Here is a 72,089-nt window from a genome sequence, read left to right as displayed (position 1 = left end):
TATGAAAAACTTCATTATTACACTCGTAATAACTTCTGAATAACAAATAAGTTTCTATACATTATTTAAAGTTATTACATTCAAATTTCAAAAAGAGTTTTTCTCCCAATGTACAAATATTGAGAATGAATCATTTTTGTGATTCGTCGTTTTTATTTCTCTGCTTCCATCCAGATCAACATATTTCAGATTATGTTGATTATAAATTGAGTTTTTGGTTTTAAAAATTATCTGTTAAGCTAGATTCTTGTACTATGTAGCTTCTCTTTAAGAATTAGTTCTTATACTTTTGACTCATAATTGTATCAATAAATTATTTATATTTCACCCTGTTTTGTGATGGTTTAATTTCATTTCTTTCCCATTACTGAATAACTTTTTAAATTTAAACTGCCACTCATATATTAAGAGTTCATTGACAATCTTTTTTAAAAATGTATATGAGCATTATACTTGATGGGCATGTGCCTTCACATTGATGAGAAATTTTCATTCACAAATACCCTCTCTTAAAATTTTCTATAAAATTTTCTATAGTCATCTCACATTTAATATTGCACAGAAGGTCAAAGACAAGCTCTTTTTCAACTCATAAGAAACCAGAAATTTTTTTTGTTGGATATAAACTACCTTTCTCAACTGTGGAATTCAACATTTTAGCAGAATATATGTGGATATTGCTTTCTTTTTAAGTCTGTCTGCTATTCAGTGAACCCTTTCACATCCAAATACACTAGACTTCATTCATTTAAGCAAAATTTTCTTTAGCATTTCTTCGATTATCACTAGACATTTTTTGGCTCTGTTCTTCTGGATTTTCTAGATATATACAAAAAGAAGCAGTGCAGTATAGCAGTTATAAGCATGAAGTGAAGTGTGGAATAAGTAAAAATCTGAATTACAGTCCTAAATTTGTCACTTATTAGCCACATGACATTAGGCAAGTTAAGTAATTTATCTGAACTTCAGTTTGTTCATTTAAAAGTAGGGACATGGGGGGCAGGGGCGGTGGGGTTGAATGGGACCTCATATTTTTCATAATGTAATTTAAAAAAATAAATAAATAAATAATTAAAATAAAATAAAATAAAATAAAAGTAGGGACAATATTAATACCTACTTACAGAGTTGTTGAAATAATTAAATAACCCAGGTAAAAAGCTTAGCCTAATACCTGGTCCTTTTTTTAAAAAAAAATTTATTTTTTTATTTTATTTCTCTCCCCTTCCACCCTCCCCACCCTCCATTATCTGCTCTTTCGTGTTCATTCACTGTGTGTTCTTCTGTGTCTGCTTGCATTTTCCGCGGCACCAGGAATCTGTGTCTCTTTTTGTTGTGTCATCTTGCTATGTCAGCTCTCTGTGTGTGCAATGCCACTCTTGCACTTTTTTCACACAGGGTGGCTCTCCTTGAGGGGTGCACTCCTTGTGCGTGGGGCTCCCCTACACAGGGGCACCCCTGCATGGCATGGCACCCCTTGCATGCAGCAGCCCTGTGCATGGGCCAGCTCACCACACAGGCCAGTAGGCCCTGGGTTTGAACCTTGAACTTCCTACATGGTAGGTGGATGCTCTATCAGTTGAGCCACATCCACTTCCCCCTGGTCCTTCTTAAAGTGCTTAATATATGTTAGTCATTCTTGTTATCATGCTCCCTGAACTTTGGAATATTTGTCTTTATGTAATAGTCCCAGGAGGCACAATATCTGTTGCTATTTCGGCCACCTAGGAACTCTGCACTACTTTCTTATGCTTGGTGACGTCTGAACCATTTTAGTTGGTGTTCCCTAAGAAAGAAGTCAGAAAATTACATCCCCATATTCTCTTATAGCAAGGACACTCACCTGTGACCTAAGCTCTACCAATAAGGTTTTTTTACAAGAGACTTTGCTATGGAATTTCATGATGCAAATGTGCAAGGCCCAAATAGAATCCATTTCTAGCGCCATGGTGGAAGTGACATCTAACATTCCGGGACTGCACTGGTAGAAGTTCTAGAGGTGGTATCCAGTGCCAGACTTGAGGTCTCTATGCTCTCTCTGCAAGCTGATGTGACAGTAGCAGTGTCTCCATGGACACGCTCATGTGATTTAAATTGGTAGTGGCTACTGACTCCATAGCCACTAGACCTTCTTGGAGAATGGATAAACCACCTGCTATTATTCAATATATTCATTTCCTGTCTGGATTTACTAGCATGGGCTTTGCTTTTTAAAAGAAGACTGGCTGTTAAGTACATTATGTAATTGTAGAGATGGTTTCCACTTCTGATATGGCTGAGTGCGTGCTTGCTGGACAAATTCTTCTGCATTTTACAATTATGAACTCTGGACAAAATATACATACACACTCACAAACTCCAGCTACTTGAAGGCACTGCAGAATGACCAAAAGCAGGTATATTCTGGAAGGGGCTTGACATTTGGTAGATGGGAACAGCACTAGGCGACTTTGCCATTTTCACAACTTCTCTGAGAGCAGGTCCCAGTCTTCACCAGGTGGGGATGGGTAAAGCTTTACTAGAAAGCCCAGTGTCTTTTTGGCCCGAAGAACTACAAAGAGTTTGAGGAAACCATAAGCACCAGAAAATGAGGAGAAAACATTAGAAAGGATGGAGCCAGATGAGGAACCCCCAAAACCTGTTTATATACTTGATTCAAATCTCTGGCTAACCCCCGAGACCACACATGTATGGGACAGACACCAAGCAGCCTAGCTAAGGATAAAATAACTGATCTGAAAGTTGAACAGCTATACAAAAGACAGAATTTGCTGTTTTAATTCAACCATGTAAATCACCTACCAGCAAACAAAACTTAATCCTCTTCAGAGGAAAATAAAAGAAGCCAGAGACTCCAAAATATTATAGTTACAACAGCCTGGATACAACTCAAAATTATTTGATAAATGAAAACAAACAAATTGACCCAGATATTTGAGGTCAGATTTTAGTGCATCTATTTTAAGTAAGCCCAAGGAGATAAATGAAAATATACTAAAAAATAATGAAAAGATAAGAATTTCCTGTAGATAAATAATAACTTTAAAAAATCCAAATGGAAGTTCTAGAAAATTTAAAATATTTGAAATAATTATATAATTACATATATGAGAATACAGAGACATACATGGGAGTCTGCATTCAAAAAGAAAGAACAGCCACTCCAACAAGAAAAATTTTGTTCTCTGTCAGTTCAGGTCATTTTCTGCCTAGAACCTAGAAGATAGTTCTTTAGACCATGTCCCTTCAAAGGCTGCCAGATAGTTAATGAAAGGGTGAACAAAGAGGTAGGGTAGAGATAGTAAATCCATTTGCAGTAACTATTGCAACAGTTGCCTTGTTTTTCCAAGATAGAACTGTTTTTAAGTTACCTACTATCACTATCATTTCATTTAAAAAGAAAACATTGTAAGTAAAAAGGATATAATTTTAGAATATAAGAGAGTCTTTCTCAAAAAGAAAAACAAAAACAAAAACCAGACAGTTGGCAACATATATTGACAGAGCAAAAATGGGGAGAAAAGTTAGAAAGATGTATTTGAAAAATACTAATATGATAAAATTATAATTTAAAATGTTATTTAATGGTACTTCATCCTGGGCAGTTATTTTCTTGATGCAAATTTAGGGTCTGTATTTCACAATATGATGTGTTTTGCTACTTCTTTTTTTTCTTAACCTAGTTAAATGGGAAAATCCAATTTCACATAGATTTTTTAATTAATGAAACAAAATTCCTAACATTGTTTCACTTAAAATAGAATATCCTGAGTTAACTGAAAAGTTCTCAAAAGGAAAAACCCAACTTCTTGGAAATTTTACCTATGGACTGGGAAGAAATCAGGAACATCCCAGTTGGTAGAGGCATCACTAATAGGGCTAAAAGTGCTCCCAACTGAGTGGCTTTGTATCTATGGTTCAGGGCAGCTCAGAGCCCTGAGCCCTGGACACTGATGTGAAACAGTAAAGGAATTTAAAGTCTTGGTGAGAACTTTGATATGAATCAGTGGTGGGAAAATATTTAATGCCCACTGATTCACAGTAGTGAGGAAATACAGCACACAGGTTCTAACTTGACCAATAGAATATCTGAAATCCAAGCTTCCATCCAAGAACCCTGTCTGCTCACCAGGGTTGGTTGAAATTGATGAGAGTCTGATACCTGACACAAGAGAGTTTTGAACAGTCCTTGGACCACACCTGGGATCCTTCAAGCTTTGTAGCCTCCCAGGTCTGAGAATGGGGGTCCCAAGTTTTCAGAATCAGCCAAGCCTACTGATCTGCTCAAGAAGCTTATATGTAGAATTTGCATTGCACTAAACCTTCTGAAATGGATGAATGCTTAATTTGGGAAAAACATATGTGAACTCTTCTAGATCAGTACTCTGTAGCCCTTATCTGTTCTCTTATCAATTTCAGATATTCTAATTTATGTCTTCTAATTCTGATGATTTTGAGCGCAAATTGAAGTATAGTTTACTGCCTCCAGTTTAAAGTTTTGACAGTTGTTTCAATGTTATGCAATCTCATAACTCACATTTTACAGATACAATGTCACCTTGAATCTTATTAAATTACCAGTTGTGACATATTTTTCTGAAGCTCTCTCCATTTCAGAAGGTAATATTGTTTCAAATCAGGGCATTGTTTGAATGACATATTGGTTCCTTTCTGGAACAGTTGTATCTTTTCAAATGACTGTTATTTACTGTTTTACACTTCCAAGATCACAGGGCTCAATGTCTATCCTCTTCTTTGATCTTTTGTGATCTAAATCAGAAGGTAGGTGTATTAGTCAGCCAAAAGGGTGCTTTTGCAAAATATCAGAACTCTGCTGGCTTTTATAAAGCATATTTATTTGGGGTAGAAGTTCACAGTCACAAGGCCCTGAAGAGTCCACCTCAAGGTGCCATAAGAGGTACTTTCTTACCCAAAATCATTTGCCAAGTGTTGAAGCAAAATAGTGGGTGATGTCTGTAAGGGTTCAGCCTTCCTTCTTCCTCTTAATGCTCCATGGTCCCAGCTTCTTCTGATCTCAGCTGTAGGCTGGCAGAAGGCTCGTCTCTCTTGCTCCTGGGGCTTGTTTCTTTCCAGGCTCAGCTGCTCTGTTCTCTTTATAAGGTCAGCTGTAGACCATCAGGCTCACCTCTCTTCCTGGGCCTCTGCCGTGTCTGGGGAGCTCTCTCTTCCTCTGTGTTCTTCTCTGTGTATCTATTTCCATGTGAGAGTCTGTTTTATCAGTCCACCAAGGGGGTGGGGACTCAACACTGCACACCCTAATGACATGGTTGAATCAAAGCCCTAATTTAACATAATTTAATCAAAGACATCTCAGCTGAATCTTATAAAATCAAAGGGTATCACACCCAGAAGAACAGACCAGTTTGCAAACATTATCAACATCTCCCTTTTGAAATGTGTAAGTGATATCAAATTGCCACAGTAGGAAAGGATGTTTGCACTTATTTTTTAAATAAGTTCTTCTTTTCTACATGGTAAAACATTCTTAAAATGATTAGATATTGAGTAAATGGACCTTAAGGTTTTTGGCATATGGTTGCATGCTATGTGAGTACAATTTTAAAAAAATTTTTTAATTAATTTGATGCATGAAAATTAAGGATGACGTAAGGAGTTAAACGTGTGTACTCAACCCACCATATATATTTTTTTAATTTCTCTCCCCTTCCCCCACCCCCATTGTCTGCTTTCTGTGTCCATTTGCTGTGTGTTCTTCTGTGTCTGCTTGCATTTTTTCAGGCAGTGCCGGGAATCTGTGTCTCTTTTTGTTGCATCATCTTGCTGCATCAGCTCTCTGTGTACGCAGTGCCACTCCTGGGCAGACTGCGCTTTTCGTGCGGGGTGGCTCTCCTTGCAGGGCGCACTCCTTGCATGTGGGGCACCCTTACATGGGGGGCACCCCTGCATGGCATGGCAATCCTTGCACACAGCAGCACTGTATGTGGGCCAGCTCACTACACGGGCCAGGAGGCCCTGGGGATCGAACCTTGGACCTCCCATGTGATGGGCGGATGCTCTATCAGTTGAGCCACATCTGCTTCCCTCGACCCACCATCTTTACTCATCATAACCTGTAGTGCACATGCGCGTTTGTCTGACTGACACCCCTTCCTTAGGAAACCACATCGTCCTTCCTCTGACCATGTGGTTTAGTGGGGTTAACCCTGTTCCTGCTGTCATAGAGGTGAACACACGATCCAGGCCTGGCCAATCAAAGCCTTCATCAGAACTTGGCTTTGCAAGAGCTATCAAAAATGAAGGTCTTTCCTCTTGGATCCTCTGCTCTAAGACCATATGGCCTGTAGCTGCTGGAGAACATCTTGCAGCCATGGAGAGGGAACCTATTTGAGAAAGTTGTCAGGCAGAGGCAAAGATTTCCAGGAGATGAAAGGAGAAAGAATCCTGGTGGCATTATATAAGCCTCCGTTACCATGTGTGCCTGATGCTAGCTAGATCCAGGCTTTCTCAGATTTTCTAATTACAAGCATTAATAAATCTTCTGTCTCACTCATTTAGCTACTTTGAGCTGGTTTCTGTCACTTGCACCCAAAGTAGCTCTGACCATTACATAACTCTGACCTACCATTTTTTTAATTTATTTTATTTAATCAAGGAGCTTTTAAAATAAAATAATCTTTTCATATTCCACCTGATTTATGTGAATTCTATTCCTTTCATATACCTTACTCTAGCTGTCAACCATTCACCATGAATAGATAACAAAATAATGAAAAGTAGAAGAGTGACTGAAATTAATATCTACTGAGCATATATTATGTGTCAGGACCATCCTATATCAGTTAGGACATTTAATTCTTACTGCCACCCTGACAGCTTAATATTATTTCCACTGTTCTACAGATAATGATACCCAAAGTTTCTAAACTGAATTCTAAAGCCTTTTGTTATGCTGACTTTCCCTCCTTCTCCATCTCCACCATTTAGTTTACCCCACAGGGATGAGGGCATAATGAAGTCAGATTAATATGACAGGGCATAGAACTCTTCATTGTCATCTTTAGGCTCCAAGAAATTTCTGTGATTTTTTTTATCTATCTCCTTTAAGACACATATTTTTCTCTCTTGCATGTAAAGCTTGTAGTTTGGGAGGTATCCACAATTGATCACACATTTAATTAACAGTTTTCTTTTTCCCAAGAAGTTTTTATTAATTCTATCATGCATTATGGGAAGCAGACTTGGCCCGATGGATAGGGCATCCGCCTACCACATGGGAGGTCTGCGATTCAAACCCCGGGCCTCCTTGGTCCATGTGGAGCTGGTCCATGTGCAGTGCTGATGCACACAAGGAGTGCCCTACCATGCAGGGGTGTCCCCCGCGTAGGGGAGCCCCTCGCGCAAGGAGTGTGCCCCATAAGGAGAGCCGCTCAGCGTGAAAGAAAGTGTAGCCTGCCCAAGAATGGTGCCGCACACACGGAGAACTGACACAAGATGACGCAGCAAAAAGAAACACAGATTCCTGGTGCTGCTGATAAGGATAAAAGCGATCACAGAAGAGCACACAGTGAATGGACACAGAAAGCAGACAACTGGGGGGGAAGGAAGGGGAAGGGGAGAGAAATAAATTAAAAAATAAAATAAAATTTTAAAAAATCATGTGTTAGAAGCACGTGAGCATTAAGGAAACAAGGTAAGAAATCTCCCTCTACTTAAGCCAGAACATGCTATTTATTTATTCCCTAGAGGAATTAGTTCATCTGATGGGTTTCTCATCTGGCAGTCAATGAGGTTAAGCACAGAAGCCTTGGCATAGAATGGAGGGGAAAGTGATAGAGCCTCCAGCTGGACCACTGCCAAAAGAGGCTCTGTCATCAGAAGGTTCCTGGAAATGCCAGGATACCGAATACAGAGAAGGTGGAAGAGAGAGAGGGCTCCAGGACATGGGCAAAAGTCCTAGAAGGGCAGAGAAAGAGGAGACGGTGCCCCTTCTAAAACCACAAGGTAGGGCCAGCCCTGCATCCCATTTCCTTCTTGCTCTCTCCCTGATATTCCGCACACACACAAAGAACATAAGAACTAGGCTTTACAGCACCTTGAACTTCTTTCTTATAAAACATTGGCTCTCACTTACGGATTCAGGCTTTTTACAAAAGGATGAAATATTAAAGACAATTAATTAATGTAATGCTTAACATTTTATTGATCTCTAGCTTTATTCTATATTATGTCTATGACTAAGATGCTTTCTGTTTCTTGGAAATAGCCAATGGCATAATGGCCTTTCATCACTATGGAATCTGATATTGATGAAAAATATGACTTTTTGAAAATGTCCATTCATTTATCTCATTTGATTCCCACTGTTTTGTTGTAAGATAAGAGGGAAAGTTTTATCCTCCCCCTTTCACAGCTGACGTGCCTAGAGTAGATTCTCAGTAACTATTTATTGAATAGATAACAATGACAAAATTCTGATTCGGAAATTTTTGCATGCATGGGCTTTACGTTGAGTCACACTGGGTGTCAAAAGGAGAACCAAACTTTTCTCATGTCTGGCCAGAAAGTTTTGCTTTCAGATAACAATGTTTCAAGAACCTCCTCCTTCCAGTCCTCCTAGCAAAGGGTCAAAGGGAACCTAGAGTCTCACTAGGGTCAATCCCAAAGTGAAGGTTTCAGGACCCAAGTGCATGATTGTTTTTTTTTTAAGTTCACAAATTCCGTAAAAAAAAAAAATTCTTTTTTTAAAAAAAAGGAGAAACACGTAAATTCTTTCAGAGTTCTGAGTCCTTGAGGCCCAGTTATATCCGGGGCAGAACCCGTGACACCAAGGATGACTCTTGATCAGATTGCCGGGCTGATAAGAGAGAGGGCAGAAGTCTCCTGGAGAATGGAATCTCTCAATCTTCTGGGGGAGAACACTCTTCATTTTCATCTGCAAAAGACTACATCCTCCCAACCCAAAAGGGGTTTGCCTAATTCATGAGGCTCTCTGGCCACACAATGGGACCTCTGACAAGCAGAACATTGGGGGGTGAAGGAAATAGACATCACCCGTGCTCATGAATTGCAAATGTTTCTTTATTCAAGGGTGCTCTCTTGCTTGGGACCATCTGTTTGATATAACTGGGCCCAGGACCTCAGGCTAGAAACAGCTGCCACTTTAGTAATTTTTACCTCTTAATCAAAGCACCACCCAAAGCAGGCCAAACATGGCTATGACCCTGGGCCTTTCAGAGCTTAGCCAGAGACTGGGGATCAGCTCTGTCTTGGTTCAACATGAATGGGAAAGCCTAGGTGTGTAGTTCACGCAGTATAATATGCGTTCCCTGCTGAGATAAAACAAATTCGGGTAAATGAACCTTCTTTCCCCATTGACTTTATGTATCATTTCGGGGGACATTTTGTCTTCAAATTTAACTGATCTTTCCCTGGTCATGGTCTCCCAACCAATTGTCTTTAAGTTGCTCTACCCTGCAGCATTTTGGCCAAGCAGCTAATGATCTATAAATAAATACTTCATGCACTAGGGGAGATGCTATTTAAAGGAACCCTGCTGCTAATCCTTTTGTACCGCGAAGAATTCTTTGTAATGGAAATTGTCACCCTTTAATTGATCAGTTTGGTAAGTTCAGATTTTCATATTAGCTTTCACATACATCATCAGAGAAACAATGTATGGAAACGCTTCAGTTTGCACACAGTCAAGCACTAAATAAATGGCAGGTGACACAATTCTTTCTCAGTTTAGGATGTGCACACATTGTTTTGAACTTCCTGACAACTGAAAGCATGCCACAGAGATTCTGGGTATGTCTGTCTCATCTCCCCACAACCCCATTCTCTCACCCCTATTGGTCTGTAATGTCTCGAACAGCCTAGATGCTTAACATTCTTTTATTTTCTTTCTTATATTGCTGTCTTGTACTGGGTTCTCTACCTCAACAGTGGAGGCTGCTACAGTGATCAAGTGAGAAAAAAGACATATTATTTGTTCATGGTACATTCATTCAACCAATATTTATTAAGGTACTTTCTGTTCGCTGGAAATAGAGTCATCAGTATGACAAGGCAATTCTTTCATAGAGCTTTGTTCAAGAGGAATAGAGAGAAGTTAATATAAAAGCAAATACAGGGGAACAGATGTATCTCAAATGGTTGAGCACCTGCTTCCTACTTATGAGGTCCCAGGTTTGATCCCCATTACCTCCTAAAAATAAATAAACAAACAAAAAAACAAAACAACTCTCATGGGGGAGCAACTGTAGCTCAGAGATTGAGTGCCTGCCTCCCGTGTACAAAGTCCTGGGTTCAATTCCAGGTACCTCCTTAAAAAAAAAGCAAATACAGAGTGTTCAATAAATGTTATCTATGAAGAAGAAAGTAGGGCATAAAGATGAAGAGATGGAAAAGCTATTTTAAGTAGATTGGGTCATAGACCACCTCTCTTAGGAGGCGGCCCTTAGGATAGAGCTGAGTGCAATGCAGGAGCATGCCATGAGACTATCTGAGTGAGAAGCAGTCCAAGTAAAAGGGACAGCAAGTGGAAGGGTCCTGGGGTAGAAGGATGTTTGGTATCTTTGGAAAGTTATGGATTGGATAGAACAGAATGAGTGAGGATGGTGGCAGGAGGTAGAGTTTAAGAGGTATGTAGGGGGCAGATTATGTAGAACCTTGGATACACGGTAAGGACTTCTCTTAAGAGGTATTTGTGTAAGAGAAATGATGAATGTCCTGTTCCAATGGACTGGGAAAGTAAAGGCTATTACATACTGCTCAGCTCCTTCTCTGGAGGAAAAGAATGAAGTAGAATGATAATGAGACCCACAACAGCATTCGGATTTCTTCCCAAAGAGTCTCTAAGGGCCCTCAGAGATCATAGCTCAACATCCTCACTTGACAGCTGCAACCTGAATGAACTCTGAGATTCTATGTGGTCCAGACTCAGGCAAATGTCCAACAAACATCAGTAATCAAAAAGTGGTTTCAGTGTTTATTTGAAGAATCATAAGGAAGATTAAATGAGCAATTAAAGCAAGACTGCTCAAAACCCTTCTCCTCTCCTATTTGCTCACACTCCACTACTGCTTTATAGTTTCTCTTTTTCCTGTGCTCTCAGCTTTCTCTCCCAAATCCCACAGACACCCTGAATGCTCAGCTCTTTCTTCCTTTACCCAACTATAGCACCGTGCTTCCCAACCAGAAGTAGCCTCCAAAACTTCTGCTCCCACCTGCCAGCTGTACCAGTCTAGGACAGCCAAATGGACCTAAAGCTCCACACCCCTTAAAACTCCTTTGTCCAGCACTTCCTGGAAAGTATAGTTTTCTCTTGTTCTGACTGCTTTTTCTCATGAGAGTATCTTGTAGAAAATTTCTGGTACAGAAAAATACACATCCTGTTATATGAACGAGAAGAACTCAGGCTTAAAATGGGGGAGTAGCATGTCTAAGCGGTAAAACTAAGAGATCTTCTTTGCTTTCATTGTGCTTTTATTCGGGATGGATGAAAACCAACATAAATACCAGATTCTATGCTAGGCACTTATATATACACTGCCTCATTCAGTCTCCACAGATGAAAAAAAATCAATCTTAGAAAGGATGATTTACATTCCTAAAGATACCAGTTTCAAATCCTGGCAGTTTGATATTGTTTATGAATTCCAAAAAGAGATACCTGTATTGATTATGTTTGTAAACCGGTCTGTTCCTCCGGGTGTGATACCCCTTAGGTTGTATTAAATTCAGAGGTTTCACTTTTACTTTATTAAATCAAGATTAGGGCTTTGATTCAACCACATCATAAGGGCATGCAGGGGTTGAATCCCCGCCCCCTTGGTGGGCTATATAAATGGAAGCTCAATCAAGAACATAGAAGCAGACACACAGAGAAGAACACAGAGGAAGAGACACAGTTCCATAGACATGGCAGAGGCCCCAGGAAAAGAGATGAGTCTGATAGTTTGCAGTTGAAGGGAACAGAGCAACTAAGAAGCTCTAAGAGATGAGCCTTTTGCCAGCCTACAGCTGAAATCGGAGGAAGCTGGGACCACAGAACCTAAAGAGGAAGAAGGAAGGCTGAACCTTCACAGACATCACCCACCACTTGCTTCAAATTGTGGCAAATGACTTTGGGTGAGAAAGTACCTCTTATGGTATGTTGAGCTGGATTCTTTATGGACTTGTAACTGTTAAGCTTTTACCCCAAATAAATACCCTTTATAAAAGCCAACAGATATCTGGCACTTTGCATTAGTACCCCTGAAAAAGGCTAGTTAGGGAATCAAAAGACAGAGCCCCAATATTCCCCAAGGACCTTATCATTGGGCCCTCCCAGGGGATTGATGGGTGAGGTAATCAACTGGGGCAGCAAACAGCTGGGACTCCTCCCATGCCATTAGCAAAGCGGTAGAATAATTAATAGTTTGAAAAGCAAGCGCAAAGGCCTTTTGCTCTCTCCTGCCTTCAACCTGTCCCTGTGCCTGTTCATGCCCTATTCTGGCCTTCTTTGCCCCCACCTGCATCAATATGCAAGTAAACCTGATCATTTATCATCCATAATGGGAAATTGTATTCTATAAATCAGCCCGCTTTATCACTCTTCAGCCCCTTCGTCTCTTCCATGGGACCTATGGTCTGTTATTTTCTCCAATTTCTTTTCTTACCACTCCTTAATAAATTACTGGCCTAACTAACTCAGCATGCTCTTGAAATTCATTTCTTGTAGCTTAGCCAAGAACCTAGACAATATCCAGCTACACCTGTTGTGGCTGACTAATACAGAAGCCATGTCTATTGAGGTTTAATCAAGTTATCTTCCCATCTGGGCTTCTAATTTCTTTTTTTTTTTTTTTTAGATTTTTTTCTCTCCCCTTTTCTGCCCCCCACTGTCTGCTCTCTGTGTCCATTCACTGTGTGTCCTTCTGTGTCCGCTTGTATTCTTGTCAGTGGCACTGGGAATCTGTGTCTCTTTTTGTTGCATCATCTTGCTGTGTCAGCTCTCCATGTGTGCAGCGCCGCTCCTGGTCAGGCTACACTTTTTACGCACTGTGCAGCTCTCCTTACAGGGCTCACTCCTTTTGTGTGGGGATCCTCTATGCAGGGGACACCCCTGCATGGCACAGCACTCCTTGCGTGCATTAGCACTGCGCGTGGGCCAGCTCACCACATGGGTCAGAAGGCCCTGGGTTTGAACCCTGGGCCTCCCATGTGGTAGGTGGATGCGCTATCTGTTGAGCCAAATCTGCTTCTCTGGTCTTCTAATTTCAATCCTAGTGACCTCTCAACTAAAATAAAGGAGCAGAATTAACTGTCTTTACCCTACTTTGAAAATCTGGTCTCCATTTATTTCTCCTCAGGGCAGAATTTGAGAAAGTAGTGTTGATTTTCTATTATCCTTTCTTGTGAGTTATCCACGTCACATAATTTATCCACTTGTTTGTTTGTATAATTTTTTTCTTTGACAAGGCAATTCAGGCACATGGTACCGTGTTTATAGGGTACAAAAGAGCTAAAGTGACCCCTTCCCTGCCTCTGTTTATCCAGGTCCCCTACCTGTGCATCTTTCCAGAAATATTCTATGCATTTACAAATGATAGCTTGATGTACCAATGGTAGAATTCTAACCTATTTCCACCTTAATGTTTCATACAATCGTATATTTTGGCTTCCATTTAATATTAGTACACATGAGACTTTCTCATTCTTTGACGGAAATAAATAGTGGTCATAATTTATAAAACCAGTCCCTCATTGTTGAACATATATATTGTTTTCACTTTTTTGGTGTTGCTAATTCTGCTGTCATCTTTAATTTCATACAATTTCTCACATATGTAACTACATCTGACATATACTAAGTAATTCTACCTAACTTGGAATGACTGAATCAAATGTACAGCATTTTCAATTTAACAAATATGGCCAAACTGACCTTTATAAGGACCATACCAATTTACTTTGCAAGCAGAAAAGTAAGAGCAAGTAATAACATATTTATTCTATGTTGACAATCTCTTCCTTCCAGGAATCTGACTTGTCTTCTTTACCATGCTTTGAGGTGGTAAATTAATTTTAATTTAAGCATGATAAAGAGCTGATCATGTTTTGCTAATCTACTGAAAATAAGTCTAAACATGTGTACCTTACTTTATAAAGCATATATATTTGTTAAATGAAACAAGGACTGAAGATTTTCCAAATTTGATTAAAAAAAAGACAAAACCAAGAAACTCAATAAACCCCAAGCACAAGGAACATGAACAAAACTACAATGCAGGTAGCTCAGTGGTTGAGTGCCTGCTTCTGATATATGAGGTCCTGGGTTCAATCCTCCAGACTTTCTTAAAAAAAAATACAACAACAATGAAAATCATGATCGAATTGCTCAAAACCAGTGAAAAATAGAAAATCTTATACAAGTAGCTGGAGTGGCAATGGGGAAACATGTTACATACAGAAGTGGACAGCAGAATTCTTGTCAGATACAATCCAAGCAAGACAATGAAACATCTTTAAAGCACTGAAGAGAAAAATGTGATCCTAGAATTCATCTTCAATACTTCAGTTATTGTTGGTGGGTGTTTTAATTCCTAAGCTGCTTAAGCAAATACCATGAAATGGTTTGGCTTCAACAACGGGAATTTAGCCACTCACAGTTTTGAGGCCAGAAATATGTCCAAATGAAGCCATCATCGAAGGGATGCTTTCTTCCCAGGACTGTGCATCCTGGGGCGGCTGCCAGGGATCCTCGGCTCCTCCGTCACATGTCAAGGCACATGGCAGCCCCTCCTGGGCTCTTCCTTCTCTTCCGGGTTCCATTTCAGCTGCTTGATCCCTGGGGCTTTCTCTCTCCGTCTCAACTTCCTTCTATTTATAAAGGACTCCAGTAACAGGATTAAGACTCATCCTGATTGAGATGGGTCCCACCCTAACTGAAGTAACCTCATCAAAAGGTCCTACGTACAATGGATCACACCCACAGGGATGGGTTAGAATTAAGAGCATGTTTTTCTGGGGTACATATAGCTTCGAACCACCACAGTGGGAATGTAAAATGGTGTAGCCACTGTGGAACACAGTTTTACAGTTCTAAATATACAATTACCAAATGCCCTGGCAATTTCATTTCTAGATGTATACCAAAGAACTGAAAGCAGGGACTCAAGTAGATACTTGCACACTGCTGTTCATGATGGCATTATTCACAATTCCATCAAAACATATAACTAACCAAAATGTCTATCAATAGACGAATAAACAGGACAAAATGTGGTATATACATACAATGGAATATTATTCAGTGTAAAAGAATGAAGTTCTAATACATGTGACAACATGAATGAACCTTGAAGACATTATGTTGAGTGAAATAAGCCAGACATAGAAGGACATATATGTCTGATCTCTCTTATATGAAATAATTAGAATAGGTAGATATTATTGCCTACAAAAAAAGTGACTAGAATTAGTGAGTTTAACAAGATTGCAGGATAATGGGTGATATGCAAAAATCAAGTATTTTCATATACTAGCAACAAATGGTTGGAAATTGAACCAACACCATTCGTAATAGCATATTTACAATAGTTTCTTAAAAAGTTAAAATTATACCTAACATAGGATCCAGTCATTCCTTTCCTACTGTGCTTAATAATTTGACTTGAAATCATATCCACAACTGGATATGTTTCTTATCTCAATTATGGCAATATTTCACAGATTTATACCTGTGTCAAAACTTATCAAATTGTTCACTTTTAAGTACAGTTTATTGTGTGTCAGTTATACATTAATAAAAGAATTCAAAATATTTTCTAGAACATGCCATGAATCGAAATTTCAAAAATAGATTTCATTCCACCCAATATATCTAAAATATTATCATTTCAACATATGATAAATAGGCAAAAAAAATTTTAATGTAAATTAATTACAACAAACAAACTTAAAAATTCAGTCCTCAGTCACATTAGCTGCAATTCAAGTGTCCAAAAGCCACATGTAAGCAGTTGTTGTATGGGACATGCAAATCTAGACCACTTTAGAATACTGTAATGTTTCTCAGTATTTATGCAAAAAAAAAAAAAGAGGGCAATTTAATGCTTCAAATACTTTCTACCAACCCACAACAATTTACTGAGCTTCCATATATAGCAGAAAATAGAGAGGCAGTTGTCTCTTTTCTCCCTTCCATGTCCTAACACCTCATTTTGTGAAAAAGATTGCAAATGGCTTTTGGGGAACAGCTGGATGTGTTTAATCGGTCGTTGTCCTTGGGACCCATCCCCCATTTCCATTGGAAGTCTCTAAAGCTCTTGGGGAGAGCAGTTATTTACTTTTGCAGTCCCAAGTGTCCCCAGCACAGCCTGAAATGCGTCTCCTGTACCTCATTAGGGGTACCAGGCAACCATAGACTTTCCTTCCCCACTCCCATTCCAGGAGTGCTGTCAGCGAAAGCACCCCATAACTCAACCACCTCTTCCTCCTGCCAACCCTGTTTTTTTCCCCTCTCCCCACTACAGACCTCTGGAACTTCCTTCCATAATGTAAAAGATTATGAGGGGGAAAGAGGAAGTTTGGTAGAAAAAAAATGTAAAAAGAGGTTTGATTACAGCAAAGGTTTCTTTTGCAAAGCAGAAATGAGAGTGTCTCTCCAGAGAAGTTCAGTAACCAGAGGCCAACTTGAGGTGATCAGTTCAACCCAGAACACTATTTCCATGGATTAAAATTGTGCTATCAAGCTACTTTCTCTAGTTCTTATTAGACAAGTAGGTATAAGTTTACACTGTTGTACACACACTCAACCAAAAATCTTTCCCTCAGAGCAATCACAAAGAAGCCACTTTCAGAATGCTGAGCTCCCCAGGGACCAGATGAGCCTAAGAGTGAGGCCTTCGTGCCAATCCTTGGCGAGGGCAGAGTCTGCTCTCCCTTGATGCATCTCTGGCTTCATCAGAGCAGTGTGATGGTTAAAAAGGCTTTGGGTGAAAGTGTTGGCTGCTGCACACCTGGCACCCATGCAGAGCCTCACAGCCTGTTAGTAAGCCTGCCTCTTTCTACTGCGCTGTGGGTCTAGATAGAGTAACAGTCATTTGGTCCATTTTAGCCAAAAAAACGATCTCACGCTCAGTGCTCAAGAACAGCTGGGGGTGAGGAGAGATGGAAAATCATGAAAACTAATTTTATCCAAAATCTGTAGTTTCTAAATTTTAACTCAGGTAAGAGTTGAAGAAGGGAGAAAGCAGCTCCTCCCTTCTATTACCCGAGCAGGGGCTCCCCCTGCTGGAAATCCTTTTTGCAACCTGTAAATTGCAAATGGCTCCTTCTTGATTTGCCAGTTTGGCAGTGGGGCAATAAAGGACACTTAATTTCAAATTTCAAGGCGAATATCACCTGCCTACATAAATTAATGAAAGTCTTTCCAATGATTTTGGAACCAAATCACTGATTTAGTAACGTAGAAGAGTATTCACCTGATTTAGTATAGAAAAGATGTTATAAGTGTCAGGAAAATGTTCATAAAAAAATTCATCTGTTTAAAAAAAAAAAAGAATTCATCTGTTGCAATTGTTGTTATTCTTAATTTAGCAGAGCAATAAAATCATCCTGAGAAATACCTAATGGAATCCAAAGCAGCAAAAAGAGCCAGGGGAAGGTTTTTACTCAATAACTTAATGGGCAGCTAGGAAATGTTTCGTGGCTGCAAAGTCCATCTGACATGTGGACTCACCACGTATTTCTCGGATTTAGGTCCCGACTCATGTATGTAACTCAAGATATCTGCCATGTCTCTTTAACTCTTAAACCCACTTGAAAGTCAAAGAGAAAAGAAGTGTGTGGAAGATCTTATATTCCAAATCTGTGATGCAGTAATGGAACTTGGGCATCCTAAACTCTTGTCTTCTTCCTCGTTCTATTTGGAATTATATATATATAAATTCCAAACAATATCTTTCTGAAATTCTAAGTGGGTCATGTAAATTTTGGAATCCACAGACTCGATTTGAGTGATATTTTCTAAAATGTTCATCAATTAGGTCAAATCAATACAATCAGCTGTGAATTGTCTTGCAAGTTAAATGATGTGTGAAAACTGTGAAATGTAAAGAAAATGACTCTTGCTATATAGCGGCCAAAACCAAAACTGACATTATCTATGGACCAACAGAGACTGAGTTGATACTTTATTTCCTTCCTTAAGATACACACACACGCACACACATACACATGCTAACACAACACTGTTTCAACCTAACCAGATGAACAAGCTTGAATATCAAAGTGAGCCATCATGATTCAACTCAACAACATTCACTGAGTACCTTTAGTGGACTCCATGGAAGTTTTGTAAGCAGAAACCATGTCTAAAGGATTATAAAAGGGAAGAGGGTAAGATGTGTTTAAAAATAATAACGCTTTTGGAATGTGAGTTAAGGAATTTATTCATTTTCACATTGAGCTAGAGACTCAATTATTATTTTGATTTGGATACAAATCAGTTTAGAGAAAGCCTTTCTCCTTACAGAGGATGCAGTATTGTAGATAACCAATAAAAATTTGCTGAATTAAGTTGAAATGAGCAGAATTATATAAAAATGCTGTTTTATAGCCAGCGTTTCTATTTTTTTTCTTTTTTGTCTTCATTTTTTTTAACATTACATTGATAAAATATGAGGTCCCCATATACTTCCCACCCCCCTCACTCCTCCCCCCATAGCAACAATCTCCTCCATCATTATGAGACATTCATTGTATTTGGTATACATCTCTGAGCACCGCTGCACATCATGGTCAATGGTCCACATCATAGCCCTCACTCTCCCACCTTCCACCCAGTGGGCCATGGGAGGACGTACAATGTCCGATAACTGTCCCTGCAGCATCACCCAGGACAACTACAAGTCCCGAAAATGCCTCCACATTTCATCTCTTCCTCCCATTCCCCAGCCCCAGCAGCCACCATGGCCACTTTCTCCACACCAATGCCACATTTTCTTCGATTACTAATCACAATAGTTCATGAATAGAATATCAGTAAGTCCACTCTAATCCATATTCTATTCCTCCATCCTGTGGACCTTTGAATGGTTGTGTCCACTCCACATCTATATCAAGAGGGGGCTTAGATTCCACATGGATGCTGGATGCAATCCTGCTTTCAGTTGTAGGCACTCTTGGCTCCATGGTGTGGTGGTTGACCTTCTTCACCTCCATGTTAGATGAGTGGGGTAAGTCCAAAAAACCAGAGTGTAGGAGCTGAAGTCTGTTGAGGCTCAGGGCCTGGTATAGCCAGCTTTTTCAATTCACAATCTATTGTGATTATAGTTTCATTTTGATAAATAATCTTCTACATCACCATTTTTAATGACTACCTGGGATTCCATTTTATGGATGTTATCATAATTTATTTAAATAATAATTTATTATTATTTCCAAGTCTTGGCCTTGATTATTCCCTCAGGGTAAAATTAAAAAGGTAGAATTGATGGGTCAAAAGATATTTTCATAAATAATAATTTGGTACATATTAACATAGTATCCTACAGAGAGGTTATACCAATTTTTAAACTTATACAAACATTTCTTTTCAAATTTAGTCAATAAAAAGCATACAATCTGGTTGTTTTGACTTGTAAATTTTGATTCATGCTTGGTAACTTTTATAATTCTTCATTCATGAATAGTATTCACCCATTTTTCTACAAGTATGTTGATAATTTCTTATTGATTGGTAAGAGCATTTTATATGCTATTTTAAAAATAAGAACCCATTGACTTATATGTATTATAAACATTTCCCTTTTAACTTATTCATATAAATATTGTTAAGAGCCTATAATATACAAGGACATATACTAAACTCCACAAGCAACAGGGGAGAAAAACAAGATAATCTATAAAAGAATTGGAACTACTCACAGGCTCCTATGGAACCCCAAAGGTAATTTATCATGTACAATTTTGAGGAGAACATCTGTGGACCAAGAATTTTACATCCAGCCAATGCATGTGCTCAGATAACAGAAGAACATAGTCAGTTATTCACAGATTCAGAAAACATTGCACTGATGATTTCTGGAAAAAAGTGGTTGAATAAGCCCTCCAACAAACTGAAAAAAACCAAAGAAAAAAGCCCATTTAAGAATAGGGAAGACATATCACAAAAACCCCTGGAAGCTCTGAAGGTTGTGGGGTGGCATAGTAATATAACTGCTGACTATCAATTACAAAAATGATTGTTAATGTTAAGTCTTATTTCCAAAGTATATGTATGATAGGAAAAGTAATAATATGAATTTTTTAAAAACCCAGTTTGTCTGAATAAAAACAGAGAAATGGTGCATAGGAGAAGAAAAGGGGGAAGTAAGGAGAAAGAATAGAATGTTCTATTCCATGCAACTCTAAAAATTAAATGAATATAGGGTTAAGAACTTTAAAATTCTCCAATGTAATCCCTGGTAAAATAATAAAGATATATGTCTTCTAACTAAAAGGAGAGATCATAGTAAAGAATAATAGTTTATGCCAAAAAGGGGCATCTAAAAGATGGTTAGTGTTAAAAGTAAAGTAAGGTATGGGCCAAATTATATTGAAGAAATACAAACAAAAAGGAGAATGGGATGGCAGTACTATGTGCATAAAAAATAAAGTCCAAAATGCAAAAAACATTTGAATTAGCTAAAAAAATGTAACATGGGCATATAACATAGTGAAACCTCATGTGAAATATGGATATGGGTAATATTGCATATATAAGATTATTTTTCTTTGAGGTTGAACAAATGTATGTTAATGTTCCAAGATGTTAATACCAGGCAAAAATACAACCAAAGCAAAATACGGACAGTACAATATAAAATATATTAACAATCTTCTATAACAGGTAAAAAAACAAAACAGAAAGGAAATACACTAAGTGAAAGAAGGTAGACAAAGGATACTCCATATTGTTTTGACTCCATCTATACAAAATATATAAATACAAATAAATTAGGAAGATGGGAACAAGAGCAGCTATGTACGGCAGGGGAAGAATAGAGAGATTGAGAAGTGATTATTAAGGGGTAGAGTTTTTTAGGTCTGTTTTTTATTTTTACTATTATAATAATGAAAGTGCTCTAATTGCAGTGATGAATGGACAACTATGTGACTATACCAAATGCTACTGGTTGTATACTTTGGTTGGATTTATGCTTTATTAATATGTATCAATAAAATTGATTTAAAAAAAAAGACAAATTGGGCCATGTTAAACTGCAAAGGGTATAATTCAGACAGGGATATAGATATTGAATCCTTTTGTAGAAAACACCAGAGAATCAATATTAATGAAGCAGGAAATGGTTACAGATCAAAGGAAGAACTGGCAAAAAACAAAGATAAACTGAATGAAGGCAGGAAGGGAAAGCATGAAAAGTAAGAATCTTAGCAGATTAGGAAGCAATATGTGAAATTGATAAATATGATGGATTTTTTTAACAACGAAAGAGAACTAAACCACACCTAGACTTACCAAGATAAAGAAAACACACAAATATGCAAAATTAGGAACAAAAAAGTTGACACAAAGGATTTAAACTAATTGTTAGAAAATCCAATATAACTGTATGAAAATAAATTTGACATATCTGAATAAAATGTATAACTTCTTAGACAGTATATAAATTGTCAAAATAAATTGAGTCCAAAGGCTTAATTAAGAAAAAAATCATGGAACAAATTTGAGAAAGGTACCAAGTTGTTACTCTGTAACTGACAGGATAACTATCCAACAGCCAGAGTTTCCACTGCTGAATTCTATCAAAGTTTCATAGCACCTGTACTATCTAAACCCACTAAGCACACATAAAAAGCGAAATTGTTTCCACTCATGCGATAATGCTAACATAACCTTAAGGTGAAACTCTATTGATAGCTCACACACACACACAAAATTAAAACTCACTCTCATATATAACTATAGAAGTCAAAAGAAAACCTTTAAAAATACTAGCAAATAAGAGCCAGCAATATGTGGAAAAGAATAACCCCCAGACGAAGGTGGGCTTTAGTTCATTAACAAAAGATTCATTCAACATTAAGGAAATTATTCATAGGGTTCACCACAGTAATTGGTTAGAGGTAGCAAAAACAGTCATCTTGATAAAGACTGAAAAAAACTTGGTGACATTTAAGGTAAATTTGTGTTTAAAATTCCCATTAAATTGAGAATAAGAAATATGTACATACTGAAATAATTTTAAATAATTATTGTAAGCACTAGCATTCCCATTAAAATCAGGCAAAAGAAAAGGACGACTACTACCACGACAATTATTTAGCATGTTCTGCAAGTCCCAGATAATATATAAGGTCATTTAAAATTAAGAACTATAAATATGGGAAAAGAAAAAATGACAGATTGTCTTTCTTCCTGTTTTTTCTCCCCTGATGCTGTGATTATCCATATAAGAAGCTAAGATAATCAATGAAAATAATAGGAGCATTCAGTAAAGGAACCAAGAAAATTATAATCGGTTTAGAAAACTCAGTAGTTTCCCTGTATACCCACACAAACCAACAATAAAACACCATGGAAAAGCTACCGGGCATGTAAGAGGCTGAGAAGCTGTCCAGAAAGCAGATCCTAATGCAGAAAGGCTAAGCAGGGCTTTCAGCAACCTCAAAGAGTTGGGGACCAAATGGGAGTTCAGGGCGACTAAGATCTAAAAAAAAGAGAAAGGCAAAGAAGCAACCTGGCACCCCTCAATGCAGTTGCCATTTGGGGAGCAGGAAAGCCAGGGGGCCACACCTGCAGTCTTGGGGTGGAGCTGGCCATGCTGGAAAGGCCAAGTCTGTGATTAGGAGTTAGGGTTTTGGGCCACTGAGGTCGCCCCATCTCCAGGCTGTCATCGATTCAACCTCGCGGTCATTGATTCGACCAGTCGTGCCTATCATCAGCTCAACGCTGAAGCTGGAGAAGGCTCCCCTAATGACAGTGCACCTCCGTGTACAGAACGTAGCGGGTTCTGACTCCATGGGAAAAGCTTTGCGTGTGACACCCTCCCAGGCCTCATCCCCATGCATCTCTCCTTTCGGCTCCTTCTGGTTTGCCTCCTTTTTTGCTGTATAATCCTAAATGCAGGGCTTTCCTGAGTCCATGAGACATTCTAGTGAGTTACCAAACCTGAGGGTTGACGGGAACCCCCGAATTTACAGAAGTGAGGGTGGCCCTGGGAACCCCAAACTGTCTGCTGGATCGGATGTGAGGGCAGTCTTGTGGGGCTGTGCTCTTATCTGGGGGATCCGCACTAAATCTGAGCAGCTGGAGAGGGCATTGCATTGTAGCCGCTGCCGGAAGTTATAGAGAGGCCCACCAGGGAAATTCTGGTTTGCAGCCTGCTTTCGAGAATCCCCCCCGAACAATCGGTATCACCTTCTTTCGTGCTTTATAGCACTTCAAATACATCTCTACGGTAATATTTGTGACCCTAGTTTATTAGAGTGTGCCCTATGTGCCAGAAGGGGTTAAGCATCATCTCCTTTTAATCCCTGTAAGACGCAAAAGTCAAATTTAAATTTTGATGAAGTCCATTTTATCATGATATTATTTTATGGATTGTGTTTATGATGCTTGAATATAAGAACTCTTTGCCAAATCCAAAGTCACGGAGATTTTCTTGTATGCTTTTTTCTAGTTTTACGGCTTTTGACTTTACATCTAGGTCTGTAGTTCATTTTGAATTGATTTTTATATATGGTACGAGGTAGGGGGGCAAAGTTTTTTGGTTTTTTTTTTAGTATAGATATCCAGTTAGTCCCAAATCATCTTTTCTGCACTAAATTATCCTTGAATCTTTGTAACAAACTTATTTGACTTTTGCATCCTCATCTTCCAGATGAGGAAGCAGAATCTTTAGAGTCTGAGTACTTGCCCCGTCTCATACTCATACTAGTAGGTAGCGGAGGGCAAGTTCAAAGCCCAGCAAGGTACACACTCGTAACTCTGTTATAATATAGTTATTTTGATGACCCTATGATCTCACTAAAAGGTGACTTTTTGAAGTTAAGAATTGTGTCATTCTTTGTTGTTGTTGCTATTTTGGTGTATCATTCATTTTTGATCTCCGATGCCCAGCTCAGAATAGGTGCTCAGTAAGTATGGAAGAGCACCGTGGCCGATGCCAGCTTCACATATCGTAGATGCACAGTGACAAGGCCGATGGGTGATGTGATGATGATCCAGGGGGGCCTGGGATGGCCCTGACGCTGCTCTGGACACAGGAGGCTAAGAGGAGCAGCCTCCAGGTCTCGCCCATTTAGAAACATGCATGAATGAAAATCAGGGGCTACAAGGTGCAAAAACTAAAACCAAAGGGGCAAGCCCACGGGCCGGCCAGGCCGCTTTCCAGCTGCCACTGGACAGCGAGGTCAGCAGGCCGAGGTCAAGGCCACAGGCAGCAGGGCGGGGAGCAGGGGAGGACCCCAAGGCCTCTCCTCACCGGCTCCTCAGCTGTCCTCTACAGAGCCACTGGCCACATCCCAACTACTCCCATAAGGAGTCAAAGCCTTCGTTTTGACTCCATGAGCCAGTTTCGGCAGAGAGGCTGTTTTTCTTATTAACGATTCCTAGTAATGACTGAAATAGAACTTTTTGTTTAATGTCTTTTAGGGGCTTCTTTGTACATAGAATATATATGTGAAACTATATGCTTTAAATGAATATTTTTTCATAATCACACAAAACAAGGCATGCTATTTAGAATAAACTGTCAGCATTGATTAAAAAAAAAAAAGTCAATGGATGAAAATATGCATGAGTGACACACGGCCCAGAGAAGTGGAGCTGAGGATGCTGAGGACGTGGACAGGCTCCTTAGAACCTGTCTCCTCAGCACAGCTATAGGAGCTCAGCTGGCAACAGCTGGAGTTTCCTCTGAGGGACAGTCTGGCCTCAAGTCACCAGCCATCAAATTCCCCCCCGCCTCAGGCCGCCCTTCCTGCTGCTGTTTCAGGAGCTGTGCTGTCACCTGCATCTTCATCCTATGCTAGGGGAGCCCGACGGGCTCCAACACCACCTTTCAAGAGGGATCACAGAACTTGGGGCCAACAAGGGGGCGGAGCTAAAGGCCCCCCATCTCTTCTCAGCTTCCATTTCAGCCCCCATTCCCAGGCCTCCCCGATTAGCAGCCATTTGTTTGCACAGGCTGCTGGAAGGCAAGTGCTTCCTGTAGCCGGTTAAAAAAAAAAAAAAAGCTACAAATTTTTTGGTCACCCTTGCTTTCCCCAGAAACTCTTCACCCGACTCTGGCATGCAACATGTACCCACACCCCGCAATAAAACACGACAGGGAACCGTGAGTTGTTATAATGTTTATTCTCAACGCATCTTAGTCCACTCAGTTGGTATAAAATCAGAAAAAGCAAAGCAAATAATGATAATAAAGGTCTGGAGTCTTAGCTTCAGAAAGGCACCATATATACATCTGCAGTAGGTGGCCAATACAAGTCATTGCCAGACAGTCCTTGGGAGCAGAGAACGTCTACACCCACCAATGCCCTGGGAGCTCCTGGCCCCAGAGGGTCTGGAAGCGTGTTCGGCTGCTCCGACCGTAAGAAAAATGGGAGGTGTGATAAAGGCCTTATTATTTATTTTTTTATAGCAATGCTAGCAGCCCAGCGAGGTACAAAAGCCAGTTATAAACCATTTACATTACACAGAATTATTCAGGTCTTTATGTTTGTAAAATGGTTAATCGGATTTCCAGTGAGTAGCTTAGATGATCAGTGATAGTAAGGAATGGTAAAAACATAGCACCATTTCACAGATTTGTTGTCGCTGATTTCTCATTTAGATGCGTGCCTGAAATACCCAACGGGAAGAGCCAGGATTCCAAAGCCACGAGCTGCGTTTTTGCCGAGGGCTCCAGTTTGGGGCAGTTTTGGCCGTGCGTGCGTGACCCTTCACGCAGAGGTGTAGGCAGTGGAGGTTTATTGTCTAATGCACTGGGTGACCCCCCATCAAGGGCATTTGGCCTTTGGGGTTTAAACCCACGCTTTGGGTTTCTCAAGGAGGTGGAGTGGGAGGGAGGTATTTTCTTCCAGATAAAAGGGATGGGATGAGGCGGAGTTATCATTTTATTTCCGGGTCAAAAAAAGAAAAAGAAAAAGAAATACTGAGCTTGATTATACTGTTAGGGTTTAAAGTTCTTTAGATACTTCTTTAAGGCTCAACACAAGGCTGATGGTCAACATACAAAGCAAACAATACTATGTACATATATGTAAAAAGTGTTATAAATAGGTTTTATAAACCATAGATATTATATACATCTTCAGTCAACAGTCACCCCGCCCTCAACTACTTTCTGTTTGGTTTGGTTTGAGTTTGGGTTTTTTTTTTGTTTTTTTGGATACCTCTTTTTTTTTTTTTTTTTTCCTGTTTCCTGGTTTCCTTCCTCCCTTCCCCGAGGATGCTCCGAGGCTGGGAAGCCCGGCCTGGGCGTCTCATTCACGTTTCCGCAAGATCACGTAGACGACGCCGCTGAGCAGGGCCAAGGGCAGGGCCACCCAGGCCAGGATGTAGGCGAAGCCGTAGCTGGAGTTGGAGTTGAAGTGCCACTCCGAGTGCCGCACGGTGTAGATGGAGGCCGCGCTCATCACGCACAGACCTGCGGAGGCGAGAGGCAGGCTGTGAGGCGGGCAGGCGGGCCTCTGCTTAGACACACACACACGCACACACACAGACACACACACACACAGTTCCCTGCGCCTTGGGGAGAAGGACGGGGGCTGCAGGGAAGACAGACACCGCCTGGAAAGGAGGACCCTCTCGGTGTCACCGGAATCTGCTTCCCAGCCCGGAGGTGAGAGGAGGGGGCTCTGAAATAGGAGATGAAGGCAAGGGATCGGCTTGCCCTGACTTCTCAACCTCCAGTTTCAGCAACCCAGGCCGTCCTTTTCTCAGGGGGGCAGGCGGGTTTCCTGCCCCCGCTGACCTTTCTTCCTTGAACCGTCACCAGTTCCCCGGCCACATCAACTCAGGTTGCGAGAAGCACCCACTTACCTCTTTCCGAGGGCGTCTGGGTCCTTAAAACCTGTGACCCGCTCTACACACAGACGGCAGCAGTGCCAGAAACCGATGAAAGCCAAGTCATGTTTTAGTATTACCATTTTAATTATAGTGATAACTTACTAATAATATTTTAATATTATCAGTGATATCATTATTTTGCTTATGGCCTTGGGCTCCAGGTAGAACCAGAGGGGCATACAGTCCCATGCGCAAATGAGACTGGGGGAGTGGAGGTAGCTCAGTGGTTGAGCATCTGCTTCCCATGTAGAGATCCCAGTTTCAATCCCCGGGGCCTCCAAAAAAAGATCGAGCAAGCAATGCCTATGGCAGGGGCTCTTAACCAGGGGCCCGTGAGCTTGAATTGAAATTCACAGACAACATTATCCTTGTGGGGCTGAGTTGGTGCGGGTGTGATCTATTTAATAAATAATACATGGTATAGTGTGGACTTAGTAAGGAGTCCTTGGTTTTTACCTGACTTGCAAAGGGGTCTGTGGAAGAAAAAAGGTTCAGAACCCCTGGCCTATGGGCACCACCGGGCAGACAAAAGAGAGCACGGAGAAGAAAGGAGGAAGGGAAGAGAGGAGATGAATAGCAGCCATAGCTGCAGAGGAAACCATCAGTGTCAACTCCACTTCCGTTACTCCTTCCAACACTTTGTGGCGCCCCCACAAGTTAGACTCCAGCCTTGTGTATGAAGCCCAAACTGGGGTGAGTTTGCCTCGGACGCACAGAAGGTAGGTAGGCTGCCCGCCAGCCCAGCCCTCTGGGGCAGGACGGAGATGAGGAACTCGCACCTGGGGCTCTGTGGAGCAGCCAAGTTCAAGCTGACCGTGCATGCCCGCGAGACAGGCAGCGCCCCCTGCAGGGCGGAGAGCAGTGATGCCAGCATCCAGCCCGGAGCTGCACAAAGCCTCGTGTGTTCCCTCCTGAAAGCAGGGTCTTTGAGAGGCTCTGAGTGACTCCTTTATGAATCCAGCAGGCCATGTGGGATTCACATGGCTCCAAAGCGCTCCTCTGTCCCGGACCACCTACAGCTAACCTCACTGCTATTTGGGCTGCTCTTTTACTGGACACTGCAACTTTGTTTGAACAAAATGCAGAAGTGGGAATAGGGCACATCAACCAGCCTGATAAGATTCTCCTCTTGCAAGTCGGAGGAGAAAACACCCACTCGATGGGGCCCCGGAACTACAGTGGGATTGGATCCTGCTACCTAGAGAAGGTTCAGGTGAGAGCAGAGATGTCTGTTTCCAAACAGAAACCACAATGAGTGAATTTGCTGCTTGAGGAAAATAGATCAGCTGGGAACATACTTGGATGGCTTTGAGGTCCATGGTCCACAAACAGCTCCACCCACTGTCCCATGTCTCACCTCTCAAAATGCAACCTCTTGTCCTTAATAAGATTGAAGTTGTCTCGGGAGCTACATCTACCTATCTAGTGAGGGCAGGACCATAAAAAGGAAAACACAAACAATGGAGAGAAAACAGAAGGTGAGGTGTTAACAGAGTATTCCGATGAGTATTGTGTTGGCAAGGCTTCCAGCACTAGGATGAAAAATGCCACATGGATTCCAGCTCTATCCCAAATTCACTGATAAGAAGACAGCATCGGGTTCCATCCTTACCCAAGAGGGATAAAGAAAGGCAGGTTCAACTAGTGCAGTGACAAACTAGCTGGTTTAATTTGTATGACATTAGCCCTGGTAGACTCTCAGAAATGAACGTATTCCTGCTTCACTGCAATAAGCTATCAGGTCAGATGCTTCCAAAACCAAAGAGAGGGCACACATTTTAGAATTACTATTGTCAGGAGACTGGCATTTTAGGGGGTTGTAATATTGCAAGACTGTCTAAATGTAAAACAAAAGATTAGCCTTGCAGTATCGAAAAGGATTCTTAGCCTGGGAACCTTAAGCCTGCTCCCCAGGGCAGAGTTAATGACACAAATGCAGGCTCCCAAAGCTGAAACCTTCCCAGAAAGTGGACTGGGACTTGCTTTCACAGCACCCAGCAGGTGCAGACATGTGAGCAAGGTCGACCATATGTCCAGACACACCAGCTGGGGCTCTGCCTGCCCATAGGTGAGCAGTCTACACTTCAGCAGTAGCCTGCAAGCCCTGAGAGGGGCTGAAGTCTGGAAGGGTAGGTTGGTTTGACATGAAAGGACATTAACCATGCCCAAACAGCGTATAAGTGCTGGGTATCCAAGTCCCGGGGTTTCCTCTCCTGCATGTCTCAAGATAGCTGGGTCTGCAGCAACTTTCAGAGCATTCTCCCCAAAGCCCTCCTGAAAAAGGGCTGCCAAACCCCCTTCAGTAACTATGAAAACCTCAGATGAGCAATTAGAACCCAGAACCTTGGGAAGGGAGCAACCAAGGGGCCAACGGCCAAAGAAGCCTCCCAGAGAATTTTCTCACCTCCCCTATCCCTGTTCAATTTGATCCAGCCAACATTTACTGAATGTCTTCTAGGAGCAGGCACTGTTCTAGAGGTGGAGAGAACAAACCTAAATGAGACACGGTCCTTTCCTTCAGGGCAAGTCTCATTAAGCACACCTACCTCTAATAAGAGGGGGAAGGAGAGAGGCACCCCCGGTCCACAAGGATGGATCTGGTATCCAAACTGAGGCCAGAAAAGTCCTGCAGAAAAGATGGTGCTTGCCTTGACTTGGTGTGGAGAATGTAGAAGAGTCAGACAGGCGAAGGAGGGTGGGGAGGAAATTCCAGGCAGAAGGAATAGCATACACAAGGCAAGGAAGATGGAGAGAGCTTGGTGGAAATGACCAACCCATCCTGATAAAAACAGAGTCTCGTGTGACAGCATGGGATAAAGCTGGAGAGCTCCCCAAGGGCCAGGAGAGAGATGACCTTCAATGGCACGCTAAGGAAGCTGTGATGGGAAGCAGGACTCTAAGCAGAAGATGTGCTTTAAGAAGATGTGGCTGGCAGCAGTGTGGAAAATGAATTTGAGGGAAGGGACAAGACAGGTGGCACGAAGACACATGAGGAGACATTTGCCTAGTTGCCATGGTGTCGTGGAAAAGGAGAAAAGAAATGGGTATAGCACCTATGTAGGATATTACAACAAGGCAGGATGCAGGACCAGACTCCGTATGGGGGGAGGGAGAGAGAAGGGAGACTAGCAAGCTGACCTGATTTGTTAACTTGGATAATGAGAAAACGGTGGTGTCTTGGAAGCCAAGGGAATAAAGTTTTTAAAAAGTAGTCTATGATATTGAAATGAGTGGGGCAGTCCAGCAAGTGAAAGACTTAAAAACATACAGGGGTGACCTCTGCAAAAGCAATTCCATTTGTGAGTCTGGGGAAGGAGCCCGAATGAAGTCAGCTGGAAAGTGAGAGCACGGGGAGGTCACAGTTGGTGGAAAGTGCATCCCTGGTGTCAGCTGGATGAGTGAGAACCTTTGTCTCCCAACACTTCTGTAGGGCAGGAAGCCGCTGTAAGGCCTGCCATGCTGCAGGCACTGGGCGCTCAGTCTGACCCGCACAGAGCCTTCTCTGTGCTCCTGGCCCAGTTTCCATGTTGAGCATCTCAAGGGACCACCTTCTACCTAAAGAGTTGCCTGCAGCATTTCTAGACTCTGAGCTGGGCATGGCCAATGAAATCTCTGGAATGATTCATCCTTAACAAAGGTTTCTAAATGTGTTACCCAATGTAAGCTCCAAACAGAGCGGGCATCATGCTTTTATCAATCCTCCAAATTGTTTCATTCTAAATACTAAATATATTCATCTGTCTAAAACAAAAGGAGGAAAGCAAACAGAAAAACAATGAACCTTATTCAGGGGTCTCCTTCTGCTAGTGTTTCTGTTTGTTCTTTTTTTTCATCACAATACCTAGAAACTGCACATTTGAACCGGATTTGATTCTGATAAGTTTTCCAGTGTTCCAGGAAATAATTATTCTGGGACTATTGTGCCAGTGCACGGAGAGGCAGGTGCTGGATGTTAAGTTGTGAAATAAATCAAAATGCGTGAACCTTTCTTTCCCATCTGTTTCTGTATGAATTTCTGAATGTTTTCCCATCTAGTGCAACCCAACCCAACTGAGCTAAGGCAAGGGTACTTACTGAACTTATAGGTTTGGAAAATAAGAGTAACTCCAAAATCCAGATAAAGGGTCAGGACAGGCCATTCTCTAAGAAGAGGGTTAGAAGAATCTCCGACTCATGAATGAGATTAACCATCTGGGGGGAGGGTGGGGAGAAGTCCTGGAGACTTCACAGGGGAATTAGGGGCAGTGTAATGCCCATATCAGGGCTTCCCAATTTTGGACACACATCAGAGTCACCAAAGGAGCAGCCCCAGCCTAAGCTAGATGGACAGATGACCCCCATCCGTGTGGGGTGGGAGTGGAAGCACAGACTTAGTCTCTGGAGGCCCATGGAATGGTAGACCAGATGTCCTGCATTGGCATGGGGGGAGTACGGAGTGTGGCCTTAGTCTCTGGCCACCCAATGGAAGGTTAGACCAGGTGTCCCACATTGCTGTCAGGAGGAGGGAGCACGGACTTAGTCTCTGTTAGCACAGTGGAAGGGTAGACCAGATGTCCCCCATCTGTGTTGGGTAGGAGTGGAAGTCGGACTCTCTGGCAAAGAGGACTGGCAATAGGCACTTTTTCAAAACAGTCCAGGTAATTCTAATGTGAAGCTAACTTTGAAAGCCACTAAACTACAACAAAGGTGTTGCTCGATTGTATCTTCAGGAAACAGTCAAGCTAAGAAATAGAGAACCAAGAGATGACAGTGCTTAAATTTAAGACTTTTGTGTGTGGCTTTTTATGAAATGGGAAGGGGATGATGCAGCAAATCAGATACCCCATAGCTGCAGGCAGAGCTGTGATCTAGAGCAAAGCAGAGAGAATTCCTAAACCTGCAATCAGCCTGAAGAATCCTATACACCATTCACCTGTCTTTCTTCCGAACTTGTGTTTACTATCGCCAAACCACAGCAGGACCCTCCAAAGGGAAGCTATGCACAAAGATAGTCCATCCTGAAACAGCCACATTCAGAACTCAGCAGAGCTTCTGGAGGCTTCCACTTGAAATGTTCCAGTACTCTGAAGGCACAAGCCCTCCATGGAACCTGGCATTCGGCGGTAGGTAGACTTAGATGTTACATCTCATGATGCTGGGGCGGGGAGTGCTTGTCTCCCTTCCACTCTCCCTTCCTCTCTTCTTTCCTGTCTTCTCTTTGGTTTTTGTTTGTTTTTTATTTTCTGATTTTTTTCCCTTGATGTTAAGCTGTCTGTTCTTGGGCCCTCACTAGCTCTCATCTCCAACAACCTCCCCCACCCCCCAATTTCCTTTCTAGTTGCTGTTTGTTTTTTTTTAGGTTTTTAGATACTGGGGCCAGGGATTGAACCCAAAACCTCGTATGTGGGAAGCCAGCACTCAACCACTGAGCCACCCTGGCTTCCCTGAGTTGGTTTTCTCACCTGTTTTGCTTATTGTTTGTTTTTGATTTTTCAGGAGGCACTGGGAACTGAACCCAGGACCTCCCATGTGGGAGGTGGGAGCTCAACCCCTTGAGCCACATCCCTTACCCTGGCTTTTTAATAAGCTGTGACTTAGAAACACAAATGATAAGGTTGCTAGAATTGCTAAGTGTAAAGGAGTCAGGAAATCTCAAAGTGGACCCTATAACTCCTTCAGTCCCCAACTTTTGTGGAAAGATTTTCTAGCGATTTCAAGTGTGACTTTCCAGAGATCAGAGGTTCTTAGAAGACTGATTTCCAGAAACTGTCGATTGGAGCTAACTCAGAGTGGAATATCCTTGGGGCTTATAAGTTACAACTACAATTTGGGTTCAAAATTTCTAACTTAAGGTCACTTCCTATTCGAATACGGACCGCTAAACTGACAAACTGATCAACGAAAATTTGGTCTCATGAGAGATAAAAACCTAGATTTGAAGGAGATGTAGGAAGAAGAGATCATGTGCTTTTAAATTCAGAGGTTTTTATAGCAGTGTGTCAAATGCTTGCAATGAACTTAGAGGAGAATTAAAGCAGAGAAACGAGTATGGGTCAGCAAATATACTTCACGAGATTAGAAAATCTCAATGTCTATTTTTTTTTGGGGGGGGGAGAGGCTGAATTGAAATACTATGATACACAGTGCAGTTACAACATGTGTGACGTACTCTTCTATTTGAACTTTGGACTTTGCCCTGAAATGACTACTAAAAAGACAGTGATAGAGAATTTAAAGCTGAAACATCTTGGTGGGAAGAAAGAAGGTAGAGGCGTTGCCTACTCTGAGAAATCCCTTCTTCTGTAACTTAGCTCTTCTTAGCCTGATATTTTCAGTTTGACTAGCTCAGATGGTGCAGGCTTTCTATGTACCACAGATACTTGGAAGCTAAAGAATGACGAGCAGGGCAAACTGTCATTTACCTTCCACTGAAAATCAGGTTCAGTGAAAGTCAACAGAGAAACCAGAGTTTCTACCTTGCAATTGTATTCCTTAAGAAATTTGGCAGGTCTGCATCTCTAAATATAAGGAGACCCCTATATTGAGTCCACGGGGAGGGGAAAGGTGAGCACTCAGCGGCCCTTGCCACGACCGGAGTGACCTTGTGTATTCATTTACCCCCTTCTGGACTCAGTTTACTCACCAGTGAACTAACAAGCTTGTACAGATTAAATATAAATATTTTATGAAACTTCTGGTTCCTAAACCTATATTCATTTGTTTTGAGAATACATCTGCTGATAATGGATCTAACCATCATTCGATTTCTGGCTGAAAAACAGCGAGCCAGAAAAGAAACCAAGAATTACAGTCCTCTGCCTCAGCTCTGGAAATGGGAGTGGATAATGATAACTCCTTGTTTCTAAAGCACCTACAGACGATATCTCACTGCATAAGTGATAATTTAACAAAGTTTAACCCAGGAGCACAGCTTGTTATAATAAAACCTGTTCAGAACCAAAGCACTATTTCATTTTGAAATTCCAGAACCATGAATATGGAAATGTTGTATTTAAGTGTTAGCAAAAAGGGTTCTCCAGTTTAATTTCTTTTATGGGGAAAGGGTCACTCTCTGGCTTCTAGAAAAGGTCATCAGTATTCAACCCCAGGTTGTACCTTCCCTTAAAACCCTGTGTGGACCATTATATAAGCGTGTCTATCCACCATGGACATGGAGTTGTTTTCTACTCTCCAATGACTGCTCCTAAGCACAGGAGGGTGTTGGGGTACCTTGGAAATTCTGACAACCAATAGAAACAGGAGATGCTCAAATTAAAAAAAAAACAACACACACACACAAGAGAGTCTATGTTCTTTGCCTACCTAGAATGGAGAACATCTCACAGAACTATTCCTGACAGGATCCCAAGACCTCGTTGTACTCTGGTGTGAATGGAAAGAATGGTGCTTGTGATTTATGAACTTGAACTACATACTGACCACCACATCTGCCTCTTCTCTCCAATGCCCTGTTGACTCAGTCAAGTGGTGAACAATGTACAGAAGGAAAGGAGCCAATGCAGCAAGACCCAGGTCAGAATCTAGAGACAATGTTGGAAGATGTCACTGTCTGTCACAGAAACTTCTAGAACTCTTCACACTGTGGATATGAGGATACAGCTGCCTCCAGAACAATCCACCAGATGGGGGAACTTGAAAACAGTTTACAGAAGAGACGAAGAGGTTCTCCCATGTGTTTTCATATGTTGTCAGGGTCCCATGTTTGGAAACGATGGCATGTTACATCATGTTGCCAAAATGAACACATCAGAGGATGACAGCTATAAATCAAAATGCAGTAGACTCTACAGATTGGATGATAGAAGAGTAAGAAATTTGTCAGCCTGCCTCCAGCACCGCTTACAGGTAGGAGACACATACCTGAGATCAACCTTGCCAGCTTTCAACACATTATGGCCATTTTCTACACTGAAGCATGGCTGGCTCTAGGGACCTGGTGTAATCTACAGGAAACAGCCCTCTAGAGTGGACACTTCTCCATTGATATACTTAGCATTTATCTCTGCTTATATGTCCAGAATGCAGCTTCATTCCGGTGATAGGTCTGACAAGGCTGAGCACATAATATCCAAAATCTCTAGCTATGCACCTCATTCAATGGAGAAGCGAAGTGATGGGTATGACATGGTTAGGCATGTAATTCCCAGAATCTCTATCCAGGCACCTCATTCCTGGAGAAGGGAAGGGTTTCACAATTCTAAGATATATGCACTCATACAAATGCACACACGCCTGTGCTTTATGAAAACCATCCAGCGCCAGACTCACATCAACGTCAGTCATTCTGGGGCCACATCATTCCGCGGTCTCTTCGGCCAGCCTCCCCTGCACGTTACCGCCCACTACTTACCGGCCAGGATTTGGAAGACTCCAGTGATGTAAAACCGGCCCCCCTTGGTGAGGGTGAAGAGCTGGCAGAAGAACAGGAACAGGGACAGAACACTGAAGATGACGGACAGGATCATGGTGGCCTGGACAGACTGCAGCCATTCTGGGGGGAGAGACACTCAGTTAGAAGAGCCCATCAGGGTCAGCAGGAGGCGGACGTGCCGCAAGGAATGTGAGGCCTGAGGCGTCACGACCTTGGAAAGTCATGGAACCCCCAGGCGACAGGAGCCTTCGTTCCTTAGCAAAGGTCAGACAAGTCATGTTTGCACTTCTATAAGTCAATCTGTTTCATGGTTTCCTTAAAGTATATATTTCATGTTCATATATTTGTATATGATGTATGGTATATATAATATATATTTATAAATAGCATATAATGTATACATATCAGACAATATAGGATGCATATAATGTATGTCTGTGTGTATATGTGTATATAAATATGTGTATATTTTTTAATTGTGGAAATTTTAGGAAAAGGCCAAAAGAAAATACCTACAGGGGAGTGGATGTGGCTCAGGAGGCTGGGCTCCCGCCTACCACATGGGAGGTCGCTGGTTCAGATTCCGGTACCTCCTAAAGAAAACTGCACACTTGCACAATGGGCAGGGACAGCAAGCTGACACAATGAGAGATGCAAGAAGAAAAAACTAATAATAATGAGAGACACAACAAAGCAGGGAGCAGAGGTTCCCAGTGCCTTCTAAAGAAAACGGTGAACTGATGTAACAGGCAGGCGCAGTGAGCTGACACAAGATGATGCAACAAGAGATGTGGGGAGGAAAAACAGAATGAGAGACACAACAAAGCAGGGAGCAGAGGTGGCTCAAGTGATTTGGCACCTCCCTCCTATATCAGAGGTCCTGAGTTCAGATCCCGATGCCTCCTAAAGAAACAAGGAAGTCGAAGAGACACAGCAAGTGAAAAACAACAAGGGGGTGGGGAGAAATAAATGAAATAATCTTAAAAAAAATAACCTACAGTCCCACCCCTAAAAGCTAAACTCAGTTTCCTTCCAGGCTTTTTACCAAACTTGTTGTGTGTGTGTGTGTTTGTGGGGGGGTGTTATAGAGGGCTTGAGCCTCACACAGTGCTCCCACTGCCTTCCCTTTTCTTGCCTTCAGGGGTCTATGAAGGGCTTACTGGAACCCCCAAATCCCAAGAAGAATGGTTACAAACCACAATTCAAGGTACCAGCATCCCCTCCCCTCCCACCCCTCACCAAGGCAATGATGAGAAAATGTGGTGATGGCTGAGAAGAAGAAAATGGTATTAGAACCATTGCAGACAAATTTGCTGGGAGCAAATGCTGTGGAAATCCACTCGCCACTTGTTCGTCCAAGCTAAGCTGTGCCTTTTCTAGATCTGTCTTGACCATGACCACTGACTAGCCTCAGCTCAGAGCAGTTTGCTCTCGGTTGAATCTCTAGGTAGGATCACATGTTTTCAAACTCCCTCATCATATTTGAACCCCAAAGCTTAGATCAAATCTCCAAGCTTCCAACCAAAATTCGGACAAGGGAGTGAGTGCCCCCGTGGCCTCTCCCTTCTACTCCGTCTACTCCATCTACCGCAAATTATTGTCATTCAGGAAGGAAGGGTGCTGAGAAAGACAAGTGGCTTCAGGATTATAGAGAGAAATCCATGGCGTTGACCTAGAAAGCTAGAAAGACTGTACTTGGCCTTGCTTACCCTACCACCTGTGTCCTTTTTTCCAAATGTCAAGAACTCACCAAAGTGGACACTGCCCTAAATGAGGACAAGCAACTGGAGAAGCTCCGTGGGTTTTGACCTCTCAGCTCAGCAGCTGGCCAAAATGGAATGGCTTAAAAACACACACACACTGATGCTTCCGCAGCATTCACGGCTATGAAATCAGGAAGGTCTGTCATCAATAACTGAACAAGATGAACCTGGTTTGAATTGCAAGTAGCTCCTGTTAGAATTTTAAGGACAGTGATTTGGTTGATTGTTACTAGAGTTTCAGATAAGATTTTCTAGACACAGGCTGGAAGCATTTTAGATACCAACTAATCCAGCTCCTCTATCCTGAAAGAGATTTTCAGAGATATTTTGATGAGCCTGAGTGACACAGCTAAATCTGGGCGGTCTGGGAGGCCCAGTCTAGCCGTTGTTCTGCTCTAACACAGTGTCTGCTTCTTTTATGTTTCAATTTCTTTGCCAATTAAGGGAAGAAAAGGATCTCTAATGGGCTGTGAGCCATCCTGATTTCATTTTGTATATAATCTTAATTAAATCTGTTTTTTTGATCCAGTAGTGGATCTGAAGGAGCAATGGGCTATAAAGCTAATGTCACCATAATGTTATTTTTTTTTAAATCAGCCAATTACCCAGCACTCTGGTAGGTGTGGCTGGAAGCACAAAGACTATGAGAACCAACTCCTGAACTGAAAAGAGCTGAAAAAGTGATATGACTTTTGCTGTCCTTGGTGGGTGCCACCATAAGGGGTGCGGCTGGGGCAAATAACAGCCTGGGTTTCATTTTCTAATTCTGAGGTCATTTCATGTGTTCCTTGCCTCGATCATCATTATCAGCAGGAACTACGGCCACATCTCACACTCAAAAACAAAAAAAAAATCAAAATTGTTATGTCAAAGCTGCATGAAGGAGAGAATGCCCTTAGATTTAATGTGTAACTAAATTCTTCTTAAAACGCCTTTCCCAACAATTGAAACTTTCATCCCAATGCAAGTAAAACTGAGTTATGTTGCCATAAGCTGTTTCTTAAATCAGATCAGATGTAAGAGACCAAAAAAATTTTTCTTCAATGGAGCACTTGTTGAACACCTGCTGTTCTGAGCCAGACCCTCTGTCTTCTCAGCTCTAGGAATATGAGAGGAAGAAAAAGCGCTTGACCATAAGCACAATAAACAAAAACAAACACATTAAGATAGTTAAGTCCTACTGCATCATCAATCACAATATACATGAATAGGTTAAAGTCACTCAATACAAGACAAGAAATTTCATTGTAGATTAAAAAATTCTAGTATATTCTGATATGAAGCATATACCCGAAACAAACATGTTGAAATTAAGAGGATATTTTTAAAAAGAAGAGAGGCCCCAGATAAATATTAAAAGAAAATAGGTATGGTAATATTAGCATCAGACAAACAGAATTTAAGTTGAAAAGGATCAATTAGACAAATAGTGATGAATGATGTAGTTTATTATGAAGACATAACAGTCATAAACCTTTATGCATATAATAACATTGCCAAAAATTATAAAGCAAAAGCAAAATCAAAATATGAGAAGAAACTAGTAAGACTACATAGTGCAAGACTTTAGCATGCTACTCTCAGAAGAGAGAAATCCAGTGGATCAAAAGTAAGGAAGGATATAGATTACTCATATAACAGAATTAACAAATCCAATCTAACAGATATATAGAAAATTTGTATCCAAGAGACTATACATTGTTTTCAAACACATGTGGGACAGTCTCACAAATTAACCAACTAATAGGCAACAAAGAAAATCTTAAGAACTCTCAAAGAAAGAATGAAATAGACAAAACTAAAGGGAAACAAATTCGATTTTAAAAACAAAAATTAGTCCCAATAAATTAAGAAATTTAAAAAAGCATTCTAAATAAGCCCATGGATAAAGAAATCAAAACACAAGGTAAAATCCTTTCAGCAAGAAGTGACACTGAAAGTACTATATATATCAACACCTGTGGGATGTGGCCAAAGCAGTACTTAGAGGAAAATGTATACATTAGATGTATTTACTAGAAAAGGAAAGTACTGAAAAAGAGTAAATTGATATTTCAAGACAAAATGCTATAGAAAGAATAAAATAAATCCAAAATTAATTGGATTGATACAGACAAAAACAGAGAGATTAATGAAATAGAAAAATTATGGCATAAGAGATTTAATTTAAAAAGCTGCTTCTCTGGGTAGAAAAAACCACCAATAAGGTAGGCAAACTGTATCAAAGGTCATAAAAGAAACACTAAAGAAATTGAAACATATTCTGTTCCTAGACAGATGCATCAAAAGTTGTAAAGATGCCAATTCTCCCCAAAATCATCTCTATATTCAATTGTATCTTAACCAATAACCCAACAGGATATATTACTGGAGTGTAACAAAATGATTCTAAAATTCATCCACAAAACAAGGAGTAACAATAGCCAAGAAAAATTTTAACCAAATCAAAAGAGAAAAAACAAGAATAAAACAAAACCAAAAAAATCAATGAGGCAGGCCATCACCTACCAACTATCAAAATATTGTGTATTTATTATAAATATTGTATGCAATTGTGGTATTAGTCATGAAAGACAAATAGAACAATGGGACAGAATTAAGATGCTGGACATATACATGTAAATTTATGACATAATAACATGGTATTAGACTATAATAATCCTTTTGTGACAAGAAATTTGGCAGAATATATTTAAATTTTGAAATGCCTGTAACAGAATGACTCTGTTAACAATTCAACTGCTAGAGCCTGGATAAATACTGGGATATATACTCAAAGAGAAATCAGTAAGGGTATTCACTGTAGCATCATTTCTAAAAGGGAAAATAAACTAGGGAATATGCATTCAAGGGAATATTTTGCAGCAGTTAAAGATATCGTGAGTTAGAAATTAACAGTGCTTGAAAGATCTCTAGGTCAATGAAAAGTAGAAGCTGTACAGTAACACACACAACATGCCAAAAAAACTACATATATATGCATGCATGTATATGTGCGTGTTATTCGTAGAAAAAAAGATGTGCCAAACTGTTATCAAAAATTACCCATGGGAACTGGAATTAGAATGATAGAGAATTTGGTCAAAAAGGACCTTCATTTGATCTATATTGCATATTTTATTTTTAATAAATAGAATATTTTCATACAATACACATAATACTTGAATAATTGAGACCTATTTAAAAGAGGACAAAATACAAATGACATGACAGTACACTAATAGTTGGGATTCCAAATCTTTAACAGCTGATGAGTCTACAGGCAGGACCTGGCTTCTGCGCCACAAAGAGAAAAGGGACTTTCTTTTTCTCAAGTATCATCAAATCAGAAGCTACATACGGGAAGCGAGAGAAGGTTGCAGCCTCCTTTCCAACCCCAAAAGGTTGGCCAACGACTCAAGAATGCTGGTTGGCATCATTCAAAGGGATGCCCGCTGTGCTCTGAAGAGAATCCAAAGCTCAGACGCCACTGGCTCCTGGGCCAGAGTCATCCATTAGAACTGGACCAGGCCGATGGCCAGGGTGGTTACAGGGAGCAGTCATGCACGCCGCAGATGACAGGGTTTGGTCCTAACCAGGACGGCCGCCTGTGCAAGGCCACACACAATCTGACTCCACCCTGGCCCTGGAGGGGCAGCCATGTGCTCCTGAACAGCCCAAGAGATGGGTGCCCAGCACTGCTGCCCACCTGCTTCATGTGCCACTAAACATTTTGGGAGGGCTGGAATCCCTCTTCTTAAAAAGGAGGTACTAACATATCTCACAGGTTTTGTAAAAAAAAAAAAATGCTCTTTAAATAGACAGTACAGATCAGGCTGCTGTTAAGGGAGAAGAAGCATTTATAGCCTGTTCTTCGGGGCTTTCATTGTGCAAAGGTTTCCGTGGCATTGCTGCCTGGGTCATGCCAAGCAATGGTATACTATGTATACTAAAATACATAAGATATGTTGTTAGGATGCATACAAAAAATATTCAGATACAGCTGGATATATCCATCCAACTGCTCCACAGCACAGGGGTCGGCAAACCTCACCTGTGCAGCATCAGCTCCACAGTCCCACAACTGCTCAACTCCACCACTGCAGGTCAAGGGCAATCATGGCCACTATGGGCACAGCTGTGTCCCAATAAAACTTTATTTACAAAATCTGGCAGGGGGCCGGGTTTAGTCTGCAGCCCGAAGTGTGCCGACCTCTGCTAGAGCAAAGCAAACCAGTTGTACAGAAAATAATTATTAGAACTGCGGGAGCAGCCAGGGTCATCCTCCAGGCTTGGCTCAGTGCCTGGCCCCAAGTGGATGCCCGGTATTTGTGGAGTTCTCTGTAGCAGGGTTTTCAACCAATCTTTAACCTTGGTGCTGAGTTCTAGAATTGAAAGCCTTGAAGCTCGCTGCAGATTGCTGGTTCTAATTAGGTGCGAGGGACAGGGCTGCTGAGAGCTTTCTGACAGGGGCCCGAGAGGGAAGGAGACCCAGCTCTCCCCAGTAGGTAACTGGAAGCTTGAGTGGCACAAGGATCAAAGCTCGGGTCAGATTGCTGCTGCAGCAGCTAAGCAATGGAGGAAATACAGCTGCCCCCTCAACTGTATTCTTAGCCCAGGGCCTGCCATCTAGTGAGAGAGAGCTGGGGAAGGATGAAGCTCTTTTACATGTAGCCTTTCATCTGTGCCCTTCTGCATCTTTCAAGACATGCATGGAGGACCCTGCCCAACCTTAGTCCCGCTCTGGGCAATTAATAAAAACTGAATGACGCCAAAGAATAGGACTCCTTGGGAGCATAAGGGAGGCTGGTTTCAAGAGAGTTAGAAAGTAAAGTGGGGAGGCCACAGGAGAAAAAGCAACGCGGAAGGAGACTGTCCGAGGAGATGAATCACAGCAGGATGAGTGAATCCCTCCCCATCAGCAGGTGGCTGGGCTCTTCTGGAAAACGGGTGTCCACGAGGACGAACCCAGGACGCCCACGCCCAAACCGCCCAGTCCACTGCCACCGTACAGACTGACGTTTTCCTTATTTCTCAGCATGGATGTCATTCCAGAAATAACCGAGTTTCCAAGAGGCCCCTTCCGGAACAATGCGGTCTTTTGCCCTTATGTTTCGCCCACCGGTTCAAGTATGTCCAGAGACCAGCTTTGGTTGTGCCTTGGAGCTTCAATTCCTGGAAATGGGGCTTGGGTCTCAGGCTTGCTTTCCCTGTGACCCATGGAGAAAGCAAGCCAGATGGGGAAAGCTTTCAGCCCAAAGGCATTTGCTTGGAGCTCACAAAGATGATGAAGGCCGCATGGGAAGCTCTTTCGACATGCAGTCACCACAGGCATTTTAACTAAAGCAAAACCGATGGCTGGTGATGCGTGAACACAAACTGCTCCGCAGGTGGGAAGAGCCTTCATGACAGAGTAAGGCTAAAACCCTTGCCGAAGTTAAACCTGACCCATTCCTAATTAAGAGGCTTTGTGTCAGGAACAGGAATGAGTTTTCTAGGGTCTAGTTTATATTTGTGATTTGACACCCATATTCTTGTTCTCTAACTAGTGCTTGCTTGGACTTGTAAGGGGAATATAATGCAACCTGAGGTCACATGAAAAATACTCATCCTTTATTTACCTCCTGAAAAACTCTTGAAAATGGCCTCCCATTTTCCTAGTTAGGCTATGTACTCCCAAAGAATTGTCCATGAAGATTTACCTGACCGGTTCATACCAAAAAAAGAAGGGGTTGGATTCCATGGTTGAGTATATTAACCTCCCTCCTTGGATATTCACAATATACAATAAAATATATTAAAAGCTCTGAGAAGTTCTGAAATTAAAAAAAAATTTTTTTAAATGCCTGCTTAACCTGAAAACATTTAGCATTTTTCAAACTGATTTTTATCAATGAGCAATTTTTGTTTAAGAATAACCCTGAGAACCAGTGTTCCAAAGAACACACTCAGAAACACTGGGTTTAGCCATAGAAATGTCGGTGGAGAGGAGAAAGGCAGTTTTAATTATTCAATCATGAGCTCTACTCATGAAAGAAGAAGCAGAAGACTGACTTTGTGCTTCAAATGAATTCTTCATATAAAAAGCACCATGGAAATTAAGAGCTAGAACAATTTTAGGAAGAACTCCTCTTCAGACCCCCAATAGCCACAGTGAACTACCCTCTCTTCCCCAAGCTCAAAGTGCTTCCCAGCTCCTTATGCCTACTGAAATTCTACCCAATATCCAAGGATCAGTTCAAAGGCTACCCTATGTCACAACCTCATCCTGAAGGTGAACAGAGGCCCTGGGACTCCTACCCCAGGCCCTACCTCAAGGCCCTCTCTGCTATTAGAAACCAAGGGACCCCACTCCAGGTTCCACAGTGTGTCAGAGGAGAGCCAGTGTCCAATAACAAGGACTTCGGATGCACAGTCTTCTCGTTCATTCACTTCATTTCAACGACAACCCACTGGAGGTGCTGTGAATTTCAATCACATGTTTGAAAGCTAATGAACTACATGATTCAGCTGCCATCCTCTGGATTTAGAATTCACAAAAGATAGAGAGGGAGGTGGGAGAATGGAGTAGCAAAGGGAAAGAGATTTCTTCTCTGCTCCCCAGCCTGCCAAGCCACACTACTCAGCCAACACCAAAGGGGCAAAAGAGGCTTAGTACTGATATCTAAAGGCATCACTACAAGCTGAGACCCCTGGAGTGTCTTCCAAGCACCGCAATAGCCACTGAAAAAGGGCAATGCATCACCAGGAGAAGAAAAGACCTAGGGAAGACAAAACTGTAGTCCTCAAACATGTGAAGGGCCATCATGTGAAAGAGGGGTTGCAGTCCTTCTCTGCTGCCCCAGGGGGCACTGTTAAGGTTTAAACACCTTGAAGGTAAGGTATGCAGCTTGATGCAACCCAAGTCTACCACAGAGAATGCTGCACATCGAGATGAATGAAGACAACCAGAAATGACTAGACAGGAGAGGAGGCAGAGCTAGGTTTAACAAAATGATTTCTTAATGATGCTACATCCCTGGCTATTTCCAAATTTCCTTGGCTATCTCCTTCCTGTACTCCCCCATTAGTCACAGAGAGCCCCAAGACTCAGTATGGGGCCCTGTTCCCTTCTTTCTGCTCGAGACTTTCACCTGCCTCGCTAAGTAAACTTTCCCTAACCCCCTACCAGCCAAGCCACCAACTACCTCATCTAGTTCTAGTAAGGGTCCAATGCGATATTCCTGGAAGACTACCTGGCCCCTATGAGAGCCATTAGTGCTCTCATCGTCATCATCATCATCATCATCATCATCATCATCACCACCACCATGTCATTATCATGCCCAGCCTGGACTATTTCCATAGACTGTTCCTGGGTCTCCAGTTTCCATTCTTGTCTCTCCCCCAAACAGATTCTCAACATCACAGCCAGGGAGATCTTTCAAAACACAAATCAAATTACACCACTCTTCTGCTCTTCAGCCCTCAGTGGTGTTCCAGTGGCCAATCTCAGAACCATGGCCTGTTCTGAGGGTATTCTAGAGGGTTCTGTAGTGTTCCACACTGTTCCAGAGTGTTCTGGACTCTTCTAAGACTTCTGGCTAGCATGCTCAACCACACTGGTCCCTTTCATCGCTGGACACACCAAATTATTCCTTCCAGCCTCAGGGCCTCAGCCCTGCCCATTCCCTCCTCCCAGCATTCTCTGCCTCGGATCTTCATGTGACTGGTTCCTTCTCTGTCTTTTAAGTCTCAAATCCTCTTCACCCTCAACGAAGCCTTCTGTGACCAGCTGCTTCCTCCCGGTGGTTACTTCCTATTTCACTACTCCTTTCCTACAGAGCACTATCCACTCTCCACAATTACTTTTTCATATTTATGATCGGTTTCTCCCAACTAAACATGAGCTTCACAGGGCAAGGATCTAGACCCTTTTGTTCATCTCTGTGTGTTCAGATTCTGGAAGTGCCTAGTCCATAGAATGTGCTCAATATATTTGAAGAATGAGTGAATGAGTCATGTAGTTCAATCTTTGAAAATGGAAGGGAGCTCCCCTGAAAGGCAGTGAGTTCCCCACCACTGGGGGGATGAATGGTGGTAGGTATACTGCAAAGGGACTTGAAGCATCAGATAGAATGGTGTTGGGGATACACTAAAGGCCTTCCAGATCCTGCCAAGAATGGGAGCTTATCTATGTGTTCATTGCTGCACATTCAGAAGCCTTGGTCCCAGACAGACATCCTTCCCTCAGGCCCTGAAAACCAATGTCCACTTCCTCAGCCCCACCACGGCCAATCCCTTCTCCTTAAATTCAAGGGATGCTTTGTCAGCTCTTGCAAAATTTGAGGATGCAGCTGAAAATGTTTAAAAAGCAAAAACCATGAGTTTCTAGGGTTGTATGTTTCAGACTCAGGTTAGAAGGAGCGTTTAGTATTAACTCTTGGATGTTGGCATTTAGCGAGAAACTTCCTTAAAGGTTGAAGCAGCATTAGGAAAGCATATCCTAAGTCTTTTATCTCCCTCGCCAAGCAGTGGGCCTCAGCATCCCAAGAGGGCCTGGGAAATCAAGACCCATCACTTAGGCAGAGATTGTGGGTTGTCCCAGGGAGCCACAAATATTTTAAATTGCAAAACATGAACCCGTAAATGCAGAGGGTCTCCAGTATTATCTAAAGGATGACCAAAAACTGAGCCACAGATGAGGAAATGGGCCAATGGCCTTGCAGAAATGACAAACAAGATAAATCTGGAATAATTTTGATGAAGAAGACCACAGGAGATTGCCAGGAGCCATAGTGGGTGCAAATGAGGCTGGAAAGACTTGCTTTCCCTCATTTTCAATCCAAAGCTTTGGCCTCATGCTGCCCATGACCTACTGACTAGCACGAAAATGTTGCTGCTGCTGTTGTGTAGAATGGAAAGGAAAGACAATGCATACTTATTTTCTCAGCTTCTGGTCCAGGTCCAAGCAGACCCACCTGACGGCACTGGGAAAAGGCGTGCGGGTATGTGGTTGCCCTTCTACACAGGAGGTGGCAAGGGATGCTTTGGGGACAGATTGGAGGAATGGTGCTCTGAGGTGAGCACAGGCCTCTTCAAAATAGAAAATGCTTCAAGAAGGGACACACTGCAAGATCACAGTACAAAATCATTTACCAACTCTTGTTTCTGAGTCAAGAGAGGATTCTGTAATGCGGAACAGATAATGTCTTCCTGGTGCTGCCTCAGTCTGATTCTCTAAGGTTTATGAAGACCAGGCCAAGCGACTTGGGAAGGCCAGGGCAGTGGCCTTCCACTTCCCTGCTTCCAAGCACCCTTCATAAATCCAGCCCATTCAGCTACGTGCCAGGGCTGTAGAGGGAGAATGCTCATGTGACTGCAGACTTCATACTGGGATAATTTGGAAAAGTCAAAACAAAACAAATTAAAAAACAAAACCCCTTAGTATACCCAAGAGCAAGGCAAATGCTCTGGCTGAACCTTGTGGATCTGTAGATTTTAAACTCATCCCAAGGTAGCTTGGAACCGTAGGGCTTGGCGTCCCCTCTCCACACCCAATCCCCACCAGAACTTCTCGGTTCTTATCAGTCTGAAAACTAAGACTCTAGGAACTGGACTCACCCCATCTGTCCTGGTTTGCTTATGCAGACGCTTGCTGCCTCTGAGGACCCTGTCTGCCCTGTCCTGAGATTCTGCATTCTTCATCAAGGCAGAGAGGACATATCTGTTCATAAATACTAATTTTCTAATGTAAGTTAATGTTTGTGGCTCTTTTCTGATGATGAAAATGAACAATCTCAATCAGGAAAACACATAAGGCAGCAAAGGAAAAGAAAATGATCATTGTGATGGGAATCCCCTCCCCCAGGATAATCCCAGAAAATCTGCTGGTGCATTTCTACTTGGTAAGATGTCTGCTATATTCTGCATGGTGAATGCCTCCAGATGGTTACCTTTCAACTTTGGAACACAAACAGACAGCTGAGAAACAATCTAAGACAGAGCAGTGGGAATGCAATCATAAAAGTCAGCAATGCGTCAATAGGCCCCAAACTCCTTACCAGGTCTAGAAGGACTTATGCAACCACCTGCTAGTCTACCCCTTGCTCTCTCTGTTCCCACTTCACTTGCCTGCCCTCTGTTCCTCAACCATGTCAGGTTCCTTCTCTCCCACTTGCCACTGGCTCCCAGATGTCTGTATGGCTGACCCCTGATCTCTTCAGCAGATCCAGTCTCACAGAGGGCTGCCTTCCACACCCTGATTCCCCCTGACCACATTCTCCTGCTTCACTCTCACCATAGTCCCCACCACTGCTCCAGATCATCTATGTTCATTAACTGGTTTGCCCAGTAAAATGGAAACTCTCTGTGAGAAGGTGTTCTAAATGGAAGAACACAAAGAAGGAGGGTAGAAAGAGAAACAGAGGGGGAGAGTTGGGATCCTGAGGTGGGAAGTGGCCCTTCATGGTCAAGGAACTAAGTGAAGGTTGAAATCCCAAGAGGAAGGGGAGATGAGACTGGTGAGAGAGTTAAAAGGAAGTAGGAGCAATTATGCAGATAGCACCTATGGTCCGTAAGAGGGATTTTCATCTGAAGATAAGAACCAGTGAGAAGTCTCTGAAGGCCTAAAGTTGGGGAGTGCCATGATCAAGTTTGTATTATTTATATATCATCCTGGATTGGATATGAAAAAAATTAATTACATGGGAACAAGAAAGGATGGGGGGGGGAACCGGTTAGAAGACTATAGATGCAGCTCTGGCAAGAGAGGTGGCAGTTTGACTATAACATGGTGACAGTAGATAAACATGTGGGCCCAGCTAATGATTTCCCTACAGACTGGAGAAGGGAGAGACAAGGAAACATATCAGGGAAGAGTCCAGACATGAGGCCAGCTGGCACCAATAACTAAAACACTAGACTCTGGCCGTGGAGCCATTTGGTGAAGGAGGATGAAGATTGACTTTGGACTGACATGGGGTGCCTCTGAGACATCCCAGAGGCACAGTCTAGTAAGGAAGCTGGGTTTACAGGCTGGGAGTTCAGAAGAGACCCTGGAGGGACTGGAAGAAAAGAAAGGTTCAAGAAGTATCATAAAACAATAATAAAACTCTGTTAATGAATGGGATGGGGGCAGAGGAATTGATAAAGAGAAGTCTAAGATGATTCTAGTTTCTCATATGTGTCTTCGCAGGTGCTGCTAATAGAGCTTGGGTTTGAGTAGAGGTGAGATATTTGAAGAATCCTAAAGTAACTGGGCCCAGCCCCGACACTGCCTAGGACCCAGCAGAGTTGCTGAACACCAACACGGCTCTGGGTATGGAAGGGGTGGCCATAGTCTCTGGGAAAAGCATTTCAAGCCAGGCTTACAGGGAGGTGCTTGCTATTACATTTCTAAGAATTGAGAAGCCATGCTTCCTCAGGGCCAAATGACTCCATCTCTCAGATTCCCTTCGAGTATGTTCCAGCTAAAAGGGAGAAATGGAAGTGAATGGTCCATTTGGAAGTCTCCTTAAAAGGAAGCCAACCAGGTGTCCAATCGACAGGTGAATGGATAAATAGAACATGGTACATCCACACAATGGAAGAGTATTCAGCCATGAAAAGATGGGGAGGGCTGGTATGGATACACCTTAAAGGCATCGTGTTAAGTGAGCAGATTGAAAAGGACGACTATTGCACTATACCTCTTATATGACATACTTAGAATAAGAATACTCACAAAGACAGAAAGCAGAGTAGTGGTTACCAGAGGTGGGGGCAGGGGAAATGGGGAGTTCTTACTAAATAAGCACAAGTTTGGTTTAGGATGATGAAAATAGTCTGGATAGTGGTGAAAGTTAAATATAATTGTCAACGTACTTAACGTCAAAGAATTGTCCACTTAAAAGGGTCAAAATTATTTTTGTTAGGTATATTTTACCACAATTAAAAATAAATTATTTTTTAAAAAGGAAGGAAGTCACATTCTTCTCCATCTCTTCTGCCCTACTCCTTGGAACATGGATGAAATGGTTGGAGCTCTACAGTCTTTTGGTCCATGAAGATGAAGGCCAAATGCAAGAGATGGCAAAGATATGAGTTAGATAGTACCTGAGTCTCTGACAATTTCAGGGAATTGTCATATCTAATTTGGGCTGCCTACTTCTAGACTTCTTTTAAATGAGAGAGAAGTAAACTACCCTATCTACTCCACCACCTTTTGGGAATGATCTGTCACATGAAATCAATCCTAGGTCTAACAGGAACAATGGCCGACTAGTCAACCCACCCCATGCATTGCTTTCCCCTTGCTTTGGGTTGGGCCATCACATCGACAGAGAATATACTCCTCCTGGCCTGCGTTTATTTAAATCCGGCCCATCTTTTGGAGGATGGATCATATTCCACCTCCCACACAAGACCTCCACTCCACTTCCTCCCATGAATTCTGACGCACTGGTAGTCTGCCAGTCCCCACTCCTTGGGCATCTGGCCTAGGCTGCCTTTGCCATGATTCATCATCCACACTTAGTGACTGGGGATTACCAGGGCCAAGTCCACACTTTACAGTTCCTCGCATCCCCTGGGTCCAAGGGGCATTGAATAGAAGGTTACGACTCCTTTGCCTCTGCCAACAGCCAGCAGGAGGAGGGAGCCAGAAAGTATGTACGATGAACTGAGAAAACAAGAAGGCAGTCTGAATTGAGGGCAGCTAGGCAGCTAGCAAGAAATCTAAAACAACACTCAATATCAAGCACCAGGGGACACTATCCCCATAGAAAACAGAATGAATGGGGACCCCATAGCCCCACAATCTAGAAAAATGAGGCTCTTCAAGTCCGTTAAGAGCAAGTCATGAAAATCAAACTACTTTTTCACATAACACACTTGCACAGCATATTCTTCACGAATAGCTATCAATTACTTTGGCTTGTTAAAATAAAAGGGGGTCTCAAACATTCTAAGAACAAATATAAACAAGGTTAAATGATTTACAACAAATGTAGTTCATTTGCAAAGGCGTTCCAATTTTTAAGAAATTAATACATTTTTCCCCTTAGCATTTGTCACAGCAATGATTAGACCCAAAAAAGGAGTCACAGAAGATCTAGCATATCACAGCTGAAGTTGTCATGCACACTGAAGATTCCAACAAAGGCAATCACTACTGGGGAGGCTTAACTGGAAATGTCTTGCTCAGAACAAGCCAGAGTTAAAACAAATCCAGCTTGTATACAGGCTGGTCCAGATTTCTTCAAAATGGTCTGAGTGTGAGAACTGAGAAAGCAGATGTGAAGCAGGAAGTGGGGTCTCCACGGAAAGCAATCGGTTGGACTTGGAACCAGCTCTCAAGATGGAACCCCAAAATTACCGTAAGTGGACCCGAAAAGATGAGCACGGCACCCAAGTAGCAAGCTAAGCAGTAAGTTTTCTGATTAAAATAACACGTGTGCTTCTTGGAGGTCTGCTCTGAGGCAGAAGACTCAGAATGCAAGCCAGTAACAGGTGATGGGCAGAGGTCGCCATCCTGCCAGCAGGAGACTGGAGTACAACTTAGGTAGCTGTTCCTCTGCCACCTGTCCGTATGGAAACACAGCCGGCTTTTGACACACCTGCCAAAGCTGCCCCGTTTCGGGCCTGAGAGGCTGGCATTCTGTGCCAACCCCATGTGAACAAACGCCACTTGGAAACGGAGCCTGGGACGCCACCGACCTCAGGCTAAGTGGCCACCAGGTGTCAGTAGGGAGCAGCCTCCCACCCTCAGTTTCCAGGGAACTTGGCCAGACCCTGGAGGCGTTGGGGGAGGAGGGGGCCGGATGCTGTGGCTTTGGGGACAAGCAGTGCTAGCGCAAGCTAGTGCAAGCAGCGCTAGCAGAATTTCATTTACTTTGTTGCCAATCCACCATGCAAACCCAGCATGCAGTTCCCAGGATGGTTTTGATTCAATATCCTCTACACGCTCAGAAAAAAGATAGTCTCCCATCTCTGCTCACTTCAGCAAGAGTGGGGTTCTTTTAAAAAAAATTTTTTTTGAAGGAAAACAGAAGCATAAAACAGAGTGCTCTACTCCACTAGGAAAGGGGAAGAAGTATTCCTTTCCTTCCCTTCCCACAAGAAGTGCCACATGACTATTTTGGCAATTTCTATTTATATGGAGGCTCGAGATATTCAGTTTGAAATGCTTCCAGGGCATGCTTGGGTATTCTCCGGTGCTGAGCCCAGAGGAGGCAAAAATCCAGCGAAGCAATGGAGCTGTGCAAAGCTAGAACTAAGGGTGATTCTCCTGCCTGCTGCAGTGAGCTGGATCTGAACTGGGTTCGCTCAGTAGGGATAGCATCTTTGACATAAATACTGGCTCTAGCAGTAGCTTCAGCAGCATTTAAAGCTGTACTTTATGGATGCCAGGAAAGCCCTATCTACCATATCTATGGCTCCGTCCCTCTCCAGGCTGAGGACACAGCCTTTGGAACACAAGACTCCCCCATCTTTTTGAATCTAAATGCTTCGCAGGGGTCCACCTGCCACTAAGCACCTTCCAGTCACTAGAAGAACACACTGCATTTAGCTCTATCTCTCCGTATCCAAAGACACGAGGCCCCACGCTGCTCTTTCCACACCTCCAGGATCTGTGGTCTCCAGTGGATGCCTCCCACTGCCCACTCTTCCCCTTGAGCTGACCCCAATGAAGCCTGTTTTCCAATATCTTACAAGCAAAGGTGATGAGAACAGAGAAGAAATACACTCTTCCCGATGAACAGCCCACAGGCTCAACTCAGGGCTTCGCAAATAGCCACAAGTCTTGCAACAAGGAAATGCTCCAAGGTTCTGACACCAAGAGGACTGAGATCTGGAAGGGCAAACTTATAACCAGACAACCCAAAGAGGCCCGACCATCCTTGTGACAGCCCCACCGTCATGGCAGGAGGAAGAGCTGGGACATTTCTGAAGGCAGATCAAAGAGGGAGATTGGCTCAAAAGACCCAGTGGGGTCTGCCTAAGGTTTAGCCACAATGCCACCTTCATAACTTGTCTTTTATTCACGTTTCCTTACTAAAAAAAACATTTTTTTGGAAAAATTATAACAAGGGATGATGGAGAAAGCACAAGAGCCTTTCTTTAGGCAAGTGGTACCCAGGATCTTAGCTTCCATCACGAGGCTGCTGCCTCCTCTCTTTTCATTTGGGGGTCACAGCTCCCCACCCCGTCCCACCCCACCCCAGTGACAACTTGTCAGCTCATGCCTCCCAAGAACAAGGGTTTCCAGGTCCAGCCTGGGAAACCCGTTACAGACACAGAAAGCCAAGCTTGGGCAGAAAGCACGCCAGTCTCACCGTTTACCGAAGACAGGGAACAGTGCTGGACGCTGCCAGAGGAAAAGGAGCTACAGTTCTGCCAGAGGTCCATTGTGCGTCCGTCGCTCACGACCCATTGCTAGAAAGAATCAGACATCGGCGATTAGGGGAGACAGTGTATGAAGGAGAGGAAGACCAGGGAAAGGAAAAGAGCAGCCACAGCCACCAGTCAACCTGGGCTGCTTCCATCCAGGACGGGAAGGTCTGAGGCCACTCCCTGGTTAAATTCACAGCAGTGTCAGGGAAGGAGGAGAGGTGATGGCCAGCCTGGGATGTGGTGGAGAGCAGAGAACCAACGTCTTGTAACAGAAAAAGCACTTTGTGAGGGAAAAAGTACATCATTTGAGATATTAAGTGCCCAAGTGGGTGCTGTAGTAGAAGGAGCCAAGGACTCAAGCCAAAACACCTGCATTCAAGCACTCTCTGCTCCCCTCACTTCCTGGGTGCCTTCCCCAAGCCAGCCCCTCTCTGAGCCCATTTCCTTACTTAAAATTCCTGTCCATCTGACAAGATTATCACCTGGCACAATCAAGCATTCAGAGATGCTTACGAATGATAAACCAATTCACAAATCCCAACATAATGTTCTTCAATGGAAAATAACCATTTCTCAACTTTTTAAATGGACAAGAATATAATCCCTGGGTCATGCCTGAAGTTAAGAAGTTAAAGCCACAGGCATGTAACCGCCCCGGGGCTGGGCTCATTTTCATAGTCAAGAAGAGAGGTTTAAAATCTAATGCGTTTGACAAATGTATCATTTTTGCAGTAAATGTCAATCTGGTGACCTGTTCCTATCAGTGGAGGTTTTAGTAGCAAGGTGTTCTGTCTGCATCATAGAGCAGACCTCTTCCTTGAGAAGCCAGTTTTAATTGTCCAGTTTCAAGTCCTAAAGGGCGTTTTATAAACTAAGTCGCCCATTTGGTCCTTTGGCCTTGGACGGCCATAAAAGCCAACCTCCACACACACCTCACTCCCTTCCTCCGCAAATCTGCATCAAGAAAATAATGAACAAATCTCAAACTGAGGCCGGAGGCCTGAGTGGTGATCCGGCCTACCTCGAGGCCTGCGAAGCGAGCCTAGCCCAGCGCTTGGCCGGAATCTGCCCTGGTTTTTTCAAAACAACTTAAAATGGGGGCGGGCTGCCCCAAATGGCAAAACCCGCCGGGGCCGTGCGAGACTTAACTGAGTCCGCAAAGAACTACGCCGACGCCAACTAGAAGGAGCGCTGGCTGGGAACCAGCGCCGCAGCCCGCGCGCGGGCCGGGCCGCCTCCCGCTCCAGCCCCGCGCCCCGGCGCCCGGGCGCCCTCCCCACCCCGGGCACTCACGCTGACGATGGTGGAGACCAAGAGCAGCACCAGCACGGCGACGTGGAGGACGATGATGCCCAGCAACAGGAGCAGCATGGTGGCACGTTCTACTCAGCGCGGGGATCTGCCTGCCCGGGGAGAGAGGACGCGCGACGTGAGACCGAGCGCGCGGGCCGGCGAGGGGCGCGGGCGCAGCGGGCTGGGGAGGAGCGCGCGCAGGGCGGGCGGGTGGGCTAGCGGAATGCTCGGGCCTGGCCGGGTGTCAGCCCACCCGCCCGCCGCGGTCGGGGAGGGGGGCCTGGGGGGACGGGGGAGGGGAGTGGTGCGCCCTCACTCCGCCGGGTGGCCGGGAGGGGGCAGCAGCCGACCGCACGGTCCCGGCCCGGCCGCCCGCTGCGTCCGCCCCCGGCATCCCGGGACTTCTTTTGCTTTCGGAACGTAACCGGCGGTGCGCGCAGGATCAGCCCCGGAGGAGAGGGGTTTCCCGAAGGAACGGCTAACGCCAGCGCACGCCTCCACCCGCCCCGGGCGCCTGCGGGCGGGACAGTCGGGCTTGGGGTAGGACACAGCTGGAGTAGAGCGCAAGTTCCCCGGCGGGGTGATTAGGCGGGATGGGTGCCCGCGTTTCTGCCAGGGGGAAAGCCGGCCTGGGGACACCCGCGACGGGTTGCGGGCGGAGGGCAGCTGGAGGCTGCTGTCCCAGGCCCGAGCGCGGAGGATCCGCATTCCGTTATTCTCCAAGTTTCCGCCCAGTTCTGCCAGCTGGAGCCGGCCGGGCTCCTCTGAGCCGGGCGTTTACGCCGCCGGCTCCAGGGAGACGGTGCGGAGCGGAGGAGTTTGGAGAGGACCGAACCGCCCGGGAGGGCTGCTCGACGCCGGCGCTCCCCGCCCACCGCTCGCACTGCCCAGACAGTTCTTGGGGCGGGGGTGGGGGTAGGGTATTGGAGGCCGGCCCTCCCCTTCTGGCGCCGGGCTAGCCCCGCACGGTTTCGCCGGGTGGACTCGGCTGCGACGCCCGCACAGAGTGGTCGGGCGCGGACCTGGGTCAGCACTGGCTCCGTCCGGGTGCGGTGGTCCCGCGACCCAGGAGACTGCACCGAGGGGAGCGGATGCCTGGCGGGAAGGGGAGGCGTAGGGTAATGGCTTGAGTCCCCGGAGAAGTTCAGCTGCTCAGAGCCGGCAGGACGTCTCTCCAAAGTTCTCCAGTCCTAGCCTCGCGTTTTACAGACTTTGGTGGAAACTAAGGCGGGGCGTGGGGTAGGGGGTTGACCAGTTAGAGGATTGCATGATAGTGAAAGGCCACCTGCGTCTTGGGGGACCATCCGGACAGAATTTTGGGGTTCAGGGAAACATTTCAACAATCCAGTTTTAAAAGAACCCAATCGCATGCCCCTCTGTTCCTCTCCACAAGAAACATTCCAAGGAACCCTGGAATACACATTAAGAAAAGTGCAAGATTTTTTTTATGTCTCCAAGGTGTTTAACTTCAATCTGACTGCAAGAGGAGGGCGCTAGGGCAGGTGGCTAGGAACCCAAGACCACTGGTAGCCCACCCCCGGATAGCCCGCCTCAGGGACTGCCTTGCCAATGCGCCCCCGAATCAACGGCTCTCTCCAGCCGGGCGAAAAATACGCTGCCCTGCCGCTGTCCTGCCACCACCACCTACCACCGCGTTCAGTCTGTAGACCGCAAAGGAATTAACTCCTCGTTGTTTCCCCCAAGAACGATACGAGACAGCGGTCCCCGCACTCCCGACAGAAGATCAGAGACCTGGCCAGCCCAGCGCCCGCGCCTGCTCCCTCGGCGCTTTCTGGCATCACCAACAGAAGATGCCCACGATTCCTTTCCATCTCTTCTGCTTTCCCCCACCAAACCACTTACAGTCTAAGGGAATAGCTGTCCACGATCCGCAGAGTGGCCTCGGCGGCACAAACTCCGGTGCGCTCGCTCGGCTGCTGGCGTCCCCAAAAACAGCTGCGTTGCGGGACTGCACGCGCGCCAGGCGAGGGGCGAGTGGGAGGCTCCCTGCGTTCCCCTTTAACCGGAACAACGCCCTGTTTGCGTCGCTGCAGTAGGGTGTGTCCCTGGGTCAGCTTGTCCGGGAGGGCGGGACTCAAGGAGGAGGGAGGGCGGGAGGCAGTTACTCGGCCTTAAATGTGCGCCGGTTCAAAGTGGATCCCGGCAAAACCTCCGAGACTTTTACTGAAAACTAGAAGCAGCCGAGCTTTCTCGCTTCCCACCGCCCCTTGGCTCCCCGAGTGCGTGGAAACCAAGGGTTGACCAGTACAACTGACCCCTTCGCCCCTGCAACCCACGTGGGAACAGCTCGCCAGATGTTTCCCCCGCCAGTGCCCCTGGGCGCAAGGACGCGGACGGAGCCTACGCGGGTGGCTTAGGCTGGATTCTTCTCCTCCGGGGAGAGGGGAGCGGGCACCGAGAGGCTGGAAGAAATGTCCCTCCGACCCACCCGGCCACAGAAGTTCTCCGGTCCCTCTCCTCTCGAGCCCTGACGCCCCTGGCAGCTTAGCAGAGGACACCTGCACCACGCTCTCCTACGCCCCTAGCGTCCACCACTACGAAGTGCGCAGGCCAGGGGATGGGTGGGGAACCATCTAGCGGAGCCCTGCTTGGGTGAGAGCGGGGCGGGGAGCGTTCGTCCCTCCGGGCAGACCTCAACTGGCTGCCTTCCAGGTGATGCTCGCCCGCAGCCGCCTGGCTGGGCTCCCAGGCTCCCCTGGCCTCCCTGGCCACGGGTTTCGGAGGGGATTGGCCATTTGAGGTGGGGGAAGAGCCTCCCGGGGAAATCAGCTGACTCACAGCGCCTGAACCGGCCAGTCAGCCTGGCATCACAAGGACAGGCTAGCTCTGCGGGGCGCGCGGGGTGCAGGTGCGGCGGGCTAAGGTGTCAGTGCCTGCCAGACTTGGCAGGGAACAGGGGATGTTAAAAGTCGTTGCTACAAATGCAGCAAATTCACACACGCACACACCAGGGTACTGTCATAACACCTCATCCTTATAAATTACTCAAGTAATATACTATTTTACTATATCAGAGTAGCTGCTGTGTTCAATCATAGTATGTTCTTACTCTTTGAAAGTAAAAATGTTATTTGAAAAATCCTGCAAACAGTGTGGTCTTTCTTAAAACTCTTACATGATCGGATTGAAAAGAAGAACACCTGTAACAATTTTGTTAACTGCCCCCTTAGGTGCCAGGCCCTTTCCCTGGTACTTGGCAGCCGTGTGGGCGAGCGGCAGTCTGGTGCAGTGGTTGGAGGCCCTGGCTCTGGACTCAGACAAACGCGATTACCCTGCCCGACAATGTGCAGATAATTAGTTTAAGTTCTCTGAGCTTCCGTTCTCTCATCTGTCAAGGGTTTGGGGGGATGGTTGAAGGAGACACTGTGTGAAGCAGTTAGCTCCGCGTCTGGGACATAGTACAGGCCCACCGTCCAGCTGTCATCACATTTAACCTGAAATCACAGCCCTCCAATGCAGGTCTGGCCACCCCTGTTCTAGAATAGCGTGAAATTTCCATAGGTTAAAAGCACAGAGGCAGGTAGAATGGCTACCTAAAGAAACAGAAGAGTGTCTCTTCTCTGCTGGTGCTTTTAGAGGTCATATTTGCTCTGGGAACCATTGCCTTGTTTTGTGCTATTTAGATTTAGTCATTTATTCAACCAGTATTTATGTGGTCACAGTGTACCCGGGATTCCCCTAAGCACTTGACAAATATTAGCATATTTAATTCAGGATCTTCTTTCCCTTCCTTCCTCTTGCTTTCTTTTTTTTTTTCATTTAGACTTTTTAATGAAATGTAGTACACATCCAGAAAAGTGCGCAAATCATAAGGTACACCTCATTTCTTTCGAGCTTTTGAACCCAGTATTTTCATCAGTAACCACCCAGCTTACAGCCACACCATAAGCTGCTGGACACATGAAGCCATCTGCCATCGCCCCTTGCTTCCTGCCTGCTCCCAGTGGTGGAAGAGGAAATAGAAACGCTGCTCAGTGCCCTGCTGCCCACACTCAGCCCCCCGGCCGGGCCTCGGCTACAGGTGGAACTTCTCCACAACCTCCTCACCAGGCAGTCTGTGTGTGCAGAGCTGTACCCCAGCCGGCAGGGCACGGGCACTGGGACCCCTTTCTCCCTTCAAGCCTGGATGTGTCAGGGTTTCTAGAAGCTCTCGGCCTGTGCCTCTCGCCTCCCCAGCCAGAGGATATACCTAGCTCTTTACCAGGAATTTAGAAAATGCATCTGGAATCCTCTGGCCCTTCTGTTAATTCCAACACAAACATACCATCTCCACGGCAGTCCTCTCTATTTGTAAATTGGGCCACTCTCTGCAAAGCATAAACACCCACCCCTGAGAGGCAGTTTGCCAGTAGAACTCACCAGGCAAGAGAGCACCAACCCCTTCTTCCACGCGGATTTCTTTGCAGCCAAATGCAAGGGGTGCACTGGCGAGACCCTCCCTACCGGGCAGCCGAGAGGCTCACAGCTGGCAAACCCTGTCCGAGCCCAGCTGCTTCCAAGCAGGCTGTCGGAGTTGCTTCCCCGGTAGTGTTCCCTGTTTCTGGAGCCAACCTCGGCGCCTTTCCAGTTTATTCAGGGGCTGGTCCAATGCTAGGATATGTCATGGTGGCCTGAGAGCTTCTCAGCCTCTACTATTTAAAGAGACAGCACCCAACTTTGTGTACTTTCCAGAACACGGCTGGGCACGGAGAACCTGGAATTGACGGGAGAGGAGCTTGGGGTAGGCCCAGAACCTTCGATGCCAAGGCTGCCCTCGCTGTGAGTACCAGCCTGTGCAATAGCTAAAAGGTCCTGTCACTTTTCAGTGCCCTCCTCACCCTTCCCAGTGAATTGTCCACCATGCAGAGAGAGGCTGTGCACAGTGTTACATGTGTGCAAGTGGGTTTCATAAATTGACATCATTTTAAGGGGCTCAAACACTGCCCAGATAAATCTCACAGCATCACCCTAGGGAATCAAATGTCTCGAAGTCACCAAGTCAGGTCCAGCATGCTAAATCCACAGCCTGAAAGCGTCCCTGCTACCTGCCCTGCCTGCCAGCTTACCACCCTGACAGCATGTTAGAACGAATCTTAGGGAAATGGCTTCTTCTGGCTTTGTGTTCCTGTGTCCTTCATGGAGTCGCTATTAAATGTTGACTTTCACAAGATAGTTAAATCCCAGTAAACAAACCTGTGCTGGAAGCCTAACCTGCCCAGCAAGACAGGCTGCAAGAGGGATTGGAAGACAACGGGGAGGTAGGCAAATTAAGCTAGGGGATTCTCCAGACTCCTGGAAGTTTGTAGCCCTTAAGCTTCCAGAATGAGTCTTCCAGCTTTTGCAAGACTTCCGAGGTAAGGAGAGGGCACTTCGTTTCATCGGAAGAGTTTCTAGGAGTTCTGGCCATTTCCCCATCTCCTGTGTCAGGGGCCCCCGACCTGGAGTGACAAGTGGAGGTTGAGGAAGTCCCTCTCAGCCACGGAAAGGAAGTCTTGTGGCCTCTTGTGGCACTCCCCTGCCCCTCTTCAGAGAGGCTGATTTAGCGGGTCTGGGGTGGGGGTGCGGGGCTCAGATGAGGGTAACTTTTCAAGCTCCCCTGGATATTCCGTTGTACCCACCCGAGTTGTCATCTGGAGCCAGTTGTCCCTAATTTTGTGGTCTGTCCCTTCTGTTGTGGAGTCCAAGTGATGTTAAGGCTTAGCCCATGCTGCAGAACTGTAGCATATTACAGTTCCCAGTCTTGTCAAGTACAAAGGTGTTTGCGTCTTTATTTTGTGGAAGAGAGAGAGAAAGAAATCGAGCGAGCAGAGCCTCTCTCAATCCTTCCTTAACAAGACTTGCCCAGGGGGGCTGAAACCCCCAGTCTGCTTTTCCCCACGTCTCCAGGGAGCATCCTGGGGGCCTCCCAACCAGACTCCAGGGGTTCACGACAGAGTTTTCTGCCCCTCAGGACACGACTCAGTCTGGAGATGTCTGGGAAAGTTATTTCTGCTACAAGGGCTAAAAATGTCAGAGGAAGAGGGCAAGAGAGCCATGGGTTTTGCTAATTTTGTTCACCTGGCTGGATAGAACCAGGACCCACTCTCCTGGCCTTGGAGCTCCATCAATGCTTCCCCCCAGCAGTGCGTCCTGGAGGACCAGCTGGCGACCTGACCCTGGTGTCTCCAAGACGTGGGAGCTGGCCCCTGCTGTGGCCCAGGGTCCCCAACTTCCCTGAGAAACACAAGGCTCACCAGAGCCTTGGATGCCTGCGATTTTCTCCCATACCATGTTGCCTTACCGCAGTAGCAATCAGTTACCCATAAGTCATTGATAATCACCATAATAGCTCATCTTGGCTTGGGGCTAAGTAAAATGCCAGTCACCCATTGAATCCTCAGAGCAACCCTATGAAATTGGCACTGCTGTCATCCTTTTATGGGATGGAGGAATTGAGGCACAGCCAGACATCGAGTGACTTTCTGAAGGATGCACCACGGCTGGAGGCAGGCAGCCTGGCTGCAGAGCCCGTGCCTCCCACCCTGTTCTAGTTTGCATTCTGCTGTCTTCTGTGCTTTCGTGGACACTGTATAATTTTATGTCCCCTTTTCACCAAAGATACAGATGCATGATGTACGGTTATACATTCACATTTCTTTATCCCTTAAAGAAGCATGAAAATGCCCTACAGTAGCCACTGATTGCACCAGTTGGGTGAGGAACCCTTTCAAACCACCAATGAGATGCCACCACTTGGACTCCGGCACCCAAGGGACAATTTGGCTTCATAGACGGTTCACTGTTACTCACAGGGAGAGAATCCGGTAGACTCAGGATGAGGGCAGAAGCCCTTCCTGAGCTTTACAGTGCTTGAAAGACTGTTGTGAACAATATCTCATTCGACAGGGAATCTTTATGTCCATTTTATAGATGAGGCTTAAAGAACTTATAGTGTGTCCTCAGGTGAAACAGGAGTGAATGCTGGGGTCAGGACTCAAAACCGGCTCATCTGATTTCCAAACTTGCTCCTTTCCTGTTATGCAGATTCCCCAAGGAGAAAACAGCTGAACCTTGATTGGACATTTTTGTCGGGTGGTTTAAGTTGTCATTGGAACATCTATGACCCCAGACACCCAGTAAATATCTGGTGAGTATTTATACTAAAAGTGGAGCCTTTTCCATTCCATGAGAGCCAGCAGTGTGTGTGTGTGTGGGGGGGGGTGATTCTTTGCAAGATGTGCACACAACTGGTATGAAAAGATCCTCAAAAGTCAGGTTACAGCCTCGTCTAGACTGTTCTGACCTCATGTAAAAGCAAAGAGGGAAAAGCAGGCAGAGGGGAATGGAAAGAAAGAATAAGGAAGAAGGAGAAAGGAAAACAGAAGGAATCCGTTTGACTCCTGTGAGTGGGCTTCTGTATGGATAGGGGGTATGTGTAATTATGTCATCTCAAGTCCCTAGAAGTTCTCTGTGAACAACAGACATAAAGGCGTTGAAAAAGTCAAATTGGGACAGGACTATTTCCTAAATTACATGTTTATAAGTTTGCCAATTCATCTTGACATAAATGTCCTTCACCTGTGGGAGAGAAAAAGAGCAGAATATGTTGTGTTAGTTGTGGCATTGGAACAATACGACAAATAAAGGATTCTCTGTTCCCAAACGCATTGTTGCTTAGAGAAGCCAGATTCCATAAATGCAAGTGGAGGGGGGAGAAGGCAGTTTTTCTCTGACATCTCCTGACCTAGCAGAGAAAGGATTCTGGAGCAAATTAAGCAAAAGATGGTCAAAAACTGATGTGGACTTGGGATTGGAGACTCTGGAACTTTTCAAAGGCTCTTATTTCTAAATGACATTTTTTTTTCTCTAGCTGGGAATAGGCTGAAGGAGATGGGGAAGCAGAGGAATCTTGTCAGTAGGAATGGATAGAATTGGAGGGAAAGTAATGAATTTTCTAGGCTGCTACAGACCAGGCATAGAAGTGCTGAGAAAGGCCTGTTGGAGCTCAGTGATCAGGGGTGGTTCTTATTGCAGAAGGTGGAAGGAAAGGCTACAACCCAACAGAATGCTTGATACACGCTATGCCAAGAGGTAGTGCATAAATCTCAAGCAGGAAGGATAAGACTTGTACAGACAATTCTAGAATGTAACCTGGGCTGGCGATCCCCATAACATACCACTCTGTGTGCCTCTGAGCTCCAGGAAGAGCATTTGCGCTGAAAATGGACTCAGATGTTACAAGGGGGCAGATGTTTACTTTATCTCTGAGTCGCGGAACCACTTATCTGGTGTGAAACTTCAGCTATGGCTGGGCAGCTTCACAGCCAAAGGTCAAATCCTCCTGAGAAGTTCAAGGGAAAACTGGGCAAAGCTTCAAGAATGTTCATTCTTCGTTATTAAAGACTAGAGGCTAATCAAGACGGCTTCCGTCGTAAGCCTGGGATGCGTATGGAAATCGTAAGTTAAAGTATTTCCCTGAAAATTTGGCCCTGAAATTAAAGTTCTAGAAATGTATCTTGAAACTGTCAAGACTATGTAAACATTTGGCTGTAAGAGTATTTACCACAGAACTTTTTATAACGAAGAAAAATGTGAGCATCCCAAATCTCAAGCAATAGGGGAATGACTGGTAAATTTTGGTACAGGAATAAGAGGAAATATTTTATAGATATTAAAAAGGATGTTAATGAAAGGAGGAGAAGACCATGATATTCGTGGGGAAAAGTTACAAAGCACCATGACTCTAATTTCCTGAGTACTTATTATGCCCCAGGCCCTTAGCTAACCCTCTCTTTAATACCCACAGTAATCCCATGGGTAGCAGACTGGCATTACCCTGGCACCAAAAAGCCAATGCAGTGCCCACAGGCACCCGGCTGGCAAAGGGTGGAGCCAAACGTAAACACTGAGCATCTGAAGTAAAGACCCAATGCTCTTAACCACTGAACTCCATCAAATGAATAGTCCTCCCCTTCTTCTCTCCTTTTTCTTGCTCTCATCCTCCTTTTCCTCCTCTTCTTTTTTTCCTTCTTCTCCTCCTCCTCATTCCTCTTCTTCTCTTCCCGCTCCCACCCCCCTTCTTTTCCATCTCTCTCCCTCCCAGGGGATATTTTACATACACTTGTGACTCACTCCTATACAATCTTTGATCATTTCATATGAATTGTGTCCTATGATTCCCTAGGAGGGGACTGGATTATGAAGCATTTGGAAAACGCCTTAGACCTTGAAACTTCCCCCACCCCACAAGATTACCTTCCAGGATTAAGTACCACAAGCATCACTGTTGAACATGTTGGCTACACAACCTTCTCCAGCTCTAACGTTCTAGTCTCTACCAAGAGAGCCAACTGACTGTGGACCTCTCAAGAATTGAAAGGCAGATCTGAAGACGTGGACTGGAGACTGCAGCCTAGCTAGCTTTTTCCCAGAAAGGGGACAGAAAGCATCAGTACAGACCAGTGCTGGGGAGGAGTCCCAGAGAGATTTGTTGCTGTGATCCCGATTGAGGAATTGCGTGGATGTGGCCTGAGGGCATGCCTCATTTTTCCCAAAGGCTGCTCAGGCTCTCCTTTGTCGTATGTTTATCCTTCTTAGAAGGATGGATCATATTGGATTTCAACTCCTCACAATCCAATTCTGGACAGAAAGACGTGGGACACAGTGAAGGTGTGGCATGGAGAACCAGCTATGTGCCTAGAATTATGCATGCAGAAAAGGACAAGACTCCAGAAACATCCTTGTGGCATCACACTGGTCATCCCAGCTTCCCAAATAACCCAGAGAATCCAGGGTGAGAAGGGATCCAACATGGATTGCCAGCAATAGGCCCCCAATAGGAAAAACAACCTGAACAAGAACTTTCACACCATTAAACTTAGGGAGGAAACCTGTTATGAGACGGAAGGTGTGAGCTTTTCACCTCTGGAACTGTGGGAAAGGACAACCTGGTACATAAACCCATACGTAAACCCAGTAGCAGCCTGCATGAATCCTGTGCTCAAATTGTACACCCTCGTGGCTGATGGAGCTGTTCTTTATACATCAATTTCATTTGCTGAATATCAACCCTTACTCATCACACACAGTGTTATCTGTGAATCCCTGGGTAAAGTCAAACTTGGCTGGTCTGGTTTTGACAAGTGCACACTGATGTATCAGTCCCCCGTCTACACCCATGGTGGTTTTTATAAAGGAAACAAAGTCCTTGTACTTCTTGTTACTAAGGTCAGGGGACTTTGCTGGCATCTTCCCTGGGGAGAGTGCAAACAGAAGAAGACTAAGATTTTTTGGCATCCAAAGCCATCTAGAGTCAGAACCAGATTCTGGGAGAAGTATGTTTTGAGCATTGTAACCTCAGCTAAGGGGAACAGAAGGCTTCTCAAAACAACACATATTCAGTAGATACTTAAAGAACAGTGTCTAAGGGCCAAGAGCCAACACCATCACTCAGCTTCTCCAGTCTTCATTAGATTGGAGAAGCACCCACAAATGTTTCCCAGCCCTGTATGGCCCTTTGCAATCTAACTTTTCTGTGTCCAGCATGAAAAGGTAGACCTTATCCCTCCATGCTTTGACTCTGGACCTGGCTATATGAAATGCTTTGGCCAAAGGTGGCTTAAGTCGATGCTTAAAAAGCATTTACTCATTGGGGTTCTTGTTGCTGGAAGCACTTCTGTCAACATATGAACAAATCTGATCAATGTTAAGAGACCACATGGAAAGAGATCCATCCAAACCATGCTAGCCATCTCAGCTAAGGTCCCAGACCTGTGAGCCATCCCAGGAAAGAGCAGCTGAACCTGACCCAGACCAAAGAGGCTGCCAAACAAAGCCTATCCAGCCCTCATAATTGTGAAAAATAATAAATGATTATTTTAGGCCACCAAGTTTTGGGGTGGTTTGTTACACAGCAAAAACTAACTGATATACTTAAAATCTTAGTTTTGGGGGTTAGGTACCAAACACATTATATTTAGAAGCAGAGCACTATGCCAGCAGGGCCAGAGTGGTGTCCTCTGTAGAACCAAATTGGCTTCCACTTGCTCCTAGTGCTCTGGGGCCTGGAAAACTGACTTTGATAGTTGGCTCTGCTACATCTCTGAGAGAGGAAGTGGTAAGATCAGCACAACTGAGAAGATTCCTAAGGATCTGTGGGCCATGCTTGATTCTATGAAGAATCTCAGGAGTTTCATGAGAGTCTTGTGGATCTCTGGAGAACCCTATGGGTCTGTAAAGAGTCCTCAGGATTTGTGGAGCATTCTGAAGTGCAGAGTGGAACAGAACTTCTCAAAGTACCCCTGGTGAGGCACCATATTTATCCATTCATTTTTATTTATTTCTTACCTGCCAGTCAGTGACAGGAGATAGACGGCACCTGGACTGGTCTACACACATGTCCAACAAGATGGGTCCACCAGTTATCCCTAAAGTGCATTGAATGGTGAACTCCAAAAAGATATGCCCACATTCACATCCCCAGAACCCGCAAATATGTCATTATTTGGAAAAAGTGTCTTTGCAGATGTAATTGAGGTAAGGATCTCGAGGTGAAATCAGCCTGGATTACCCAAGTGGACCTTAAATACAGTAAGAAAAGAAGAAGATGCAGACTGAAGAGGAGAAAGCCATGTGAAGATGGAGGCAGAGTGTGGAACTACAAGACAAGGGACTCCAGGATGCCACCAGAAACCAGAAGAGACATGGAACAGGTTCTCCCTCACTGCCTCCAGAAGGAACCAACTCTGCCAACACCTTGATTTCAGATTTTTAACCTCCAGAGCTTAGAGAGAGAGCACATTTCTGTTGTTTTCAACTGCCCATTCATCCAAGCAGGAAATAAGTATGATGCTCTTAGATGTCATGGCAGTATCAGATTGCTAGAAAGGTGTCTCTCCCTTTCTGTACCTATTTCACAGCTGACCAGTACCAGCTTGGGGACTGGCACTGGTCTAGTTTGTGGACCACACTTTAAGTAACACAGCTGTGAAGAGAGCTTAGACTGGCCCCATAATGGTACCTGCAACTCCAAGCCTAGAACCATCAATGACGTGAATCTCATCTTTCAACCTTTTTCTTTGAACATCGAACCAAATGGCATTCCTTCAATTTCAAATGCAAGGCCCATGGAGAATCAAACAACAGGAAACATTTTAGGAAAAATAGAAACTTTCTTGGGAAAGGCACTGAATAATAATGATAATAATAGTCACTCTTAACGCTTAGCCCCTTGTTGGCTAAAAAGAGTAGCTGGTCTGGGAAGCAGTGTTCTACAAATATCCATGAGCCCCTGGCTCAGTGGCAACACTAATTTGAGGGCTCATTGGATCCCGCTCACTGGTGTCGGTACTGCTGGGTCAGGGTCTGTTCTAGGGGCTGCAGGAACAGTATTCCAGACATGGAAAGATGTGCCTGCACGCGCCCTCGGAGCAGCCAGCCCCTTCCATGGAGCTGCCAATTTCAGCTGCTTCCAGCATCAAGGGTCTCATTTCCAGATAATAAGCATCTTCCTGGGGGAGGGTTCTGGAACATTAAGATTTTCTTCTGCAGACCAGGAAGGAAGTGTAACATATTTTGCATTGGTTTATAGAATGGGTGAAAATGCTAAGGGCAGCGGCTGACTTGCCAGAGGATAAAGGCTGTTACAGCTCCTGTGGAATAAAATTGTGTCAGGTCCCAGGAGTTCTGAAAACCTGCTTCTCAACGTCCACCAACCATGGGTATCTCAGGATGGCTCTGCCATCGACTCATTGCCAAAGCCAGAAGGTTGGGTGTTAGTTAGCCGTCTCTCAACATCTATTTCCTACTGGTCACTAGGTCTTAGCAGTTTGATCTCTGAAGTGCTTGAATTGAATTCCACCTTTCTCATCGCAACCACTCTATTCTGGAGCATGGTTTTATCTTGTCACTGCAGAGGCCAAAATGATCTCTCTACCTCTGTTTTGCCACCCTGTAATTCTCCATTCATAATCATAATCATAATCATAATGAATTTACCATGTTCCAGAGATCATGCTAAGAGCCGAATTTGTGACCGGAGAAATAGATACTATTACTTTTGCCCAACATTTCGTTATGAAAAAATTTCAGACATACAGGATAGTTGAAAGAATTGAAGTGAGCACTTACCTACCTACCACCTAGGTTCTACAATTGCTACCCTTTTCCAAAAAATAGCTTTATCCCATATCAATCTGCCTATTGATCCATCTTATTTATTATTTATTTCAAAGCAAGTCACAGACATCATCAGATTTCATTCTTAAACACTTTGGCATGCAAATCTTAATAAGAGCCCAATATTTGTTTACCTTTTTTTCCAGTTTTATTTCACATCATACAATCCATCCACAGTGCACAACCAATGACTTTCAGCATAATCAGAGTTGTGCATTCACCACCACAATCAATTCTAGAACATTGTCATTGCTCCAAAAAGAAAAATCTCATTCCCCCTATTATTGACACTTAACACTGGTGTGGCACCCTTGCTAAAACTGAAGAAAGAAGATTAAAACTTTACAGCTAACTATAGTCCATGGTTTGCATTAGGTGTATTTTTATACTTAGCACCTTCTAATACTGATGTATTTTTGTTCTAGTTCATGGAATGTTTCACGGAATGTTTTATTTCTTTTGAAATAAAATATGCACTACTGTAAAATGCACTCATCTGAAGTACCATTGATGAGTTTGTACAATCAGATTCACTCGTGTAACCCAAAATTCCATCAAGATACAGGAGTTTTGGTGTTGTGGGAAGAGTGGGAATGGGGGATGGGGAGTGGAGGTATATAGGATCCTCTTATATTTTTTAAGGTAACATTTTGTATGATCTATGTATCTTTAAAATTTTTTTTGATCTATTAAAAACAAAAAGATACAGTTGTTTATCATCACCCTGGAAAATTCCTTCAAGATCTTTCCCAGTCAGTCCCCAACCAACCCCAATCTCCAAGGGCAACTGCTGTTGATGACTGTTATTTTGGGGAACTATTACTTTTATTTTTTAACCAACAAGAAAAGCAAAAACTTTAAAAAAACCGAGTAACTCCCTCAAAGTAGTAAAGTCACAAAACCCAGGTCTTTCTGACTCTAGTACTTCTTGATCATCCCCTGCCTTGTTCATTGCATGCAGCCCAAGCGCTTCTTACAAGTGCAGCAGCTCCGTGGAACACTCAAAATATTTCTTGAGAAAAGGGACCTGAGCATATAAAAGAATTCAAAAGGATCAGGGAAGTCCTGCAATAATAAAAAAAAAAAAAAACAGTAAAGCAGAACAAGAGAAGAGCCTGCTCATAGCCTGTCAATTAGGTAAAATGCTGTTTACCTGTAGCGTGAAGGTGCTCTGAAATATCACCCAATATATTTTCTTCCCTCGGTATGGGAAGGTTTGCTGCTTGCATTCCCCCTGGTGGATGTGTCCTGTCTAGCCTCCGCCTCTTTGCGCTGGCCGTTCTCACTGCCTGGAATTCTCTCATGGACTCCATCTGCTCTTTGCTCTTCCGACTTGTATTTGCCTCCAGGTCTTAGCTTATTGTTCTTTGGGAAGTTCCCATCTTCCCTGAAAGGACTAGTTTAATATCCACGCCCTACATCCCCCCAGCGCCCTACCCATCGCCTCACATGGCAGTAAGGATTGCTTTAGTGCTGGCTATTTGTCTACCTTCTGTACCGGTCTCTAAATCGGGCACAGTGTCTGACTCACAGAAAGTGCTCTGTATTTTATAAAAATAAAATGATTTTAAGAAGGTGGTTTTGAGCAGGGTTAGCCTGGGTGATTGGGCGTTCTTGTCTGGGAGCATGGTGGTCCTCTTGTCTGATGCGCCATGTGCTTTTCTAGCTCTTAGTTTCCTACCACAGACCTGGACCAGGGAGGCCGTGCCAGGCCGTTCTTTACAAAGAGGTATGTGATGGGATAGGCACGTATCATCCATGGGGCACCCCAGGCTGGCTGCTGACCTATGCCATAGCTGGGCCCAAAGGACTCGGAGGGAGCTGGATGGAGAGGCCATCAAATCTCCAAAGCTGCCCTCGGCCATGGACACCTTGGACTCCCAGTTCCAGTTCACACGTGTCCTTTCAACAAACCTTTTTCTTCCTGGGTCTCTATTTGTCACAACCACCAAGTCTAACAAGCACACCCGTATATTTACCATTTCTCAATGTCATTGCTAGAGAGACATTCTTCTGGGTTAGGAATTCAGTGACAGGCATGGCTGAGTTTTATCAGAAGCTTCCCAGTAATGGCAGGTGGAAGCAGCTTCCAAGACGAGGATGAGATGTGGAGGGGGAAAGGCTGGAACCAGGCATTGCCCAGGGGAGTGCAGGCTACCCCAGGTGCCTGGCAAGTCAGGGCACAGCAGGAGGTGCTTGGCTGAGAGGAAGCAGGAACTTGCAGAGGGAAGTTGCTAAGACCCTTAGTGAGCACAGAAAGTACCAGCTCTTAAGTGGGTAACAGTCATTGTTCCTTGTGTTTCTCACAAGGAATCCCAAGCCAACTACGGTTCAGAAAAATTAAATGAGATGACTGACGTCGTTTCTTTGTTGCTCCAGAAAATACCATGAACAATTGAACCATCTGAAACTGGCTCATTCACATTTTTTTCCTTAGTGCCTGAGTTAAAATTAGATTTCAAACTCCTTTTACCCTCAGGATGGAGGAAGCCTCCAGTAGCTACTTAACATCAATCAAAAGACAGGGGAGTCATTTGTTGTCTTCTACAATTGCAAAAATTCCTCTAGATCAGTCTGCCTCACAGAAATATAATGTGAAATATATATATACATATATAAATGTATAAATATATATACATTTTTAATATATGTATAAATTTCTGCAGGCCACATTATAAAAAGTAAAAGAAAACAGGTAAAGTTTAATAGCAAATGTTATTTAACCAACTATGTCCAGAATATTATTATTAATTTATTTATTTGTTTATTTCTCTCCCCTTCCCCGCCCCTCCTCCCCCAGTTGTCTGCTCTCTGTGTCCATTCACTGTGTGTTCTTCTGTGTCCGTTTGTTTTCTTATCAGCGGCACAGGAATCTGTGTTTCTTTTTGTTGCGTCATCTTGTTGTGTCAGCTCTCCGTGTGTGCAGCACCATTCTTGGGCAGGCTGCACTTTCTTTCACACTGGGCAGCTCTCCTTACGGGGTGCACTCCTTGCTCGTGGGGCTCCACTACGTGGGGGACACCTCTGTGTGGCACGGCACTCCTTGCTCGCATCAGCACTGCGCGTGGGCCAGTTCATCACACGTGTCAGGAGGCCCTGGATTTGAACCTTGGACCTCCCATCTGGTAGGCAGATGCCCTATCCATTGGGCCAAATCTGCTCCCCAGACAATTATAATTTCAACCTGTAATCAATATAAAACAATAGAGCTATTTTATTATTTTTTTGTACTAAGTTATGAAAACCCAGTGTGTGTTTTACACTTACAGCACATCTCCATTTGGAATGGCCACATTTCAAGTGCTCAGTATCCTTACCTGACTAGCACACGTGTTGAGAACCACAGACCCAGATGGCAAATTAAAGTAGGACTTGGGGGAGAGTCTCAACAAATAATTTAACTATTGAAAAGGAATGAAGGAACCAAAGCAAATGATAATTCAATATGATTTACTGAAGATGGGCATCTCTTGTAAAGGTTAACAACTGAGAGATTGTTAAGTTAGAAGAGAAAGGAAATTCCAACAACAAGGGGCACCAGAAGATGGTCAAGGAGGAGGATGGCTTGGTTTGGATTCCTGCAAAAGCCAACCCTAAGGTAAGGCTGGATGCAGGCTATTTGTTTGGAGGTGATTCCAGGAAGCGCAAGTCAGGGAATTGGGAAAGTTGAGACAGGGTTGGGAGAAATGCCAATAAGGGATTTTTTTAATGAATGGGCAACTGGAGATGAGTCTGCTGAGGACTTTTTATAGACTACATAGAACACACCTCCAATGGTCTCCCTGGAATTTTAAAATTGAACTAGAAGAATAGCTTTATGATGATGCAGTAGTATCCACTTTTAGTCTTCTTGATAATAGACCTATGGAAGATTGTTTATACTCTCTCAGCCTCATTTTCTTCATCTGGGATATTATCCACTGATTTTAATTCCTCTCTGCACTTTTTTTGTCTGTCTTCTTTCGCTCAGCATAATTAATTGTAGAGTCATGTTATAGCATGTATCAATATTTCATTCCTTTTTATGGCTGAGTAGTTTGTTGTGTGGGGATACCACAGTTTGTTTATCCACCTGTTGACGGATGTTCTGGTTATTTCCATTTGTTGGCTATTCAAAATAAGGCTGCCACAAATATTTGTGTTCAAGTCTTTGTATGCATGTATATTCTCTTGGGCTAATACTGTTTTAACAGTGTCTTATGAAGAGTGGAAGATTTTAATTTTGTTGAATCCAATTTATCTATTTATTCTTTATGGATTGTGTTTTTGGTGTCTGATCTAAGAAATCTTTGCTTAACCCAAGCTCACAAAGATTTTTCATCCATGTTTTTTTTTCCCTAAAATTTTTATAGCCTTCAGTTTTATATTTAGGTCTTTGATCCATTTTTAAATACATTTGATAGATGGATTTTTTTTTTGCATTTGGATATTTGTTTCAGAATTATTTGTTGAAAAGACTGTCATTTCTCCACTGAACTGACTTTGTATCATTGCCAAAAACAGTTGTCCATATATGTGTGAATCTATTTGGGGATTCTCTATTCTGTGCCATTGATCTCTTTGTCTACTTTTCTACCAATACTTCACTGTCTTGATTATGCTTCCATTTCTCCTCACCCAAACTATATGTTATTTTTGCCATACATTTTATATGTGCATATGTTATAAAACCCACAATACATGGTATTTTGTTTAAACAATTATTTTTTAAAGAAACTTAAATAATGAGAAAAATGCTTACATATTTATGCAGGTATTTACCATTTCCAGTACTCTTCAGCCCTTTTTTAATGCATATTTTCAGCTAGTATCATTTTCCTTCTTGCCCTTCCTTCCTTTAACATTTCTTACAGTATGGATATGCTGGTTATAAATTCTTTCCGCTTATATATATTGAAAAATCCTTTTCCTTTTTTTTACCTTCATTTTTTAAAAGATATTTTTGTTGGGTGTAAAATTATAGGTGGACAGTGTTTTTTTCTTTCAGTGTAAAGATATTGCTTCACTGTCTTCTTTTTTGCATTGTTTCTGATAAAAAAAAAAAAAGACTATGCTGTCTTCGAAGATCAGCTAGCTAATTTACAAGGCACTGTAAAAAATGCAAGCTATAGCACCCTTGTTA

At 43.8% G+C, this 72,089-nt stretch overlaps 1 protein-coding gene and 1 long non-coding RNA gene across 2 annotated transcripts; one reads left to right on the top strand and one right to left on the bottom strand.

The window, feature by feature from the left end:
• Positions 1-25,317: 25,317 nt before the first annotated feature.
• PMP22 (peripheral myelin protein 22) lies at positions 25,318-53,922 on the bottom strand. Its single transcript, XM_004469023.4, has 4 exons — positions 53,813-53,922; positions 52,462-52,561; positions 35,403-35,543; positions 25,318-26,630 (listed from the first exon to the last, which is right to left on the bottom strand). Exons 1-4 carry the CDS (start codon positions 53,888-53,890, stop codon positions 26,467-26,469), a joined length of 483 nt encoding a protein of 160 aa, XP_004469080.1. The 5' UTR covers positions 53,891-53,922; the 3' UTR covers positions 25,318-26,466.
• Positions 53,659-67,458, top strand: LOC111766698 (uncharacterized). The gene is made up of 4 exons (XR_002798665.3): positions 53,659-53,948; positions 58,505-58,591; positions 60,836-60,938; positions 62,976-67,458. It is a non-coding gene; the product is annotated as an uncharacterized lncRNA (long non-coding RNA).
• The last annotated feature ends 4,631 nt before the right edge of the window (positions 67,459-72,089 follow it).

The sequence above is a fragment of the Dasypus novemcinctus genome, chromosome 21, assembly GCF_030445035.2.
Source record: "Dasypus novemcinctus isolate mDasNov1 chromosome 21, mDasNov1.1.hap2, whole genome shotgun sequence".
NCBI classification, from domain to species: Eukaryota; Metazoa; Chordata; class Mammalia; order Cingulata; family Dasypodidae; genus Dasypus; species Dasypus novemcinctus.
The sequence above is the reverse complement of the archived record's forward strand: the minus strand, read 5'-3'. Positions and strand labels throughout refer to the sequence as shown.

Bases quoted from the DNA above. Each gene is read 5' to 3' on its own strand.
- PMP22 (XM_004469023.4), bottom strand. From the start codon at position 53,890: ATGCTGCTCCTGTTGCTGGGCATCATCGTCCTCCACGTCGCCGTGCTG. The intron at 35,544-52,461 runs GTGAGACTGGCG...CTCTCCCCCCAG, and splicing joins TTCCCTGTCTTCGGTAAACG to AATGGCTGCAGTCTGTCCAG. The intron at 26,631-35,402 runs GTAAGTAGTGGG...TCGCCTCCGCAG, and splicing joins AGTCTTCCAAATCCTGGCCG to GTCTGTGCGTGATGAGCGCG.